The 72,089-nt window shown below is 32.5% G+C and overlaps 3 protein-coding genes and 1 pseudogene across 8 annotated transcripts; all 4 read left to right on the top strand.

Moving 5' to 3' along the window:
* Positions 1 to 7,262: 7,262 nt before the first annotated feature.
* Positions 7,263 to 11,196, top strand: LOC105794640 (uncharacterized). Of its 6 annotated transcripts, none has more exons than XM_012623910.2 (9): positions 7,263 to 7,494; positions 8,244 to 8,595; positions 8,683 to 8,716; positions 8,830 to 9,057; positions 9,232 to 9,321; positions 10,085 to 10,150; positions 10,241 to 10,332; positions 10,439 to 10,486; positions 10,783 to 11,196. In XM_012623910.2, the coding sequence occupies exons 2-9, from the start codon at positions 8,273 to 8,275 to the stop codon at positions 10,898 to 10,900; spliced, it is 999 nt and encodes a 332-aa protein (XP_012479364.1). In that variant the 5' UTR covers positions 7,263 to 7,494; positions 8,244 to 8,272; the 3' UTR covers positions 10,901 to 11,196. The 6 variants fall into 6 exon arrangements, 4 of the variants coding, with proteins under 4 accessions (XP_012479364.1, XP_012479365.1, XP_052484456.1 ...); XM_012623911.2 differs by lacking the exon at positions 7,263 to 7,494 and adding an exon at positions 7,553 to 7,749; XM_052628495.1 differs by lacking the exon at positions 7,263 to 7,494 and having other exon boundaries at positions 7,774 to 8,595.
* Positions 11,197 to 27,030: 15,834 nt separating this feature from the next.
* On the top strand, positions 27,031 to 28,348 carry LOC105794639 (F-box/kelch-repeat protein At1g23390; the record flags this gene model as incomplete). The annotated part of the gene is made up of 1 exon (XM_012623909.2): positions 27,031 to 28,348. A coding segment is annotated over one exon (1,170 nt), but the record flags the coding sequence as incomplete, so codon positions are not given.
* Positions 28,349 to 35,678: 7,330 nt separating this feature from the next.
* LOC105794638 (protein trichome birefringence-like 2) lies at positions 35,679 to 38,855 on the top strand. The gene is made up of 5 exons (XM_012623907.2): positions 35,679 to 36,949; positions 37,452 to 37,644; positions 37,734 to 37,924; positions 38,100 to 38,258; positions 38,360 to 38,855. Exons 1-5 carry the CDS (start codon positions 36,045 to 36,047, stop codon positions 38,691 to 38,693), a joined length of 1,782 nt encoding a protein of 593 aa, XP_012479361.1. The 5' UTR covers positions 35,679 to 36,044; the 3' UTR covers positions 38,694 to 38,855.
* Positions 38,856 to 51,751: 12,896 nt separating this feature from the next.
* Positions 51,752 to 53,354, top strand: LOC128039979 (uncharacterized; annotated as a pseudogene).
* The last annotated feature ends 18,735 nt before the right edge of the window (positions 53,355 to 72,089 follow it).

Below are 72,089 nucleotides of genomic sequence, written 5' to 3'. Positions count from 1 at the left end.
ATTTTTGTAACTATGGCTTCTACATAATGCTTAGCCAGGATACCTTTACACAGCTACGAATCTAGGATTTTACTCTATGTAAAAAAAATAGAATGTCAGTAGTGATAATATATCGCAAAGAAAAGAGAAAGAAAAAAAGGAACACGCTGATTTTTAAGTGGAAACCCTTTCGGGGAAAAACCACGGGCAGAGGAGAAGAAAATTCACTATGTCGAATTCGAATGATTACAAGAGGAGGAGACTATGTCTATTTATAAGCTTGTAAAACCATATTCTAATAGGAGTATAGTAAGATTTAAACACCTTATTCTAATCAATATCAAATAGATAGAGTTTAATAAGGTTTAAAAAAACTTATTCTAAAATAAAATAAAAGAAGTGTAGTTCTATATGGATTTTACTTTTATTTTATTTTACCACTGTATTTTATTTAAATAAGAATTCGGGTCACTCAATTCTAACAATCTCCACCTTGACATGAATTCTCAATGAATAAGTTCATCTCGAACTCTCAACGATCAAGTTCTCCACCTCTTCCATAAAGCCCCTTAAGGGTTTAACTTCAACGATGAACACCAACCAAGTTTGAGCAACACTCAAACTTGGTTATAGGAAGTGACTTAGTCATCATATCTGCAAGATTTTCATGAGCACTAATTTTGCTCACAACAATATCACCACGAGCAATAATATTACAAACAAAATGATACCGAACATCAATGTGTTTTGTTCTCTCATGAAACATTTGATCTTTTGTAAGAAAAATGACACTTTGACTGTCACAAAACAATGTACTGATTTGAAGGTCTTCATTGAGTTCACTAAAAAGTCCCTTCAACCAAATGACTTATTTACAAACCTCAGTAATCGCCATGTACTCAGCTTTAGTGGTAGACAAACTAACTGTAGTTTGCAAAGTGGCTTTCCAACTGATTACTCAACCTCCAATTCTAAATACGTAACTTGTGAGATATCTTCTTCTATCAAGGTCTCTAGAAAAATCAGCATGAACATACACAATAACTCCATCTCTAGTTCTTCCAAACTATAAGCAAACATCAGTAGTACCTCGTAAGTATCTTAAAATCCACTGAACTATTTTCCAATGTTCTTTACCGAGATTCGCCATGTATTTGCTAACTGCACTGACTGCATATGATAAATCTGGACGTGAACAAACCATAGCATACATGAGAGATCCCATTACACTAGAATATGGAACATGTGACATGTACTCAATCTCATCATCTGATTGTGGAGATAAAGCCAATAAAAGTCTGAAATGGGCTGCTAAAGGAGTACTAACAGGTTTAGCACTCTGCATATTGAACCTGCAAAGAACTTTCTCAATGTACCCCTTCTGACTTAGGTACAATTTACTTGCTTTTCTATCTCTGAAAATCTACATATCAAGTATCTTCTTTGTTGCTTCCAAATCTTTCATCTCAAATTCTTCACTTAGTTGAGCTTTAACCCTTCTTATTTCTCCTTTATCTTTCGTTGCTATTAACATGTCATCAACATAAAGGAATAGATACACAAAAGAACTATCACTGTTTTTCTTAAAGTAAACACAATCATTAAAGCTACTTCTTTTGAAACTATGAGAAGTCATAAAGGAATCAAACCTCTTGTACCATTGTTTTAGTGACTGTTTCAAACCGTAAAGGGACTTTTTGAGCAAACAAACATAATCATCTTTTTTCTGAGACTATAAAACCCTCTAGTTGTTGCATGTAAATATCCTCCTTAAGTTCTCCATGCAAAAATGCAGTTTTTACATCTAACTACTCAAGCTCTAAATCATGCATGGCCGCAATACCAAGCAAAGCTTGAATAGAACTATGCTTCACAACTGGGGAGAACACATCTGTGAAGTCCACTCTTGGAATTTGACTGTAACCCTTGGCAACAAGCCTTGCTTTATATTTGGGTTTTTCAACTTCTAGAGTCCCTTCTTTCTTTTTAATTACTCATTTACAACGAACAAGCTTTTTACCTTTAGGAAGTTTCACAAGATCCCATGTTCTGTTTTTGTGGAGTGATTTCATCTCCTCTTGCATAGTAAACATCCACTTTTCTGAGTCTTCACAGCTAGCCGCCTTAGAATAATTAGATGGCTCTTGGTTTGCATCTATATCTTCAGTCACATTTAAAGCATAAGCAACTAGATCAACCTCAGTATACTTCTTTGGAGGTTTAATTTCTCTTCTAGTTCTGTTTTTGGCGATAGAGTATTGTGATGATGAAGAAACTCTATTCTGAATTTTTGTACTAGCTTGAGGAGTCGACTCTGTTGTAGATTCTGGATTAATTTGATGCTCCACCTACTTTTGATGTTCTTTATTGGAAGATTCTTTAAGAAATAAGTTAGGTAGCATAGCAATTTCATGAAAAAACATCTCGGCTAATCATAACTTTTCTATTTTCAGGACACCATAACTTGTACTCTTTTACACGAACTTTATAACCAAGAAAAACATATTTAATCGATCTTAGTTTCAATTTTTCATTATCAACATGAACATACCCAGGACACCCAAAGATCTTTAAATCAGAATAATCAGTAGGATTACCAGACCATACAGCTTGTGGAGTCTTTTTCTCAATAGCAATGGATGGAGATCGATTGATCAAAAAACATATAATAGAGGCTGCTTCGGCCTAAAACGATTTCGGTAAGTTAGCATTCAACAACATACATCGAACTTTCTCCATGATCATTCTTTTCATTCATTCTGCAACATCATTTTGTTGTGGAGTATGACGAACTGTCAAGTGCCTCACGATCTCTTCTAACTTGCACAGTTCATTAAACTCATCAGAACAAAACTCTAACCCATTATCTGTGCGGAGGTGTTTTATTTGTTTTCTCGTCTATTTTTCAATCATAGTTTTCCAAGACTTAAATGTGAAAAACACATCGATTTTCTGCTTCAGGAAGAACGCCAAAACTTTTCTAGAAAAATCATCAATAAAAGTTAGCATATAATTAACTCCACCTCTCGAAGGCACTCTAGATGACCTTCACAGATCAGAATGAATATACTCCAATGTTCCCTTCTTGTTATGGATTCCTCTGGTGAATCAAGCTCTTTTTTGCTTCCCAAAAGCGCAGTGCTCACAGAACTTTAGTTTGCAAATTCCTTGCCCATCAAGATGTCCTTTTTTGCTCAATTCTACCATGTCATTCTCACTCATATGCCCTTGGAGCATATGTCAAATTTTAGTAATATCATCATCTGACAAGGAAGAGGAAGCTAAAGCTGCATCACCAGTAATAGTAGAACCCTACAAAACATATAACTTGGCAGTCTTTCTCTGTCATTTCATCACAACGAGGGAACCTTTGGAAATCCTTAAAACCCCATTTTCAGTTGTATATTTGTACCCTTTTGAATCAAGAGTACCCAACGAAATTAAATTTCTTTTCAATTCTGAAACATGTCACATATCACTAAATGTTTTGACACTTCGTCAAACATCTTAACTTTAATCGTTCCAACACCTTCAGACACTGTTTCTTAAGTTGTAAACCAATTTCGATTGGGACTCATGTGGAAGGTGCAGGCCGAACCAAGGATCCAATCCTCACTCACTTTAGAATTGTTGACAGAAGCGACTAGAAGTTCACTATCGTTGTAGTCTTCTACAATATTAGCTTCACGAAATTTTTCTAGTTGTTTTCCTTTTTGATTCGCTGCCTCCCTTTTGATCTTGTTTTGTAGCTTATATCACTCAGATTTAGTGTGCCCTTTCTTCTTGTAGAAGTTACAAGCTTTACCTCTGTTTGAAGACTTCGATCTATCTTTAGATTTACCGCGAGGATTTCGTTCCTGTGTCCTTCCATGATCATTATTAACATTATGATATTATTTCCCACGAATAATGAGATCCTTTTCCTGAGAGTCGGGTTTAACCATAAAATGTTTCATCTTTTTATACGAGGTCAAAGAATCATAAACCTCATTAACTATAAGAGACTCGCAGCTATTTAAAATCATATCTTTAAAGGTTGAATAAGACGGGGGCAACGAACAAAGTAGAATCAACCATAGATTTTCCTTATCATACTGAACCTCCATGGCCTCCAAATTTGAGAGAATTTCTTTAAACACTATTAAGTGTTCGTTCACAGACGCGCCTTCCTCCAAACGATGAGCATAAAGACACTGCTTTATATCAAACTTGCTGGTTAGAGTTTTCGACATACATATTTGTTCCAGCCTTTTCCATAATGCAACGACGGTCTTCTCCTTCATCACATCCTGCAAAATTTCATTAGACAAATTGAGATGTAACTATGTTAATGTCTTTCGATCCTTACGCTTCTTCTCTTCCTCCGTCAGTGTCGAAGGCACCTTATCTATCCCTAGCAGGGCATCTTCCAGATCCATCTACACAAGAACTGCTTGCATCTTAATCTGCCACAACACAAATCTGGTGTTGCGATCCAACAAGGAAATTTCATACTTCAAAGACACCATTACCGTGATTGAGATGAACAATCCGGAAGTTTGGATACCAAATTGTAAAAAAATAGAATGTCAGTAATGAAAATATATCACAAAGAAAATAGAAAGAAAAAAAGGGAACACACAGATTTTTATGTAGAAACCCTTTCGGGAAAAAACTATGGGCAGAGGAGAAGGAAATTCACTATATCGAATTTGAATGATTACAAGATGAGTAGACTATGTCTTTTTATAGGCTTGTAAAACTATATTCTAATAGGAGTGTAGTAAGATTGAAACACCTTATTCTAATCAATATCAAATAGATAGGGTTTAATAAAGTTTAAAAAACCTTATTCTAAAATAAAATAAAAGAAGTGTAGTTCTATATAGATTTTACTTTTATTTTATTTTACCACTGTATTTTATTTAAATAAGAATTTGGGTCACTCAATTCTAACACTCTAAGAGACAAATTTTAAATTGAATAATTTTTTAACGTAAAAAGTATCAATTCTTTTCGGATATTTTTTTCTTATCAAACAAATTAGTTTAATTTTTTTAAAAAGCATGAACGATTTAACTGTAAAAAGATAAAAGAAAAATCAAACTATATAAAATTAAATATTTCTTTCCAATATGTAAAAAGAATAACTAATATTATACTAAAAGTTTTATAAATATAATTATAATTTTAAATTTTAAATTTAAAAACTTAAAGTTAATCTTATTTCTTAATACTAAGTATCCTAAATTAGACTTTCCGATTTTAGGATTATCATTGTTGATATATTTCTCTAAGGCATCCTATTTTTCAAGGATTTTCAAGGATTATCAACCATTCTCAGTGTTGATATACTCATAAGTTGTAACTTCAAAAAAACAGCGTAATGTATAAAAATCTGCATTTTGTAAAGAGATTGAACCAACTCATGTCAAACGAAGTTTCTTCTGGCCGTTAAGAGTGAGACAGCATAACTCTATTAGCATTTCACCAGATAACATGACAGTTTGTTTGGATCCTGGGAAAATGCCTGAGAAGTACGAGCATACAGTCTTTGGGAAAAAAGAAAGATGTAATGGTCCATATTAGATGTAGGAAACGCAGCATTTTCCTAGAAACTGCATTATTTACTTCATTTCCCCCTCAATCATCATCTTACATTTCGAGATTGATGTAGACATCTTTTACGATGAGAAAAAGTTTATGGTTTTTACACGGCAAACTTGCTTGATGGTTGTCATGTTATGTCCCAAAAACAGTGGCCGGCGTTGTTGGAAGAGATTGTCGCGGTTCCTTATTGGCAAGGTTCTTAGAGTGAGATGGATATTTACAGCAATGATATTAACATCATTAAAGCCAAAGGCTATCAGCTGAGCTGCAATTGAATTCTATTTTAAACCATAACAGGCTGGGAAGAATAAGATGTATGATTATTATTACATGTCTGGCAATGGCAATGGCACTGTGTCATCCTCTTCATTTGCTCTCGTACTCTCAACTCAACCTCCTTTTGCTATTGCATTGCATAGTTGTTGATTTAAACGTGAAGTTTATTGTTTGAAGCCTAATATGTGTATGTTGGGTATCGACTCGTATAAACAAAGTAAAAACACACAATATTGTACGCAAAAAACCCTCAAAGAGGAAAAAACCACGGGTAAATGATCTATCGGCTTTTCACTAAATGAGTAAATAAACGAGAGTATAATATAGAGAAAATAAACCTTAAAGTACTAAGCGTACAATCTCAAACCTCAAAAACAAAGTCCTAACTCGGGAACAAAATTTTCTATATATTTACCACGAAACTCTCACCAAAATTCATATGCGACTAAATATTGTCGGCTTAAAAAAATCCTTACTGATTGACATGTTTAAATCAGGGTTACAAAGGCCCTTTAAATAGTTTAGAGGTCTAATTATACTAAAATAATCTTGAAATAATCAGAGTCCTACTGAGAAAAAAAGTTATGTTGAACTGTACAAAAAGTGACTACATAACATCAATAATCGTCGTGACGTGTAAGCTCTCCTTGCCACGACGTTGTCGCCACATCCATTGCCAAAAACTATCGCGTCGTCCTGATGTCGGAGACCTTGTTGTCCCGACATAGAGCCTATTCTGACCCTTCTTCGATTACTCATCAATTCTCTTCTAAGGTGCGTGTAATGTATCCGATAAATACAAGTAACACATCACAATATAAAATACTGCTGAATATATCCTCTCTTTTTTTTTTTTTACATGTTTTCCTTGATAGGGAAAATGTACATATCCTTGCAGAGTTGTAGCTATGGCCTCTCTCTTAATCATTTGTTTTTATTTCAAGTATAGAATGATTAATATTTAATGTTTTTAAATTTTTATTTTTATTAGGGGTGCAATATGTTTTATGGTTTATTGATAATTTATTAAAATAGTTAATTTTAATAAAATTAACATCAATTAATGTAAAATTAATTAATTTTGATTTCACTATATGACATGTTGGTTGTTTAAGTTGATAAATGATTTAAGAAATCTTCATGTGCTACATTTATTATCTAATTTTAAATATTAATTAAAAACAGAACTGATTACTAAACATTGAAATGTCTTAGAAAAAAGAAGAAGGATAGTTGTCTAACAGAGTGATCCAACCTCAGACTTCCATTTTCTTTTTAATTTATCTTAAAACGTGTGCTACTTTTAATAAATTAAAAAATGGTCACATTTTTATTTATATATTTAATTAAATTTGATCTAATTTACTATTAATTGGAAAGAAGAAATCAAAATCTCTACTTCTCTAGTCCTGTGGTTGAGAATGAGATTGCAGATTGTCATTTTTCAGATATCTTTGTTTGTTTCTTCTACTCAGACAATTTGTCCTTCCTTTTCTTCTTCTTCTTCATGGTGTTTCACCTTTATAGCTATTTTCTAATTATAAGTACACACACACACATATATATATATATTATATATTATATCTTAATATACAACCAACCAACTACCTGCCTCAGCCAGCTTCATTAACTGGTTCCCTCCTCTTCAAGGTAAATTCTACTGTGCTTTACTCTTTTTTCTTTTTCTTTTTTAATCTTTTCCCTCTCTTAAACTACGATACAAAGAAGAAGCAAAGCATATTCCAATCATCAACGTGGACTCACTTGCTCGATAAATTCATTCCTCACCATTCTTATTCGTAAATTGTAAACGCCTTAAAACCCCATCTGTCTTTTTCATTGATATCGACCTTCTTTCTTCCATTTTTAATCCAATTTTAGCTTTATGGGAAGAACCCATCTAAAGTAAGGAATCTGACCTCTGTTTTCTTAATCTAAAATTTTATGTTTGTTTTTTCTTTTCTTCTTCATGTTGTTTATAGTTTTAGTTTTAGTATTCCTTCCTCCACTCTGCGTCTGCCTCCTAGTGTCTTTTGCAAAATTCTATAATATTAGCCTGAATTTTGATCATATACATGTGACCGCCTTTCAGGATTGCGGTTCTTGATTTTCTTTGTTTTTTTCCTAGCAATCAAATACTATCCTTTTTTTAAACAATAAGACTTTTCTTTGTTTTTCTTCATAAAGAATTTACTATTTTGGTAGCTGAATATTGCCCCATTGCTTTCAGCTGTTTGGTTTTCAATTTTGATTTGATTTTAAAGAATTACCCTTTTTGAACATCCATGTTGTAGTTAGTTGATTTTTGGGTAGAGAGGCAATCATTTGTTATCTGATAATAAAGAAAGTTATGATAACCAATGGAGCAAGTAGGAGTAATTTATTGAGTTTCTTAACAGGATCCTCAACACATACTTGGCAGCCAGTCATGACTGCCGATACGGCCACCTTAAGTTACTGGTTGAATTGGAGGTTCTCACTTTGTGCACTATTCATCTTAACCACTATGGCTGTGGCAGCAATTATAATCTGGAAATTTGAAGGTAGGAAAAAATCAGAACATGAGGATAGGGACAACGATAAAGAAGCTCCAGGGCATTTATATGAGGATGAAGCTTGGAATACATGTCTCAGAAGCATTCATCCTGCTTGGCTGCTTAGTTTTAGAGTGTTTGCTTTCATCATGCTTTTGGCATTACTTCTAGCCAATGTCGCTATTGATGGAAGTGGCATTTTTTACTTTTATACTCAGTGAGTGATGTATCTCTACACCTTACATATTCCTTTGCTTCTACTTACATACATTTCAGTAACAGTTTTGTTTTTGTTCCTGAACAGGTGGACATTTACTTTGATTACAATATACTTTGGGGTATGTCTCTTGACATTTTTTATCATCTCTATTTGTTCGTTTTAAGTGATGCTCCCTCAGTTTCAGATCGCTAGAGAATCATCCTTTGATGACTTGTTCTGCTACTATTGTAGTTTGGATCAGCAATCTCAGTATATGGATGTCAAAAACACTGGGGAAAAGTTGGTGGTGATAGGGGTGATCATTTAAGCTTAGATTCTGAGCATGGCTCCTACATGCCTCCCATTCTTGGCGAAGCTGCAAATGTGTCCAACCAGTGCAAACATTTTGATGCTCACAGAGCACCTCATTGTCCTCCTAGAGCTGGTGTATGGACTTATGCCTTCCAAATTATTTATCAGGTATGTTTTGTTTACAAATTCTGGGTGAATTGACTGTATGAATTTTGTTTTACCTTGAATGCTGCTCTTTTGTGATTCTAGTGCTCCCTGCTCTTGATTATATCCTAATTATTCTAGTGACATTTTTACTGCCTTTTCACCTGATTTTTAATTTTTTTTGGTGTTTCCGAATAGACTTCTGCAGGTGCAGTAATACTCACCGATTCAGTATTTTGGTTTATTCTTTTTCCGCTCCTAAAATCCAAAGATTATGGTCTGAATTTTGTAAGTATGAAGCTGCAAACTCTAGTTGTTCCTGAGATTTTTCTTCTTTTAGTGGGAACTTTTGTTGCAATATATATGTTTAAACCCCTTTGCTCCAATGGCTTAAATGTAATACATTTCAAGATGGAGAGATCTTAGCTAAGCTAGTTGCATGTAGGAGCTAGTGTACCTTATGAAGCAATGAATTCTGAAGTTAACGAGCAATGAAATACAGATTCTTTTGACACTGCATTGAATTCTGTAGTTGACCATTTGTGCCTAAATATGGCCGCCACAATGCAATATGAACTTGGGAAGGTGATCAAAAAAGCTTCATGGCTAGGGCTGCTAACTTCATTCTTTCATTTCCATTCATTTTTCTTCTTGTAATGTATAGTGGGCTGATAACCTACAATGAAACCATGCATACAACATTACTTGTTATCAATATGAGGACTAAAGTCCATGCAAGTTGTTGGCTGTCTCAAACAATTAGGAGAGTGTTACTTCTAAATTTTGACAAAATGTTTGGTTAAATCTCATTAGATTCCTCCACTTATTCACTACTATCATCACGTCTTAGGTAGGAAATGTACAGTTTCGGTGGCACCTCAATCTGCTGGTCTTCCTATTAAGTAATTTAGGATCTAAAAGAAGGAAACATTTTGCTCTGTTTTCACCTGATGCCATTTAGCTTTCATGTAAGAAGAGTTGAAATGCTATTCTTTTATTTGTATTACATCTTTTTTCTGGGATTTACGTACGTCCACGTTGTCAACTGCAGTTGATTGTCTGTATGCACTCGATCAATGTTGTTTTCCTACTTGGTGACACAATTTTGAATTGCATGGTAAGTTTCCCTTTCTTGATTGTCTTGGTGGCATGCCATTTCTAGTATCGTCTTATCAATAACAAAGCTAATTTTCCCTTTTACTTGCAGCGGTTCCCATTTTTTCGAATTGCATATTTTGTTTTGTGGACGGGCACATTTGTTGTTTTCCAATGGATCATCCATGCTTGTATTAACCTTTGGTAATGTTATATTTCCAGGTTACAGTTTTATCTATAGTTCAAATATTTTACCTCTCTTTTTTGTGAAATGCTTTATTCTCACATTGTGGTACCTATCTCTTTGCAGGTGGCCGTATCCGTTCCTTGACTTATCATCGCCATATGCTCCGTTATGGTACATATTCAATCTTTTATTAAATGTCACTGCAGACTCTGCAGTTATGTTTTGATACACACACACACACACAGTCTTTAGGAAACCAATTGAAGTGAAAATTCATTGAATGGTTGAAATAGAGTCGGCGCTGTAATACCTAGTATCATACTAAAGCAAATGCAAGTTTTAGTTCCTTGTGCTGGTTGTTTGATATGAGCAACTTGTGGTAATCAATCAGTCGTGTCAGTACTGTATTGAACTCAATAAAATGTGCTGCTAATGTGCTCCTCCGTTTATATCTTGGACTGAAACAGGTACTTGGGAGTAGGCCTGATGCATATCCCATGCTATGGCATCTTTGCTTTAATAATTAAACTCAAGACCTTTTCTTTCTCAAGGTCATCACCTGAGTCCTTTCGAAAAAGGACATGAAAAGTGAGATTCCTGGTGTTGAAATTCGGGGATGCTATCAGCTAGCAGGAAGGTTACAGAAATCTAGTGTCTTCATTTTGATGGAAAAAAAAACTAATTGTTCATGAAAGTGCAAGCTATAGAGTCCATGGTAGGAAGTTCTACCAAATATATGATCGAATTTGTGTAGAAACCATTGTCGACATGGTAAATATAGAAGATTTTTAACCTAAGCTATAGATTGTGCGACTTGCATTATATATACATGTAAGACAGGGTTAAAATTCTTCTCCACAGTAATCATTTTCATTCATAAAGACATGTATATTCTTCCCTGGAAAATAAAAATCTGGAGGTAATAAGGTTACAAGAAACTAAATCAGTAAAATATTTTTGTTTTGGTAACAAAAGGAGAAGTCACGAATATCAATGCCTCAAACTCAGGAATTGGTGTTTTGAGTAAGTGCAGATGTTAATGTTACACTATTAACTAATGGATTTTGTCACAGGACAACTAATAGGCTAACCATCTATCTTACTAGGGCTTTTCTCTTGATTTCAACTTCATCGGGAATAACCTATGATCAACAGGCGGAACTCTTCGATCGGAATTCCAGACCTTATAATAAACAAATGGAACTCTTTAAAGGGAATTTTACACCATAGACTTGTTAAGAGACTTAAACCTTTGAATAAACTTCGACTTAATTTTATTGTTACTAATCATCCTCTTAGATACCTATTACATGGATTTATTTATTTAAATAAAAATAATTTTAGACTCATATTGTGGATCTGAGGACGACTTTGCAGGTCTATTTACCAATACTCTGGTGGTTAAGAGTTTTGAAAAATATGTAGAGATAATGAGAATGCGAAATATGACTCGTCTACTTCACAAAAAACAAGTGAGAAATTGTTAAGATCTTGTGCCTAAGTGTAGTCCATTCGTCATTTGTACATTTAGTTTTTCAAACAAATTAAATTTAATAAAATTCAATTATTCACATTAATACCGTTTGTGTTTCTCCTCATTAATTTTTGCACGCAAAACTAAATATAAGCTAATATTGACTCACTGATTACCTAATATTTAACTAATACTAAGTTGCATTACATGGTCGAATCGTAATGCGGTAATACAACTTGTATTAGTAAACCTAAAAGGTCTATAGTCTGATGAGTTGAAATTGAGCAAATTAATTAAATAACTATTATATTGTCTATCAAGTCTACTTAGGGAGATATCTTGTCTTGGATATTATGCTCAAAGTTTCTGGTTCTCATAAAGAGAATTAACTTTCCCACTGAAAGTTAATAAAAGTTTTCTTTCCGTGTGTTTGATTCTTTTTGTTTGAGTCCACACTCAAAGTAATTTAGGGTTTGAGGATAACAGAGAAGATCGTTTGGTAAAAAGTCGAGAAATGACTTAATCGTCTCACACAAAACATAGGTGATAATTCAATTAAAGTTTTATTGCTATAAATATCATAAGACTCGGTTTTAAGAAAAAAGTTAAACTTCTATCGTGTCTAATAACATTGTTTTCTAAACTGATTTTTTGGAAAAATATTTAGTCACGAAAGACATAGCGGGAAAAACAACTAATTAATGTATAGAAAATGTTACAACTTGAGAAGTGATTTAGAAAATTAGTATACAGGAAACTCCACATATACAAAAAATTTCTTAATTGGATAACCAAAGTTCATCTCATATTTTAATTCTATTAATTAATAAGATTAATTACAACTAAGCATATAAGTGGATGGATACCAAACCACCCTACACGTTTCATTTTAACTAAATAAAAATACCTTCGTAGCTTCTATTCATGATCATTTTATATATTTTTGTTAGTTTTATTTGATAATCTTCTTTTAATCCAAACAGTTAGTTATAAGCACTAAAAATAAGTCAAATAAAACATTATAGTTGACATGTTAATCATGTGCAAATTTATATATTCATATAATTGATTTAGGTAACAAATTTCTAATAATTATGGATCCAAAATTAATCATTAAAACTATTAAATAAAGCTAGAAATTCTATCACACTCGCATGCGTGTGAAATCCACCAAACTTTAAATACAGATGTGTGTTTAAAAATAATATACGATGAATAATGAAACATAAAGTTTGAAACTAAAATAACAACACATATGCAATATATACGAAATTAAAATAAAAATAGTTTAACTTGTAAGTAAAAGAAAATGAAATAGGTAAATGCATTATATTAAGAATATTAAATGCACTCCAATCAATGACTATCTATATACACAAATAGGATGTAGAATATTTTATGTTAAAAGTTCACTCAAGAATTATTATTAGTGTAGTCGTAAATAATTTGCTTTACACGGTTAATTTATAAATATATTTCAATTATTTAAAAATTATATAAAGGTATAAAAATAATTATTATTTTAATAAAATAGTATTCGATTAACGTGTTATATCACCTCAATTAAAAATTTTGGTTAATAATAAATTATTAATGATAAAAATAAAATTAATGAGATCATGAAGGCGGCTCACCTGTCACTCCATTTTCTATTGCCCAATTGATTCTCAAGGATGGATCCCCCAAAAAGAAAAATAATATCCCATCCCCCGAATTTATAAAAACATAATATTGTTTTTAATGGTACAAATTGGGCTAAATCATCTTTTCAGGCTCAAAAATGCAAGAATTTAAGTAAAGATATAAACCTAAAAGATAAGACTCCTTTTTCAAATAAGTTTATACTATAAATTTTCTTCCAACTTTTAAAATCCGCTTAATTTGACTACTTTACATCAATATATTTTTTTATTGGGTGAACTACATCCATGGTAATTTTTGTTTACCTCAAGTTATATTTTAATCACTTATGTTTAAAATATTTATTTTTAATCACTTACGTTATCGTGTTGTAACATTTTAGTCACTAAGTCATTAATTACTATTAACGGTGTAACAGTAAGCTGACATGACACGCTAAATCATCATTATAAACAAAAAATTTAGGTTAAATTATACAATTAGTTCCCATATTTTTTTCGTTTTGAGTAATTTAATTTTTTTATTTTATATTCTTTAAACTTTTCTCCTTTTTTTTCTTTTTTTTTCATTCTCTTTTGTTTCTCCTTCTGCTTTCCTACTTCTCCATTTCTTTTAACATATCAGGAAGTCGAATTGGCAGTGAAGAAAGAAGTAGAAAGTCATCATTGTTTATAACCAAAACCCATAAATTCATACCATCTACTAACCATCAAAACCCTTCACCACTACCATGACCTTCTTTCGAAAATATCTCAAAAAATCTGTAACTTTTGGACTACCCAAGATCAAATCTCATTCACTGGCAATTAGATCGACTCGATTTTCTAATATGTGCTCCTCCGTCACCAGTCAGTGTATAATCTTTGACTCTCTATGATTTTTGGGGGCTTATTAATTGTTGTTTACTTGGATTCTTGATTGATTTGAACGTGAGTTTATTTTGTGAGGGGATGATATTGTTGGGTTTGTCATGAATGAGGTCATGGTAGTGATAAAGGTGTTACTAGATGAAATGAAGATGATGGGTGGTGGTGAAGGATTTTGATAGGTAGCAAATGGTATACGTTTATGGGTTTTGATGACTTTTGACTTATTACCTTTTTTTTTCATTACCAATTCGACTTCCTAATATGTTAAAAGAAATGGATAATGTAGGAAAACATAAGGAGAAGCAGTAGAGAATAAAAAAAGAAAAAGAAAGTCTAAAGAACATAAAAAAAATTAAAGTGCTCAAAATAAAAAAAAATATGAGGATCAATTGTATAATTTAACCTAAATTTTTTCTTTAAAATGATGATTTAACATGTCGCATTAGCTTACCGTTACACCCTTAACGGTAATTAATGGCTCAATGACTAAAATATTACAACACGATAACATAAGTGACTAAAATGTAATGTTTCAAACATAAGTGACTAAAATATAACTTGAATAGGGGTGAGTAAAATCAGATTCGATTCGAAAAACTTGATAAATTTTTCAAATTTTGAATTAAATAGTTCGAGTTATTTGAGTTAATCAAGTTATTTGGATCAATTCGAATAAAAAAATTAAGTTTTTCGGTTTAACTCGAATATAAATTACACAATTCTAGTCATCCAAAAATTCGAATAAGAAAAGGCAAAACTACGCCGCTTTGATAAATGTTTACCTTTTTTAAAGTTAAAAGTCAAAACCATTAAGTTAAAAGGCAAAACTATATTGTTTTGATAAATGTTTATTCATTAATTTAAAAGGCAAAACCATTATATTGTTTATGTAGTTAAATAATTTTGTACTTCGTTTACTAGTTAAATAATCGGTTCATGTAAACGGAACATTGAGTATAAATAATAAGATTTGTTAACTCGAAATATTTTGACTTAATTCGATCCGATTCGAAAAAAATTCAAATTGAGTTCAGTTGCTAAAATAGGATTCATCAACTCGACTAACTCAAAAATTTTTGACTTGATTCGACTCGACTCGATCTGACTCGACTCAATCAAATACTCACCTCTAAACATGAAATAAATAGAGTGACCATGGGTGTAATTTACCATACTTTATTTTAGGAATATGACTTGGGGGGGTGATAAAATATGACTTCTTTTCATTAAAGAAAAGACCTACGGAGCCCAAGTAAGAACGAACGACCATCGCCTCAAAACATTAAACAAAGCCCAGCCAAAGCCGACAAAGCAACCGTCAACATCGTGGTGATCTGTATTTAATAATATTTCGATTTTATGTCAATTCATGATCTTTTTTTAGTAATTATATTTTAGCATAAAATATAATCATTATTAAACCTTTTAAAGGAATAATCATTGTTAAACTTGATGAATAATTTTAGAATTTACATTACATATAAACAAATTTTATAATACAACACATTTATACAGGCAGAATAGAATGTGCTGAAAAAAATTTGAGAAATTAGCTTTTTTTATTTTTTTTAAATTTATCTATCTATGTTATTTTTAGAGAAAGAAAGAAAAATGCATCTTACAGGGCTCGTTTTCACTGATGTGACAGTAAATACACGCCCTATAAAACGCATTTTCCTTTCAACGGTAACTTTTCTAGCGGCTAAAAAGATTCCAACAACCATAATATTTCCTATATAAACCCCCCAAACTTCATTCTTTTCAACTAAATACTCAATACTCATTCCTCAATCTTAAATTCTCAATCCTTAGTTTTCAACCCTCAATTCTCAATTGTTTTTAATTCTTTTTTTGAATTTTATTCTCTTTGATTTTATTTTATTCGTTATCATTTTTAAATGGCAAATTAACTCATTCATTTGGATGATGATATATATCTCGATGTTAAATTACAAATGGTAAAAAAAATATTATTAAATTATTTAATTACAAATGGTTAAAAAATATTATTAATTTTTTTATGTTTATATACTCAGCCCAAAGATCGAATTTTGGAGACGTACATAAACAATTTAAGCGAAAGTGCACCAGATGTCATTTATGGACTCTTCCAGATGCAGGATTTTTATACGTGGCTCGCACACTCGGGGGACTAAATTGGACCCCCCACTTATCAGTGTTTTGGTCGAAAAAAGGAGATCAGAGACACACACATTTCATCTTCCCTGCGGTGAATGTATAATTACACCAAGGACATTAGTTTACAACGTGGTTTACCGACCGATGGGAAAGTCATTACGAGGCTAATAATTAGTGCCGATTGGAGTCCAACATGCGAACAAATATTAGAGAAGGTACCGAACAAGTTTAGGGGTAGCTGAATCGAGATGAGATGGTTAGAGGAAAACTTCCAAACTATCGAGGCTTCTGCAAGTGACGTTGAAAAAGAACAACTCACGCGCTCATTAATCTTGAGGTTGATTAGGGGTTTGCTAATGCCAGATAAATCTCGCAATATGGTACATTAAAGGTGGTTATTACTACTAGTCAACTTAAAAGAAGTGGGACGACTTAGTTGGGAATCAGTGGTGTTGGCAACATTATAACAAGAAATGTGTCAAGCAACAATACCAGAAAAAGTTAAAATTGGTGGGTGGGTACTCCATTAATCGTGGGCATGGTACCAACTACTATTTTTACGCCATCGAGTGGAACTCCTTTACGAATTCTCACTTTAATATAGTAAAATTCATTTGATAATATCATTATCATTTTTATTTTTCATTGTTGTAATTTTGAAATAACATATTATTTAAATAGGTTGAACAACCTCGCGAGACACAACAATATATCGACCGAGCTCGAGGATATCCGACTAGCTTTAAATTAACAAACCGAAGATGGGGTTAGTTTATGAATTTCAAAGTTAACGATTTTTTATTCCAGCATTTGAAATTAAATATTAGGCACGTGCTAGAATTTATAAATTTGTACTGCAGTTTATATGGATGCCATATGTGGATCTAAGGACTCAAGAATGCGTCTCGGTCGAATTTTGGCAAACCGCAACATTTGGCATGTGAAAGTGCCATTGATCATTTTTGCAATGGTCGGGATACACGAATTCGGTTGAGTGATGCAGTAGTTTAAGTGTATACAACGTATTTCGTCGCCACCCTAGGAGCTCGATGACCTGTACAAGATTGACATACGGGGGAGACTCAAGGAAGATTGACTAACATTCCACAAGAAGTAAATCAAGATTTGACAACATAGGTACAATTACTTGCCAACACGTGAACCATTTCACACACCGAAGTTGGCAACATTTCCAGATTACATGGATTGGTTCAAGCATAATGGCAAGCCGTATCTACTATCGACTTTAGAAAGGAGTAGGCAATATCATTGTAAGAGGCCAAGTCGAGGGTCCATCAATTCTAGGTCGGGAAAAGATGCTATGGGAGGATCAACATCTACTCCATCTCCACAGGAGGACCTGGTTGTCATACAACCTCCCAATCAGTATGATTCATTTGTTTTTGGTTCTAATCCAATTTTTTTTACACAAGCATCACATCACATCACATACAATCATTCCCCGCATCAGTTTATTTTACACAAGCACCAGAGCACACACAACCATTCCTTGCATCAACATATTCAGCACCAAATTATTTTGCACAAGCATCATATCTTAAACAATCATTCTCTGCATCAACACCTTCTCTAAAGGTATATTTCGCACAACCGCCACCCACTGCACCATATTACACATCGATACCACTCGCAACACCAACATATCTGATATCACCAATAATTCTCACCATTTATCTGCAATTAACCCATATGACACCATATACTTATTAGTCAATATTGTTGCAAACACCCTCAGCATTGTTGTTCTACTGAAGTGGGTCATCCTTACAACCGCTGACTCAAACAAGGGGATGTATGATGGGTAGCTAGGACACAGTTGTAGTCAACCACGAAGGAAGGAGATGATTGTGGCGATCAACCCCGAAATACACGTGAAGACGAAGAAAAAAGTCAATGAAGAGCCGCCAACCCAAATAATGCAACGAAACCCTAGGTGTGCTTGATGCCCACCCGATTATGGCACACATCTAGGACGCCGATGATTATGTTATTTGTAATTTTCTCAAATTGTATACTTTGTTTTACATCCTAAATGTACACTTATTTACAATATACAAAACAAGTTTATTAAATTGGTTTGCTTTGTACCATATTATATTATGAGTCTAAAATTTACAATTATTTATGTTACTTTTTCATTTAAGTTTTTCTTCGTCCATTTGTTAATCAAAATATTTTGAGAAAGTAAATATTTGCTAAGAAGGTACGGAAAAAGATTAAAACTGTAGCTTGCATATTATAATATATCTTACTTCAATAATTAATATTAACTTACAATTTACAAAACAAAATTAATGAATAAACGAATAAGTTAGTGTTTTAATTAACTCTTCTCTTTGATGCTCCTAGGTTGTATGGACATGTTGACTTCATTTACCCTGGGTTCCTACAGCAACCGCATAACCTTAGTGTGTGTCTCTGCTCCTGAATATCCATATTACCTCGTATCTGAGTTGATTTTGATTGACCTTTTGGCTTGTGCCGCAAGTTCTAATCTAGTACCAACTCGAAAGGAGCGCGCGAGGTAGGCGACCACATGCTTTCATTTGGGATAGGTGGGAATTCAGATTTTCAAACTTTATACATATGTTCAAGTTTGTAAACTTCGTCAATGTAGGTCATGCAATCTACACGTGCTAAGGCACGTGCCACAATTGCATATACGCATGGATAACAAAGTGCTTGAAATCTCTCACAGTCGTAGGTCATTTGTAGCAGGTCTACATAGTACGCTCCACTAATAACTTCTCAGTCAGGTCTATGAGGCTGTTTAACTCAGAATATTAGATTTGGCTTTGAGTGACACATTGAAGTCATTGAGTTCGCGATTTCTACATTTTCCCCAATATCTTTTAGCACTGACACACACCAAATGTAATCGTCTTTTATTTGTCTCGCGTATGTCTCGGCTCACTTTGAAAACAAGGCTGCCAATCAGAAATATGATTCCTTGACCACTGAGGTTACTAGCAAAAGATGTTTCCCCTTCAGTATGCGGAATTAATGCATTCCGCCAGGTTCTTTATATAGGGAAGAAACTTTATGCGCAAGGTACCCATGTCAATGACATGTCATTGCTCGACATCCTTATGGTATCGACCCATATAGTTAGACCCTATATGACACAAATAATACATATGGTATGCACGATCCCATAGGTTTGAACATCAACCAAATGCAACATGTATTCTGGTGCCCTAGTTGAAAATGATGCATACATCGGGTTGCGGCACAACATGCCTTCTCAAGTTAGTTAAGAAGAAATCCTAGTTATCCTCAGATTCTTCAAGAGTTATTACAAAAGCTTTGGCAGGATTCTTCAGTTACCATCCTATGCAACAACTAATAACAATCGATGGTCTTATCTCCCCTACAGAAAATTGTTGGGAAATGTGTCCATATTATAGTAAATATGTAATTGTTTTCTATGTATTTGAACGATGAATGAATATTTCACATTTCACTATTATGTCTTTTATGTTTTGCATAGATAACAAAATTGTGACAAGAAAATATAGCTCATTGATTGTCTAAGTTCAAACTGATGATAAGTGGCATTGTAAAAACGTTTACATTACGACAAAAACAACTTATTTTAGTAGATAATCTAAACGAGTCCGAAATCCCGAAAAAAAATTAAAGTGAGTATTTGATTCAAATACTTAGAAAGATTATTATGTTGTCTATAATTCCAATTGGGGATATGACTAGTCTTGGTTATCAGAGTAGTTGAGTCCACGGGTAGAGACATAGATGTATTCATTGGAAGAATGATATATTGGACTAAAACCAAGATGAATTAATTTTGAATCCTTTTGTGAATTAATTCACTTGTGACATTCATGGTGTGATTTACCTAATTCTTGAGTTAGTCACTAACCATGCGTATGTAACTCATTTACTTTGATATAATTAGAGGCTCATGCTCTAAAGATGATCGAGCCCATAGTTAGTATGTAACTCATTTGCTTTGAAATAAGCAGAGACTTATGCTCTAAAGATGATTGAACACATAGCTGGTATGTTGGGTACATGACTTATGTATGACATGGCTTTATTAGCAACAATGGAATTCATTGCTCGATTAAAGACTTAACAATATCCTCTCATTGGCATTATGTGGATTGATAAATATGGAACGTGGTCATGGGTTGCTTGTTCTTGAACAAGCAATTTATCACGGTCATTTATTGGCAGTGATCATATTAATCATTAAGAAGACACAATGGTGACAATGAGATAAAATAGGATTGTATTGAGTGAGCAAATTTAACTTAAAGGAATTAAGGACATCCTATGAACGTAACACACACATGACGAGGTCATTGGACAAAACAGTTGTATGAATTGCTTTCGTAAAGAGTATACAATAAGGAATTTTCAATTATGGTACTTCTTATGGACTGACTCAATGATTAAATAAATGTGAATTATCGAAACGATTCTTCTGGACATAATTGTAATTACTCGAGCCTAACTGTATATACCCAATTGGTCCATTCACTAGCTCAACAAAAGCTCAATTGGACTGCATTTGAATCAGAAGAAAATAATTTAATTGTGTTAATTTATTCGATATGGAATTAAATTAGACGGTCGCGAGAATTGTTCAATTAGAAATTTTGATTAAAAAATTTTCTTGAAAAATTAATTTAAAAAATCCAAGTGATTTTTGGAAAAATTAGTTTTGATAAAGTAAAATTAAATTAACCAAATTAATTAAAATTAATATAATATTTTTGGAAATTAATTTTCGAGTCAAACAATTGGCCTAACGGATAATTGAACTTGAAAACTAGACCTGAAACAGGACCGACGATCCAACCGGTGGCAAGATCGAATCGAACCGACTCAGGGTGCCATAAGGGTGTTGCACTTGCGATGGCACCATTAGACACGACAGTGTCGGCGGTGCCAACGGTGACATCCCGATGGTTGACAGGTGGTTCTTCGGCAGTTGAACAATAAAGGAATCACACTCCTATTAGGACTCTACTGGATAAATTGATTTCAAATTAGCTATTCCAAAAATAATATTATTTTAATAAATTTAAATTTAATAATTGTCTTGATAGTATTTTATTAATATAATTTTAAAGTGATTATCTTAATATTAAATTTAATTAATATTTATCTTGTAGATAAACATTTTATTAATTTAATAGATTTAAATATTATAGTGATTAAGTTTAATCATAGTTGAACTCTTTAAACTCTCTCTATATAAAGAGAGCCTTAGGTTATTATTTTCACACACTTGAATTCAAGAAAAAGTTGTAGAGAAGAAATTCTCTTAAAAAATTATTTCAGAGAATTTCTAAAGATATTTTTCTTATTTAGAACTTGACCCTAAAGTTCAGAAAAATTGTAAAATTACCCCATTGGTAATTTTGTGGAAAATTTTCTGATTCGAAGCGAGCCCACACTTGGCAGATATGAGCTTGAGGATAAAAGAGAAGACTACTCGATCAAAGTATTCATCCTAAACGAATAAAAAATGTACAAATTTGATTAAGTGTTTATTACTTTAGATATCACAACCAAGTTCTTGTTTTTAAAAAGAAAAATTAAAATTTTTGCTTTTCCTTATACTTATTTTCCTCTATGTTTTCCAAACCAGATTTTTCAACAGAAAAGTGTCAAGCATGTAATGGTGAAGTTGATGCAAAGATGTATGCTATACCGCTTGATTGAAGCTACAAAAGTATCTTTGGAGTCAAACTTCATCCCAACCTCTAAATGGCTAAAATTAGTTAACGAAGTTGCATTCTCTGGTCTTCTCAGGGGGTCTGGAAATTCTAAACCACTTTTAGCAGCAAGATCGAACGTACGCATGTTGCAACACCCCTGACCCCTCTTCGTCGTCGGATTAGGGTCACAGGGCTTACTAACAAATCAAAACAAATAATCAATCATAATTAAACATGAAAGCTAACCATTAAACATTATATTGTATAGGGGCAGGTCACGACAATCTAATACATTCATACTAGAGCCTTATAAAATCGAATAACAAATCATGCTATGCAATGCTAAAATTGATCTTCCACTATCTACACTCTTATCACTATTTATACATTACTAAACTTGGTTTTCCGCTGTCTACACTCTTATCATTATTTATTCCCTCTTAGAAGCTAGAAATTGGATACATGACAAGACTCTTCCAATTATTAGCATCAGAGTATCGGTCCATGCTCCGACTATTATTACCTTCGATGATGTTAGTAGAATTCACTTAATTCAGGTTTGCTAATTTATTCCAATTCAGAGTAAAAATACTCTTACAAGCCTTAATTCGAGTCTATGTATCCCTAACAATAACTTATGAACAAACAGGGACTAATTTGGAACAATTTTGAAAGTTTTACGATAATTTTAAAAATTTTTAAAAACAGGGGACACACGATCGTGAGAAAATCCCCAAGCCATATGACTCTCGAAATTAGGACATACGATCGTGTCCCAGCCCGTGTAACTTACTAACTTGAGACACATGACCGTATCTCTGCCCATGTAACTCACTAACTTAGGTCACATGACCGTATCCCAGGCCGTGTGACAACCTGTGTGGAAACTACACCTATAATATTTTTCAACACACCCAGGGCACACGCCCGTGTGTGTTGTCCGTGTGTGACACACAGTCGTGTGACAAACTGTGTCTCAAGCCTTGTGCACCTATAAGTAAATTAAAACTCAAGTTTACCATTTCGTACTTTCTTAGGCACTAAGCAACTCAATTACCAGCCATTTAACCTATTCAAAACACGATTAAGTATGCTTAAAATAAGCCAAAACAATCCATCAACACACTAGCAAAGCAATCAACCATTCAAGCTTTCCTTCATGCCAAATTTTACCATAATTGGACCAACACTTAGCTACTTAAGCTACTAAATTTTAAACTAACACATACCAAAATATTGAGCTAAGTTATTCTACCAACATAGCCTCATTCACTACTATATTTCCATATGATCAACATTTCACTATAAACCAAAATAACATCACATTAACAAACCAACTATCAACCATAGACTTCCTAGGTATATGCCATTACACAATAAGATATCACTACACTTAAGCTCGGGATTTGTTGTTTGATGTTAAGTCGGCGATAAGTCAAAAAGTACCTAGCCTGCGCACGAAAAACAAAACGCACGCTAAGTAAAACTCAGTGGTATTTTTATAATCCGAATAATTTAAACTTGATATGAATAGATAAAATATAAAGATGCAATGAGTACTGTAATAAAACATATGTATCAAATCAATAATGTCGACTTACTCATTCTTTATTCACATTCAATAGAGTTCACAAGTTTTAGCACATTGCAATGATATTTCATATGTTTAAGCACATATCAATGTTATTCCATAAATATAGCATTTCGTAATCCAACTCATGCGATGGCATGATTCAACATTTTGATCAATACTTGAATTCATTGTAAGATTCACATCTCATTTCATCATCCCATATTTCATTTCTCATCTCATATTCATTTCTCAACATTGCCATCTCAATATCAAACACATAAATTTATTATTTAATTTCCCCTATTAACATAACTCAGACTCGGACAGATACACGAATCCAACCAACACACCAATTTGGCACCCAGTGCCTCATCGGATAAATCCGAAGTAATAACTGCGCCCAGCGCTATATAAATTGACACCTAGTGTCTCATCAGTTAAACCGAAGCAAATTGTCACCCAATGCCTCATCGACTCGAGGTCGAAGAAATCCTTAAACCCTTCTTATCCTATGGCATGTCATCTATATCCGACTTAGCCCAAACAGTTAATAGGGTTTCATTTCACTTTTCAATACAACCAATGTCTCAATTTCACATATATACACATTATCACATATAGTCAATTCAATATTCATATAATCAACATATTTCATAATATACAAAATCAATCAATTTCAAATCCACTATGAATTCAATTAAATCTCAAAGTACCAAAGTACTCACCTCAAATGCTTACCATATGCAAACAATTAAATATGCAACAATATATTATTTAGTTCGGATTATAGAAACACAAACTGTGAATTCTGAGCTATTCGACGTTGATTTTATCTTCCCCTTTTTACTTGAGGATTCTGGTAAGACTTTAGCTACGGAATAAAACAATTAAAATACATTAATATTACACAATTCAATTTCACATTTAATTTCTAATTTTTACACTATATTTGCTTAAACTTTAATTTAGTCCCTAAAATGAGACTAATTTTAACCTCCACATTTAACTTTATATTTTTATACTAATTTCACTATAAACTAAATTTAGCTCCCTATTTTCCAATTCGACCCCTTAATTTTTAATTTTTCTCAATTTAGTCCCTATTTCTCAAAATCAACAGTTAATTCCACAATCTAGTCCTTTTCCCCTTCTAACTTAAAAATCTATTTATTTAATCCCTAATACTTAAGATATTTAACAATAGCAACATCTAAAATCTTGAACAATACTAAAAATTACAACATGAGTCGGGTAGTTCTAAGTGTAACGCCCTGAATTATTTATTTTTGTTTCTGTAAATTTTGTCATAAATATGTATCTGCTTCAGTGGCTAAGTGTTTTGATTGTGTGATTGAGGTCTTGGGTTCAAGTCCCACTTTTTGGAAAATTCTGTCATTTTGATCCTAGCCTTATCTTTGGTGGGTTGAGTTATATTTTATATTCAGTAAACTCATATTAAAATGACTCTGCTGGTTCGAGTGGTAAGGTGTTCGCTTACTGGAGATATCATGTTCGAATCCCCGTGTGAACATGGATGTTAATTTTTGTTTCGATTGTCCGATAGAGGTTCGGTGGAGTTGGGATTCTAAGGGAGTTAGAGGTGGTTAATAGGTAGGATTCCATGGGATAATGTGGTTGGAATGGGGATTAGTTTAGGTTTATTTTTAATTTATTTATTTTATATTTTTCCTTTTTCCCAAAAACTTCCATCATTCTAACGTTTTTCCTTCTCCTCCATTCTCTTTATTTCCTAAGTAATTTTCCTTCTTTCCTTTCTTCAATTTTTGATTTCGTTGGAACCGTGCGTTATTGTTGATTGATCGGTATTGTGGTGCATCTATTGTTCCTTCTATCCCAATTCTTAATTTGGTAAGTTTGGTAGGTATGGTTTTTGCTTTTGATTGATGATTCATTGTTGATAGTATTCTGTTATTGTCATTTAGGGGAAGACCAAGGGGCTCGAGGATGTCCGTCGGTGATTTAGTTGCGTAGAACTACAGTTGTTTGATTGAAGGTTAGGGTTGGGTAGAATAATGGATTGAACAAATCAATTTAGTCTCAGGTTTAGTATTGATTTAAGCGTCTAATTCGGTGATTTATTGATCAATTCTAGGTTCTGGTTATCTCGTAGGAGCGTTCGCGTCAAATCCGAATCAGGTGTGTAACGAAAACATGAAAAAATAAGGTTCAGTGAAAACCAAAAAAGTGGTCTGTCGATGCCACACGGACGTGTGTCCAGCCATGTGCGACACACGACCGTGTGGCGGACAAGTGTGTGGCTGTGTGGGCCACATGAGCTAGGCCAATTTGGGCGTGTGGGCCTTGGGCTAGGCTGTGATGGCCACACGGGCAAAGTCGATTTGGTGTGTGGGGCACATGGGCATGTGGAGCCAAAATTCTAAAATTTTTCCTAGCGTCGCATAAATCATTCCGATCGACTGTGGGCTTTCTGTAGAAGGGCAAACAAACCCTAATGCATGATACATTCCTAATCTGATAGACTGATTTGAGATTAAGATATTGATACGTATGATTTGTTTGTTTTGTAAAAGCATGTATGATATATGTATGTGAGCATGCGGTACATATTAAATCTGAATATATGCATCTGTTATCTGTACTTGTTATCTGTATTTGTATATGGGGTGAGATTTGTATATGTAGAGGAAGTGTTTTGTGAGGCAACATATTGCCGGTAAACTAGTAGCTTGTCTGCATACTATTCTGATAAGTGACATATAGACACTATGTGGTGTGTAGGAATGGGTGGGTGTTTTATACCCTACATGGTGTGTTGGGATGGACGAAAATAGTGTGTAGATGATAGGGGTAGGACTTTGTATATCTATATGTTCTGAAAATCTGATTCTAATATGATCTGACTCTGCTAGGGACTTATGTTCGCTTCTGATCTGAAATACTAAAAATTTGAATTTTATGCATGTATATTTCCGTGAGTTACACACTGAGTTTATAAAACTCACATCTGTTTCTCTACTCTATTCAAGTAATTTAAATATTAAAAATAGAATATTTAAATATTAAATTTTTATAAAAAATTTAAATATTAAAAAAATATTTTTATAAAATTTAAATTTTTTTTATAATTTTATAATTTTAAAAATTAATTAATTATTAATGTGACCTCCACGTATATGTCTTAGCAAATATTAATTTTTTTATCTATTTTAGATGATTCTACGAACAATAAAAGTTTAAAAGTTAAAAATAACGAAAATTACATAACACTAAATTTTTTTAAAAATAAATCATTATGACTAGTTTATTTTGTTCCAACGCCTTTATAAATATTCCCCGGTCCTCTTTCTGATCAACAAAATACTTCACGCATTACCATGACCACTGAAGGAGCTGATATTAGAGGAGATGTCCTAGAGTCCATCCTCTCTCATGTTCCTCTCATCCATATCCTCCCTGCAAGCCACGTCTCTAAATCATGGAATTACGCCGTCTTCTCCTCTCTTCGCTACTTCAGCCGCCCCAAACCTTGGCTCTTTCTCCACTGTCAAAACTCACGCCCTCCGTACGCCTCCTCCTCCTCCTTCGCTTACGACCCACGGTCCAACCACTGGCTCCGTATCCATAACAAAAACCCACCCCTCCAATACGCCTCAGCTATCCGTTCCTCCTCCAACTCCACCCTCCTCTACATGCTCTCTCCCTCCAAATTCTCCTTCTCTTTCGACCCCTTCCACTTGACGTGGCACCATGTGGACCCACCCCTCGTTTGGCGAACCGACCCTGTCGTAGCCATGGTTGGCCGCCATGTCATCGTCGCCGGCGGTGCATGCGATTTCGAGGACGACCCCCTTTCGGTTGAAATCTACGACCTCGACGCTCGCAGGTGGGACGCCTGTGATGCCATGCCAGCAATCCTCAAAGACTCTGCTGCTTCCGCGTGGCTCTCTGTCGCATCCAGTTCAAAAACATTGTACATAATGGAACAAGTTTCCGGCGTTACGTATTCTTTCGATCCCACGTCCAGGATTTGGTCCGGACCGTTGGATTTGCGTCACGATGAGAACATTTTCTTTTCGGTGATTGGTATTTTCGGGGACAACTTGGTACTGGTGGGGTTACTCGGAAACTCTGAGAATGTTAAAGATGTCAAAGTGTGGGAAGTAAAGGGGAAATCATTTGAGATTCTTGAAGAAATTGGGATAATGCCAAAAGAGTTGGTGGAAAAGCTGAAAGGGGAAGACGCAAGTATAAATTCAATAAAAATAAGTTGTACAGGTGACTTTATATATATATACAATCCCCGAGAGCCTGAGGAACTGGTGATGTGTGAGATTGGGGGCGAAGGGATTTGCCGGTGGGGGAGTTTGAAGAACCCGGCGGTGAGCGACTGGAGTAGGGTGGCGGAGAAGATGGTGCTTACAAGCGCGGACGTGGGGTTGGGTGATTTAGGGAAAGCGGCGGAATCCGGCGAAGTACGTTTCAGTATTTGTGAATGACGGGATTTTCATTTGATTATTAAATTAATTGGCAGGATGATTATTTGAACAGTTTGGTTATTACAGTTTCTGTTTTTATGTCTTTAAGTAATTGTGTTAATTTTAATTCTAAAATGAACTAATTTTTAATTATATATCATTACACTCATCCATGGATCAAGTCCAGACTTTAGTTTAAAAAGAAAAACAGTGAAAGTAATTTCCGCTTTCAAAGTTTCTTAGGGAAGAATAAAAAGAGCGACGAAATATGACCCCAAATTAAAAAAATGAAAAATGAAAGAATTTTTTTATTGGTGGAGAAGTTTGAGGTTTGAATTCAAAGGAAAATAGGCAAGAAGGGAGACTTTTCAATTAGTTCTCTAGATTATAGGACATAAATTAAATTTACTTCTTATACTGCTAAAAAATTAAATTAAATTTTAATACATTTAACATTTATTATTTACAAAATGTTTTTTTATTTGAAGTTGAACTACAAAAAATAATAATAATGATTTTCATGTAATTTTTAAATAGTAAATGTTATATGTATTACAATTTGATTTGATTTTATTCTTTTAATAGTACAAAAATTAAATTAATCTATTTAACAGTAGAAGGATTCAGTTCCTATAATAGCGAGACTTAACAAATAATTTTACCTTTATTAACTACAAATTGATAAAATTTTACTTGGGTAAACTACGTAATAAATCACTATACTATTGGTAAATTTTTGTTTGTCATTGAATTATTCAAAAATTTTCATTTAAGTTACTGACCTATTCAAAAGTTTTTATTTAAGTCACTAGGTTGTTAAGATTTTTTCTAAAAAAAATAAAATTTGCTAGTGAGCTCCAAACGACAATTCGATGATTGGTACAGTGGATCAGTACTCATCGACAAGTAGAGGAACATACCTTAGATCCAAGCTGATTTGACGGACAATTTCGAAGATCAGAGAAAAAAGTCGTTAGAAATTTGGTTCGCAGATTTATGACATCCAAAGTTGTTTCATGAAAAAAAAGACATAAGAGAAGGGGAAAGAGAGATTTTGATTGGTGCAGACAGTGTGAACATAAAGAGGCATATAGCATCGATTTTAACAGCCCAATAACTTAAATGAAAACTTTTGAATAGTTCAATGACCAATTTATAACTTTTTTTAGTTGAGTGACCGAAACAAAAACTTACTCATAATTTATGACTAATGGTGTAGTTTACCCATTTTATTTTTAACTCCTCCAAAAAATTCTAATTAATCTTCATGTCCTAATATAAAATTTCCAACTCGACCTTAATAGAATACTAGATGTAACTTTTTAAAAGTAGATAAACCAATCATTTATTGAATTTACAATGAAATGGGCCTACTTATAACCTAAGAAAAAAGTAATGGCAATGCGTGTGTCGAAAAGGTCAAAAGTAGATGACCTTAATTCAGAAAAATTTACTGCAATCAACTTTGATCATTGAGAACTGCCAAATTAACTAAATCCCACCAACACTGTTTTTGGGCATAAAAGGCGTGCAGTAATTAATGGTTTAATATAGGTGAAATTGAAGTGGTAAGAATTTGATGACCTAAATTACAACTCCATTCATGCTGCAATTGCTTCAAAACTATCCTCGCTTGTTAGGCCAACAGTCATATATAATTCACATATCATTCCATATACTTAATCTAATTTGTCCATTTCTCAACTAATGACAACGATCTCTACTATGCTTATCCATTTTAGTACAAAACATGTACAAGTAGACATTGTTTGGCCGAAAGTTGGTTGAAGGAGATCAGATCCACTTCAGAATGCTGTAATGAATTTGGTAGAAACAATAAAAGACAGTAATCAAAATTTTATTTATATTACAATCAAACTATTTTTCGAATACCAAAGATACAATCTTTTTTTTCTTAAAGATGTAGGATATTTAGCATTTATTTGGTTCGGAAATTTATTTTTTGTTTTTATTTGAAATAAATAAATAAACACTACACAACGTTTTGAGTTATTTTATTTAAGGTGAAAATACGAAATTTAGTCCTAATATTTAATTTACTTTTTTCTTATTTGAAAATTTTAGTTCAATCACTAACGTTTTTAGTATTTTTAGTTAAAATATATGCTTAATTTGTTCACTATTATTTGCTTTCTAGGTTATTATGATTGTACATGTGTATTAATGGCAAGTTTTGATAAAAACAAAAATATTACGGTGTGCTTGATAAGTTGAAAATTTAAGGGCTGAAAATTTAAGTAATTAATTTTATAAACATTGAATTTATATTATAAAATAGATTAATAAAATTAAGTATTGAATACAATTATTTTATTTGATAATAGTAAATTTTGATTTTGAAAATACATTATTTCATAATTTGAATCTTAATAATATAATTTATTTCATTTTATTTTGAATAGTTTTAAATGGAAGTTAAAGATAAATTTTGAATATTTTAATTTTTTAATAAAATGAGGAAATAATTTATTTCAAAAATAAAATTCAATTTAATATTTTTCAGTCATCTACGTATTTATTATATTCAACATTTTGTTGAAAACTTTATATTAAGTAAAAATATAATATTATCAAACAAAATTTAAAATTAAAATGTTGAACACATTCATTTTCAATGAAATGATCAATAATTTATCAAACATACTTTAATAGGACTAAGATTGTCCTTACAAAAAAAAAAAAGATGGACTAAAATTTTATAAAAATGCAAAAATATTGAACTTTTAAGTTTATATATATGCTAAATCTGATGAAGTGAGGCCACCATAAGTTTACTTTTTTTTAATAACTAAAATAACCTTGATGCTCAACATTGGCTATTGTTCCTTGAGCTGTGTTCTGGTTGGATATCAATTTAATTAAAAAATATTAAATAAATAATTTTATATACACAGTAATAAATATAATTATTAGTGTTTTTTATATTATAATGTAAACTAAAAATAAATTTAGAAAAATAAGTATAGTTTATGATATTTGAAGTGAAGACATCTTGATTTTTAATCACTCAAAACCAAAGTTCCATTTATCTTTTATGTAAATATCGTATTTATGCCATAATCTAATTAATTTAGAGTCCAGAGTTTTCGTTTGTTAAACCAATTTATGCTTTTATGTAGTTGAGGATTCTATTGTGTACTATGTTTGTCGATGGGCTATTTGCCTTCCTTTAATGGGCTTAAAATCGATTGTGAAATGATTAGATCCTATCAAGTCTAATATTATCCAAAAAAAACTCCAAGTATGGCAACAAATTAGTCCAAACCCCAATGCATGTAGGTGTTTGGTATTTAGGCCTTGTCAACTACAAAACAAAACGATCATCATACTCTTTAAGACCCTTGGAAGGACTAGTGGCACCAACCAAGAGTCGCAACATGTCACCTTACATGTATCCATATATAAATCCCTTCTCACCTCTTAGAGGGGGCACACCTTAGTTTTACTCTAATTCTCTCCTCTTTTGCCATTCCTACTCCTTACGAAAACAAACCAATACATATATTAGCTAGAGAAGTTAAAAGAACTGAGAAAATAAACGAGTTCATTATGGAGAAATTATAAGGTTCAAGAAGCGATTTGAGAACTTAAAGATACAATGCAACCTTTTACGTAAATTTTGAGGAAAAACTTTTAAACAGAGGAAAATTGTAATATCTCCACATTAATATCAAATTATAAGTAGTATTATCAAAGGTATATTTATGATAAAAGCCCTTCAATAAGTGATTTATAAACAATTGGTTGTACAAGAATTTGAGATTGTTTTAGATAAAACGGACAGATAGAGAATTATTAGCTAAGATATTTGGAGTAGACTAGAAACTCGAAAAAAAGTTTAGGGTCTAAGGTAGAAAATACAAGGACTAAATAAAAATATTCCATTTTATTTTGATGAAAAGGACTTTATGACAATTTTACCATTACTAAAAAAAATCAATAGTTTCATGATAATATTTAAATGATATTTTTAATTAATAAATATCTAATATTTTGTTTAAAATAATATTGTTTTATTAAAGTAATATAATATTATATGTAAAGAAAAATGATATGTTCTTCATCTCGCCTTTCTTATCTTCAAAACTAGCTAAGGAAGAAGAACAAATTTTCTTTCATAATTGTTCAATTTTCAAGCATAAGTTATGGTTTTTCTTCAAAATTTTCTTAGATTTTGAATCTTTGAATTTTATTTTACTTATATCTCCTATTAGTTTTTGAAGCTATTAAGTATGGTTAAAGTTGCCATTGATGGAAACTTAAGAAACCTTGAAGAAATAAGCTAGTTTTTGGATAAAAATGATCAGGAGAGATGATTATTTAGTTATTAGAAGTGAGAAAATGAAAAAAAAAATTGATGGAAAACCACCTTGTCATATTTGGCCTTGGTGAAGGAGAGGTAGAAAATGTTGATGATTTTGCTTTAATCTGGTGCTAAAGGATAGCTTGAGTAGTGAAAATACTAGTGAAATCAAAATTGAAAACGATTAAGTGAGGTGAAAGTTACACGAATTTTGGATTATGGAACTTTTAGGTAGCCATAGTTAAAACATGCCTTGTAAGCTTATTACGACTATGATATTAGAATGAATAATGATTGTATTTGTAATGAATTCTTTCAATTATAGCTAAAAACAAAATTGACACTTCAAAGGCAAAAGGAAAGGAGCCGATCGAGTGAAAACTTCGGTTTGTGCTAATATACTTGAACTCATTAAGTAGTTTAATTCTATTAGTTGAACTAATTAGAAATGTAGAGACACTTATATGCATGCGTGTGATAATTTAAATAATTGAATTAATAGTTACATATTATATATAGAGTTATTAAATATGTTATTAGATTAAGATTAAGAAATAATGAAGTATGATAATGGATTATGATTCAATTACATAAAATTTTGAGATTTCTCTACAAGTCGGTGAAAGACTAGTTTGGATATAGTTAACATGTCATAAGATCAAGATTTGTATATCATTGATTTTTACTCTTCGATTCCTAGAGGATTGTGGGAGAATTAGTATTCAAATTCCCAGTGGGTTGAGTACTATGACAATCATCGTTGTCGGGCAACCTGGGGTGACATATACTTTAAGCCATTATTGCTGGAAAACCCGAGGTGACGGACCAGTGTATCCGATCTTATGTCTAAATTTAAAAAATGAGGGACTAAAATGAAAAAATATAAAAAATGATTTCAAATTTTTTTATTAATTTGAGCCACTTGGAATTGGAAATTGTGCCAAAAAAATGAGTTCAATAATGTTAGCTTATATATCAATGAATATTATTTTATTTTTATTATCATTATTGTTTTATCATTATTATTTTAATTTGTGAATTACTTAATGCTTAATTTATGTAGTGATTTTAAATGTTATTAGCACCACTAGACATTCAATGCTCAGCGTATGATTGTTGTTTTCGTGCACAAGTAGTTAGGTTTTTAAAGAGTACTATTGGTGTCATTAGCATTTGAAGCACCGACTTCAACTCAACAACCTTGGTGATTTTTCTTTTGTTTTAAGACTTTAATGGCATGTTCATAGGCTTTTGTAAACTTTTATATTTATGAAATCTATCTTACATGTGCATTGAAATATTTTTCAAGTTTAAATTGCAAGTGGGTTTGAATGAAACTAGAGGAGATGTTGTCAAAATTTTTATTAGAAAAAATGTGGAAAATTTATATTCTTAAATTAATTTAATAAGGACTAAGTTTGAGTTGTTCCGGCAACGAAATGTGACATTTTATATTCGGATCTGGTGACCATATCAGGTGTAGGGTGTCATAACACCTATGTCAACCAGTGTGAAACTTAGTTGGATGTTGAATGAGCGCTCATAGGATCAAGCACATTTCAAAATATAATTGGGAGCTTATTGTATTTAACAACAAGCGGGCCTAACCTTAACTTTGTTGTGAATGTGTGTGCTCGATTTCAACTTAATCCAAATGAATCCCATGTTAAAACAGTTAAGAGGGTGATCAAGTATGTATGTGGCACTCTAGATTATGGCGTTTGGTTATCTAAAGATAGTGCTATGTCCTTGGTAGGCTGTAATGATGCAGATTGGGGTGGAAATGTGGATGATCGAAAGAGTACATTCGGTGACTGCTTCTTCCTTGGTTCAAACTTAGTTTCCCAGAATAGCAAAAAGCAAAACTCTATCTCACTTACCACAGCTGAGACAGAGTATATAGCAGCTGGAAGCTACTATTCCTAGCAAAGTTGGATGAAGCAAATGCTTGCAGACTATGGTGTGGCAACTTCTGTGGCCACTGTTTTTTGTGACAACAAGAGCGCAATTAACATTTCAAAGATTATTATTCAGCACTCAAGGACCAAGCATATTGACATACGTCACCACTTTATCAGAGAACTCGTTGAAGAAGGGAAGGCTGAGCTAGAATATGTGAAAATAGAAAATCAATTGGTTTGAAGGGCTGAGAAATCCAATTGGGGTTTGTCGCGTTTAGTACGTGGGGTTTTTCCCTTAAACCTATTTTCTGTTGCGTTTTTCAAACTTGATTTTTCAACAGGACAGTGGTGAGTGAAGTTGAACTCGAAGGTGCGTCACTGTGTTAGGTTAGGGTGTGAAAGACGATGGTCGATGGCGAATGAACGTCGAACGATGATGATTACCTGGTGAATGCTGGACAGTGGTGACTAGTAGTAAGGATTTTGGGAGATTTCACATTAGGGATTTAGGGTTAGGGATTTTTGGTGTATTATTTTTAGTTTTTAAGATTTTTAGGTTTTTTTATTAAATTGTTTTTATTTTTTAGAATGGGTTGGGTTTATGAATGTATTGGATTGAGTTTATATTGGGTAGGAGTGTTGGGGGGAGGGCCAGTGGTCGGGGCCTAGGTGGGCAATGGACAATAGGCTAATACATATAATATATAATATTAATTATTAGGTTTGGTTAATTATCGGATTTCGAATCGAATTAGACGATAATCAAAATTTTAAAAAATCATTAATCCACCTCTGATCGAACTAAGTTCAACCACTGACTGATTAATCGAATTAGATCTATTAGATCGATTAATTCAATTTTAGTTACACTTTTAACCTTTGATTTACTTTATTAGTAATGGTGGTGAAATTTCTTATTGATTAAACTAGTTGGGAGTTGGGACTGATTAATAAAAGTAAAATTATTATTAATTAATGGAATCAGAATGGAGGATTAGTAATTAGTTTTTGATACTTACTAAAATTATCATCAACTTTTAGCAATGATTTAAATAACTTAATTCAAGATTCTTAAGCCATATGATAATCGACTTCCATGTAAAGAAAGTCCCACGTTACATTTGGAAAAAAGGGTTACCATTCACTTACTATGATTATCAAATTCCCCATTTTGCTCAAGGAAAATGGCGTTTTCCTTTCTTTTTACTCCACTCTGCCTGTAAATTCCACAGTTCACCATTAACAAAACTGGGAACTCAAAAAAGTTTTACAGTTCCATCCCCAGTCCCCCACCTCTTTTTGTTTGTGTTTCCTTCAAAGGCAAACTACCAAACTCTACCCTGTTTCAGCCTTTCGCCCACAACATTTTCATCACATTTTCCTTTTCTTTTGTTTTGTTTTTTTTTCTTCTTTTCCTGGGAATAATTGTCTCTCATAAATGCAGAGAGCAAAATGAAATCGTTCACATGTTAGCCTTGTCTACGCCTTCTTTGTTAACTGCGGACCACACTGACGCACTGTCCTCTCTCTTTTTTCCCACCTTACATCACAACATAATTTGTTCACATTTTTTAAAAAACCTTTTTGGCTCTCGAGTCTCAACCTAAACTGTAAGCGAGTGTTCGGTGGTTTTTCCTTCGATGGATGTGAAGAAACATGCTTTATCAGACCAGTTGTCACCCAAGAGAAAGGTGTTTTCCAGGCTTGGTTGGGGGTTGGCAGTTTCTCTTATTGCTATCATAGGTCTTATGCTTAACAGCTCCTTTAACGGCCCTGTTGTGGGATCTTTGTTCCAAGGGTATTATGGTGTTAGCGACGCCACTGTTTCACTTCATTTTTCTTCTTCTTCTTCCGTTAGTAATGCTACTGCGGATACTCAAAATACGTTAGAAGTTGACAATGGTTCTTCAGTGATTGCTAAAAAGCAAGAATTTTGGGAGGAAAGTGAGGGTGGTCAGGTGGATTTGAAGGATGGGGTTGACATTGATATAGAGGGAACCCAGTTGGAGAATTCTTATGAGGGGTCTAAAACTGGAAACTTTGATGTTGCGGAAGGAAGGATTCAACAGATTGCCCAACATGCAAATGGTTCAGTTGTTTCCAAAAATGGTGATGGAGTGATTTTGGAGAAGACACAGTTAGGGAATTTCTCCAAGACATTAAATAGTGCAACTTTAGCTGGTAAAAATGTGAATGCCAATATAGTTGTTGATAATCCTGGTGGCGCTAATAATGTGACCAATTTGTCAAAAAATTGGGAAGTTGTTGGACATTTTGTTGCAGAAAAGAAGGTTTTGGAATTGAATAAAACCACAAACTCTCCTGGTGGTGATGATCATCCTCGAGTTGTGAAAGGACCCAATGGTTCTTTTGAGAAATGTGATCTCTTTGATGGTAGGTGGGTGAAGGATGATCATTCAAAGCCGTATTATCGTCCAGGTTCTTGTCCTTACATTGATAAAGATTTTGATTGTCAGCGCAATGGAAGGCCTGATAAAGGCTACATTAAATGGAAATGGCAGCCAAATGGATGCAACTTAAAAAGGTATTATCTATATTGATGTTCATTTATCTTTAGTTACAGGCTTTCTCCCTGTTTTCACCCATCATGCAAGGGGACTTAAAGATAGGTTTTGAGTTTCATAAATATCTGTGAAGTTTGTTATTGAGTGATATAGGAGTAGAATGGCTAAGGGTTGGTTTTAATAATACATTGCATTTTGTAATGAGAACAAAAACGATCCCATTGTTTAAAGTTCAGTTCAACCAACAAAATGTTAAGGCTCATCCCACTTTCAAGGGAGAACTCATGTTCGAACCTTTTGAGGGCCAGCTAAGAACACCAAAAAGATTAGTCTCCATGAACCATAAATCAAATGTATGAATGGGTAAATGGCTTGATGTTTTATCATTCTTTTTATGATGTTTCATAGGACATTGGGATATGTTTCAACTATGAAGCTCTGAATACGAGTCTATTGAATGGGAATTCCGTGTGTTTTCAGTGTACTTATGTATATAACTTCATTGTCACCAATACCATCCAGGCTGAATGCAACTGATTTTCTGGAGAGACTGAGAGGGAAAAGGTTGGTATTTATTGGGGATTCGCTGAATAGGAACATGTGGGAGTCTATGGTTTGTATCCTCCGCCGAAGTGTCAAGAAGAGGAAACGAGTTTACGAAATTTCTGGAAGAAGTGATTTTAAAAAGAAGGGGGTTTATGCTTTCAGGTTTGAGGCAAGTTTCTAGAGATCCTTATGTTTTTCAACAAAGTTGTTCCTATTGGCATTTTGTAAATAGAACTTGTATTTGACATGCCCTTGTAGGATTATAATTGCTCGGTGGACTTTGTTGCTTCCCCATTTCTTGTTAAAGAATCATCTTTCAAGCGAGAAAATGGATCGATTGAGACACTAAGATTGGATTTGATGAATCCTTCAACTTCAATGTATCATGATGCTGATCTCATGGTATTCAACACTGGTCATTGGTGGACCCATGAGAAAACCTCCAAAGGGTAAGTATCAGTGACCATTTGTTGGGTGTTTGCAACATTTAACCTTGGATTTTGATGCTACATGATTATCATGAGGTAAAAAAACTGAGAAAATAAATTAAAAACAAATAGCTATGATGCCAAGTAAGAGCTCTAATTGTTTGTTTTAAGTTTTATGCATTTTATGGTCATGCAGAGAAGACTATTACCAAGAACGTGATTATGTTTACCCGCGACTCAAAGTCTTGAATGCTTATCAGAAGGCACTCACAACGTGGTCCAGATGGATTGACAAGAATGTTGATAGCCGCAGAACTCAGGTTTTCTTCAGGGGATATTCGGTTACACATTTCTGGTACGGACCTCTTTCATACATACATAAGCATGCGTTACTCTTGGTTTGATGCTTTTCCAGATAACAAGAGTGTAAAACATTTAACATTCTATTGCTTGCAGGGGGGGCCAGTGGAACTCAGGAGGACAATGCGACAAGGAAACTGAACCCATTTTGAACGAAACTTACTTGACCAAGTACCCTTCCAAAATGAGAGCTGTAGAATATGTTATCCAAAATACCAAAACTCCAGTTATTTATCTGAATATAAGCAGGCTTACAGATTACAGGAAAGACGGGCATCCTTCTATTTACAGAAGAGAATATAAGACGGAACGAGAAGGGAATGCTGCAGGGAGAGTTCAAGATTGCAGTCATTGGTGCTTGCCTGGAGTACCCGACACTTGGAACGAGCTGCTATATGCTTCGCTGGTGAAGGCTGGAAGGGAAATTTAGAGAAACTGAAAAATATTTATGTGCAAAAACTAAAAGAACCAATTTTTTTTTTTCTTTGAGAAATATCATGTAGTTTGGATGTATTAACAAGCATATGAAGCAAATGTGAAATCCTTAATCCAGTTAGATAATAAATTTAGAGAAAAACCTTGAATTTTACCATACTAATTCTCAAAGCAAGAATCAAGTACTTGTGATCGTATAAGCTGAAAAATAATGTTACTTGCATGCATTCTAATTTCTAAGCTGAAAACATAATCAATATGAAAATTAATCATACACCTTTGTTAAGTAGAGATTACAAAACAAACACTCAAGCTTTGAACCCAACCCACAAAATATTGCAGATATCTACAAATTCATCCCTCATATAAACATCACTCTTTAAAATTTCTTAATTTGAATTAAAAGTAGCCTACTTTAGATTACATTATAATCCTTTTATTTAAAAAATGCATTATGAATATAAATAATATGAACCCTCTACTAAAATATTCGTCTACTTTTACCATCAAATTTTAATATATTTTTAAATTAAATGTCAAAAAAATACCCACTTATGTTTCTCTTTTTAACATTTCCTCTGAATCCCAACACTGATTTATCAAGATGAAGAGCACCCCAATCGTGTAAAGTGGGTAAGTCTTTGCCCATGAGTTTTTTCTTTGACTCCACAGTTTTTGGAGTTGCATAAAAAATTATTGCTAGTCACTATTTTGCTCCGTTGGTACAGAAAGTAATTATTTATGAATTTTTTACAATGGATAGAATCAATTCATGTATTTTTTTTTTATTTTTCATGAATTTTCATTCGTGTCATACACGGGTTAATTATGTGTATTTATTAAAATATGATATATTTATTACTTATTTATGTGAATAAATTTTTTAATGTTTAATTAAATATCTCAAAATCATATTTAAAAAGTAACCAATGTAGTTAATGTTTTAAATCTTCGGTATTTAACATTAAAAATTTCTATAAAATGACATTAAAGCTTGTATTATGAATACCTTTTAAGTACCATCAGAAAAAAATTAATTAATATAAACTCAAAATAATTAAAAATATAAAAAATTATTAGTATACAATTAAGCGTCAAAAATTAGAAATCTTATTAATGTGTCATATCTTCAATTTATACTTGCATTTAATATTATTATAACTCTATGTTTGAGAAAGAATAATAATTTATTATCTTATGTATTAACTTACATTCAAATATAAAGGCATTTTGTAGGGTATTAAAATCATTAAAATTTTATTAAATCAAAATTAACTAAATTGTACAATATTATATACATACAAGTGTTACGGGCCGTAGATCAAAGTCTGTGACAAATGTGCAAAGAGCGTCACATGAAGGTCAATTGATGAAATGGGGCTCCTTTGACCCTCTTGAACTAGTTTAACTCATGGAACATATGGAGAAACCCATCTACTTAAAGTTTTAGTAGCTCAGTGAAACACTCTAGTAAAACTAGAGTTACCAGGGTAATTATTGTAAATCTTAAGGGATAAAGATGTATAAAGTTTAAATCTCTTAGGACTTTTATCTTGTAAATAGACTCTAATATCAACCGTCGATAAAACTCAATTTGTATCGTTAGACTTGGGAAGCTCAACTATAAATAGAGGTATTGTTTTCGTGTGGCTTTTCTGTTCTTCCGCTTTAATTTCAGTACATTGGAGAATTTCTATAAAAATATTTCACTTTATGGGAGTTAGGTTGACTTAGGCGGATTTAAAACCAATAAATAGCCTAAGGACGCACAAATTACAAGATTAAAGTTTTAGCCTCGTGACATAAGTGCATTAATAACTAGTCATCATAATTAAGATTAAAAAAAATCCATAACTGTTTGAATATATTGCGTTATGCCAAAAACTTAAAATAGATAACGTACCAAATTTTATTTATTAACTATTGACAACTTTGATAAATAAACATTTTAATATTAAAAATATAATGAAGGAAATTTGGGTTAATGGTATTTTAGGAATTATAAGTTGTGGGTAGTAAAAATTATTTAAGAATAAACCCTCACTGTAATATAAATTATTAAATGTATTCGAATTAAGTCTTTAGTTGATTCAGAATATTTCTTTCTCAAATAAGAGAAAATGCCATACTCATTGAATCATTTTAAATATTATTTATGTATGATGGTAAAATGCAAAATTGATATTATGTGATTCTTGTGAAATTAAATTGAAATTGGAGTAAATTTTTAAATAATTCCAAGACAACCTAAAATAAATAAATAAAATGACAATTAAACATGTAATTTTTTATAACATAAACATATTATTAGATTAAACCTTATATTGATTATTTATGAATATTTTATTATTAAGTGAATATCTATCAAGATGAAATTAAGTTTGATATATATATATATATATATATATATTAAGACTCTAATGTTTATTAGAAGAAGAATTTTATATCTTGCATGCTCATTATGCCTCTAAATATAGAATTTGGAGAAACATTCCAAATATCTTTATTCATCAATAAAATACTCTTCTATCATTTTATTTGGTTTTGGTTTTCTGGAAAAAAACAAATTCAATGCTTACTTAACCACCAATAGCCTCTAGAGAGATAAAATTACCTAAAGCAAGTTTCGAACCCATGTTCCCTAATAACCCTCACCGCCTTTTACCATTCCGTTGCTAACAAATTTGACCTCGATATCGATTTTAGTTTTTTATATTAGATTTATCGAACAAATTTTAGATTGGTAAGGAACTTTGATGTTTTTTTTAATTGAGCTATGATTATTATTTATTTATTTTAAATCTAATCTAATTCCTAAGTTATATTATTCAAGATTGGTGGGTTCATAAGTTTTACTAATAAACCTTCATAATATATTATTTTTAAATGGTTGTTTATAAAAATGCATAATAATATTCTTTTTATTTAATATTTGAAAACAACTGGTGTTGGTAGAAATATATTAATACCATGTTGTTTTATATTTGAGTGTATATTCTTTTCCTATTAAATGTTTTTCTGTTTAAATATATTTTGATTGTCGACTCAAACATATACTTTTTTGTGATATTGATTCTTTTAAATAAAGAATCTATTGGGATGTTTAGAAATTCATCCTACTTGATCAATTGCACTCCCCGAAGTGAGTGCAACCATAAAAAAAAATTAAAGATATAATTATGGACGTGATAAGTACCCCCTAGGTGGAAACATAATAAATAAGAGGACAATGAGAGTCCTCAATATAACCCTTCAAATGGTAGATATAACTATATTAATATTCTTTAGGAATATGACTTAAATACTCATAAATGCCAATCTTTTTTAAAAAAATTACGTGAATAGGCCTATTTTACGAAAACGCATGGTATTTTTAGCATATTGACAGCAAAATGCATCCAGCAAAACGCTTCCAGCTGGACGCATTTTTAGCATATTGACAGAAAAACGCTACCATCTGGAAGCGCTTTTTACCGCATCAGCACTAAAAATGGTAACACCAATATGTTTTCTTATTTTACGGTGCCACCTATTAATGTGGAAATAAAACTTACAAAACATGTATTTACATAGACCCAAAGTCTCATTTCCCTTGTTTTATTAAGCGATGTGGGATATGAGATATGAGTATATATAAATTCATAATCCATTTGCAGCTTGTTCCTAGATAATATGGGATTGCTTACTCTTATACTAACATATTTTCCCATGTTTGGTGTTGTGAATAAAGGGAGAAAGAACAATCCCACATCCTATATCCTATATCGTTTAATAAAACAAGAGAAATGAGACTTTGGGTCTATATAAAGACCTGTTTTGTAAGTTTTATTTCCACATTAATAGGTGGCACTAGGAACTAAGAAAAAAATTACTGCTGACACTTTTATTGCAGATGTGGCAGAAAGTGCTTCTAGCTGGTAGCGTTTTTCTGTCAATATGTTGAAAACGCGTCCAGTTGGAAGCGTTTTTCTGCATTTCACCTGAAAACGATTCTAATTGGACACATTTTTGTAAAATCGATCTATTCTCATAATTTTTCCAAAAATCAGCCTATTCATGTAAATTTTTTTAAAAAAATCGGCATTTATGAGTATTTAAGTCTATATATATATATCTTCTTGACAATGTAACAATGAATACTATCCTTATAGATAGAAAGTGTTTATCTTATTTGGTACTAAAACAAATCAATATTATTGCAATATTTGGTAGTACAAAATTAGTTGTAAGTTCTAGAAGAATTAATATACCAATATATGAAGGAACAAAATTAGTGAGGATTAATGCAAAATCCTCTAGAGGCATTCATTGTAATTGATCTCATATTAAGATTGTGAATGAGAAAAAATTTATATTTGATATGAACCACTCTTGCTATGAATATCTATATGTTTTGATTTTGAGAATGATAGAAAAATATGTTATTATTAAATGCATGATACTTATGCTTAAATACTTGATTGATTGTTAAATTAGTTGTGATTATCTCTTTCATCTTCCTTCGTCATCATCCTCATGAAGAATTGAAAGTAGAATATTTGACTATAAAATACCGACTTGAATTGTGGAATAACTTAAAAGAAAGATATTACCATCGAATATAATAATTTTATCTAAAGCTCGTTAAGATTGGATGCACTTAAAGTTGTAAGATTTTAAAACTTTGAGTGAATATAACTCTAGAGATCTATTGTATTTTCTCAATTAAAATTATGTGAGAATAATATTATTAATGAGAAGTTGTTAGAGAAAAGTTTTCAACTTTTCATGCTTCAAATGTGCTTTTATAGTAGAGATACCATAAAAAGATTCTAAAATATATCATGAATTAATGTCATGTTTATTTATGGTTGAATTAAATAATGAGCCATTAATTGAAAAATCATAAAGTTTGTTGTATTGAACTTGCTCCATTCCTTGAAGCGAATATAGCAATATATAAAGACATAACATTTGATATTGACATAGTAAGTGACTTTATAATAATCGTAAAAGAAATGGTATTAATAATTCTTTTCACCACCAGAAGTGAAAAAAAAAATTATGTAAGAGAAGAACAAAAAACCCAAGAGAACCTTTTAAGGAGTGAAAATAACTTATGTTATCGATCTGGTATGAAAGGCCATTGGTTGCGTAATTGTTGTACCCCTAAACATTAAGTATGAATTGCATCATATTTTTGGATTATGACACTAATTAATTAATTATTAGATTTCTTACTAGTAATAATCCTTCTCACCACTAGAAGTGGAGATATAGAGATAAATAATAGAACAATAAGAGTTCTTCAAAGAAGAGAGACAATTTATGAAAAGTCGATGGTTATGTACTTGTCGTACACATGAAAATTTTATTATTCAATTAATGTTTCTTAAAGGAAATGAAACATATGTCTCAGACATAATACAACAATGCATACTACCCTTAAGGTTAAGAAGCATTTTCTTATTTGGTAATGAACAAACCAATCGTTGGTTGTACAAAATTAATTTAAGGTTCCAAAAGAGTTAATACATTGTTATCCCAAGAAACAAAGTGATAATTAATGGACTATGTTTTAGTCGGTTTCAATAAACTATTTTGTTTTAAAAGAATATATGTTGTAATGGATATCATATTGAGGCTATGAATGAGAAGACAATTAATTCAATCATTATATTGAGTAAGAATTGTGTATTGGAAAATATTGTCTTTTCTCTAGTTGGTATGATGTATATATAAGTATGGTTAAATCATATGATATGATAAACCAAAAGTTTACATTAGTATCGTTGAATGAAAGGCATAGTAAACCGAAGTTTACTAGTCCAAATATACTAATTAGTTGGCATATTCATTAGACCATCCCGATCAATAACAATGCTACAATATAAGAATTTACATGGATATTTATTAAAGAACTCAAGATTCTTCATTTATCAAGTGTTTTTGTTCTTAAAGAAGATTTATTAAACCTTACTAGAAAAAGTTGAGATTGAATCTCTTGCATTTTTAAAGAAATATGAGTCCATTTATCCAACAACTGGATGTGTTGATATAATTTTAATATATGTATTTGCAAGTTAATCACATATGAGTTATCAACTCATAACCTGTAGTTTGCGAGATTACTTGTTTAATTATTTGCTTAAGAACAAACTTTTCAGATTATGCAACCGAGACAATTCTTGCTAATGTTGATGAGTTTATTTCTTAGGCTTTAAAATATTATTATATCCTAGATTGTTAATGCACATACCTATCACAAAGCTTGATGATTTTATGTATAAAATGGTTTAGCAAAATTATTAATTAAATGCATCTTGTTAGTAGCTAAACCATTACTTTTGAGAACAAAACTTTTTGTATACATGTACAAGGGCATGATATTTTATATTAATAGGCACTTGTACACGTCATGCCAATAAATTTTGATGAATATCCCCATTACAATTAGCTTTTGGTTAAGAGTCAAGTACAATCCATTTTAGAATTTTTGAATGTGCAATATATGTTTAAGTTGCTCCACCACAATGCACGAAATGGGTATTCAAAGAATGTTGGGAATACATATTAATTATGAATCTCCTTGTATTATTAGATTTTTTAAAAGGATTGGAAATTCAATTATGACATGACTTGTATTTTGATTTGATAGTTTCCAAACATTAAGGGGAGAAATAATAGTTAGATAAAATAATTACTTGGATGAATTATCATTTTCTAGATTCTCATAAAAAGTATTTTGAACCAAAGTTCAAAAAATAATTCATTTTATTGTAAGTTAACTGTCAAATGTATTTATTGGCCTAATAAGAATAATGAAATCTTATATATCAGTTGATGTGTCAAAGTCCTAGTAGGCAGGGGCGAAGCTAGAACAATTTTTTAGAGGGGCCGAATAAAATTTTAATTTTTTATAGGATTAAATCGAATTTTTATAATTTTAGGGTAGGCCAAAGTATAATTTTACATTTACTAATTTAAAATTTTAAAAAATTTTAAAGAGCCTAAATAATAATTTTTCATTTTAGGGGGGGCAAGGGCCCTTGCCAGCCCCCTAGCTTCACCTCTGCTAGTAGGACAATTTGTTAGAATAAATAAAAGTAATGCATGCCTGAAGAATGTTAGAATTGGGTCCAAAGATGAAAATTCTCGTAAAATATAATAATAAATCTAGAATGTCATATAGTGGAGGCAAGTGCTCCTAAAGAGACCCAAAACATAACTAATTATTAAAACTTTAAAAGAGATTCAAGTACCTAAAGTTGATGATAGAAATAATGAAAATAAAGAGATCATGATAAGTTATGTTAATACGAGAAATTATGAAACCACAAGAATGAAAAATTGTCGACAACGGTTTTGTGCAAATTTATTATTGAAATATTGAAAGAAAATGAGAATCTTGAATAAATTTGTTGAATTATAGACATGGAATAGATTAGCCAAAATGAAAAGACGCGATGAAAGTATAATTAAATTTGGGAATTTTTTGGACCAATCGTCCAAACATCTAAGGGTATAAAGCTAGTGGCGGTACAAATGCGTAGTTTTGCAAAAATGGAATAAGAAAAATAATGTTTTTCTCTAAGTCCTAGCATTGATTATGAAAAATATAATATTATTTTGTGGTGGATGGAATAACATTTAGATATATTGTTATTCTGACAATTCATGAAAGCTTTGACATGCATTTTATGATTGTCGTTACAATCTTTATATGAACCACTATATAATGGAAGTTCATATTAAAATCTTTGAAGGATTTAGAATGTTGAAAGCATGTAGAAATTTTAGGAAATTGTTCAATATATTTGTCTAAATATTTATATGAATAGATATGAAAATATGCATTAGTATAGAATGATCATGATCAAATTTTGCTATTATTATTGTTGAAAAAGAGACCAAAATATATTTTTCTAAAATTTTTCCTCACTTATTACTTTTAAAAGAATGATGATATAAATGTTTAGCAAATATGTTCAAGTGATCATTTGAAAAGTTATCATTCAAAATCGAATATATAGGATTTGAGATATCATATGATGTCATTATGAAAGAGAGTAAATATGCATTGTACCTTTTTCTCTTAACCGAGGTTTTGTCCCATTGAATTTTCTTAGTAAGGCTTTAATGAGGCAGCATGTTATGCGTATTATAGATATATATACTCTTTTTCCTTCATTAGAAATTTATTTTCTCACTGGCTTTTTATCTTAGTAAGATTTTAACGAGTCACATTATCTACTAATGGAGGAGAGTGTTATGGATATTTTATTAGTAAGTGGATGTCCATCAAGATTAAGATAAGTTTAATATACATTAGGACTCTAATGTTTACTAGAAGTAGAGTATTATATCTTGTGTAATGCCCTATTTTGGCCCGGGTCTAAAAGGCCCAAACTACAACGGGTCTATAGGGCCCAAACCCCAAAACAAGACAGAGGCCCAACGTTTCCAGCACAGAGGAAACCCTAGAGACCCTTCCATGTTCGCGTCGCAACCAAGCCTCTGGATCTCCACGTCTTCGCCTGCAAGAAATAAACACAAAAGGAAACAAAAATCAAAGATCACAGATCAAGAAGATACTGAATATGATTTGTTTCCCTATTTTTATTATCATCATGGCTATAAAAAGGCCATTAACACACTGTAATCAAGGATCCGGATTCAAAAATCAATAAGAGAAAAGGACAATTATTTTCAGCAAAGAAAAGAGTTCAAATAGAGGGAGTTCAGCAAACATCGATCTAAAGGTTGATATTCACCATTTTTGTCTACTGTTATTTATTTATTTATTTTATCTACTTACAAATAAAACAAATAAAAAGAAAAAAACAACCTTTTTTTGAACGACGTCGTGACAATCGGAAGCCGAAGGGTTCCCCGGGTTCCTGGGGTATTTTCTGCCATTTGTCGAGGAGTTTGAACCAAGATTTGGGGTTTAGGAGGTCGCGAGGACTAGATTAGGGATTTTCCCTCTTTTCCGGCCACCGCAGACGGCGGTGCCGGCACCGGCGATTGACAGCTGGCACAGTGGGCAATGATCGGCCGGTGCCCGGATGGTGCCTGAACGATGGGCAAAACGAGAGTTTTTTGAAGGAATGTGGTTATTTTTAAGACAATAAAAAATAAATTTTTTTTGAAAGGTTTTTCGCTTAAATAGCTAAATAAAACGACGCCGTTTTGGGCATGGGTCGACCCGAATCCGACCTGACCCAGCCCAGGATCTGCGTGTTTATATGCGGAGGGGTAAATTGCGCTTTTAGCCCCTCCTCCTTTTAGTGTCTTTACAATTAAGTTTTTTTTATTTTAAATTCGCCCTTTTAATTTATTTTTAATTACTATTTGGTCCAATTCGAATGGCGTCGTTTTAAAGGAAAAGGGAAATTTCCCTTCCAGCCCCTCTGAATTATTAGCGTGATCAATAGGGTCCTTCGATCTTCAAATATTTGCAAATTCGCCCCAGATTTTTATTTACAGTTCAAATTAGTCCTTTTTCATTTTCTTTATTTTTTATTAATTAGTTTTTTTATTATTTTTCATATTTAATTATTTTTTAAAAAATATATGTATATTTTTTTTACATACGCATACTTATTTTTGCAAGATAATATAATTATTTTATTTTATTTTATTCATATGTAATTTTTTTATAATCTATATATGTATATATTTATTACTTATATATGTGCACACGCATATAATTTTTTTAAAAAACAAATATTTTTTATTTATATATATACGTATTTATTTATTATTTAGTTTTTTAAATGCTCAAATATATATATTTTTAAACACCTATTTAATAATATATATATATGTTTATATATTGTTCTTTATTTTCATAAATATATTATGTATTGTATATATATAAATTCTATAACCCAAAAATTTATTTGTAAATTATATGTATATTCTTAATCTTCATAATTTCCATGTGTATATTATATATCTTCCGATCTTTATTTATTTTGCTTGCTTTCTCCATTCGTTATAAAATTGTATTTACATTTATCCATGTAATATTTTGCATGTCATGGATTATTTTATTTCGCTTATTTATTTGCTTATATTGTTTCTATGCCATTGATGTATTTGTTATTGTGACATTTATGCATACGTTCAATCACGTCATCTTTTTACTCGAATTTTCAAAATAGAGATAATACTCGTATTTAGGATTTTCAAAAAAGTTGTGCCCTAACGTATTAGGTTCTGATTTTCTTCGTTAGATCCAACAATCAAGAATTACTCTTTGATCAAACAAAATAAAACTTGTTATCGGGAATTCAATATGTTGTGTCCTAACGTATTGGATGTGACACGTTGATTTCTGGAGACAAAGATTTTTTTAAAAAAATAATAAAGGAAATATTCCAAGTTTAAGATTTTGAGGAATTGTGCCCTAACGTATTAGGCCGCGATTCCTTAAATCTTAAACAAATGAATATTCTTTTAAATTTTTATTACACGAGTATTTTGGACTAATTCATTTTTGAAGAATTAGAATGTCGTGCCCTAAAGCATTGGGTGTGGCATTTCCTTTCTCCGAAATGATAAAAGTCTTAATAATTAACGTTTTTTTAAGTTTTATTAAGGATTATATTTTTAAATTTTCGACATTAAGACACTAATTAATTAACTAGGTACCAATTTTGGGCGTACGAGGGTGCTAATCCTTCTTTGTACGTAACTGACTCCCGAACCTGTTTTTCTAAAACTTGTAGACCAAAGTCATTTTTAGGTGGTCCAATCACACCTTAATAAAAGATTGGTGGCGACTCCAATTTTCATCGACAACTAATTTTTGTTTTTTTCCAAAAATAAAAATAGTTTCGACAGCTTGGCGACTCCACTGGGGACACATACGAGAGTCGAGCCACAAAGTTGATTAATTTCTGTCTTATTGTCAAGAAAATAATTTTTTTTTTAAAAATCATGAGATCATTGTGCATTCATTCATTTTCTTGCTTAATTGATCTTTGCATTATTCATTACATGAGTTGAATGATTTTATCCTTCTAAGTGGGAGTGAGAAACTATTCCTTCGTGAGGTTTTCACCTCCGTATAGGATAGTGGATCGCTTTCGGGATACATCTGTACCTATGCCTTCGTGAGATTTTCATCTTCGTATAGTCATAGGGAAAATGTATTCCCCTGAACTGAACTTGATCTATATGAGCCTATAATGGGTAAAGATCGAGGAATCTGCTGGTTCGGGTACCTTTACTTTAGAACCAAACCGCATATAATGAGCCTTAGGAGCTTACCTTAGGTAGAACCACACTAAACCCTAGTAGATATCCTAATAGGTGTTTTACTATTTCTTGATTATATTTTATGTTTATATATGATACTGACCTTTTGTGTTTTATTTTGATTGCATGACATGGCATTTCATTATAAAAGGCGTCGGTTCATATTCAGTTGCTAGATAGAAAGCTTGTCATGGAAAAAGGGTTTCTTGATAAAGTGGAGGACAATGCGGCTATCCGAACTTTGTCTGAGGCTATACAATGAGAGAAAGGCGATAGTTTGGCTGTCGGGTATGTATCCAAATTATGGGATTTTACGCGTATCAGTGTAACTCAAAACAACTTGCAAGAGTTGAGAGAAATCTGGGGTCAGTGGAATGATGAGGTTAGACAGCTATTTTATGATAATTATGGGGATCTGCCTTATTTGCTTGATGTGAAGGTAGACAAGCATTTGTTTCGAGCCCTCGCCCAGTTTTGGAATCTTGCTTATAGCTGTTTCACATTTGGGAAGGTCGATTTAGTGCCTGCGATAGAAGAATACGTGGCGTTACTTCGATGTTCAAAGTTTCAAATAGACAAAGTTTACTCAAAAGCCGTAAATGTGTCAACCTTTTCGAAGAAGCTGATGAGTATAACGGGGATGAGTGAGCAGTGGGTTGCTGCACGTATTAAGCAAAAGGGGGATAGCAAGTGCATTCCCTGGAGGAGTTTGAAGGATGCAATTCTAACGCACCCAGACGTGAGAAAGAGGGTGGATGTCTTTGCTTTGAGTATATACGGCTTAGTCGTCTTTCCCAAAGCTTTGGGGCATGTTGATGAAGAAATCACTGATTTATTTAACTGGCTTGATAAGAGGGTTACACCGATTCTAGTAATTTTGGCAGAAACCTTCAGGTCATTGAGTGCGTGCCGAAAAGTGGGAGAGGGTAGATTCATCGGATGTGCACAACTCCTACTCGCGTGGTTTCACAGTCATTTTTAGAAGATTGACAAGGTTTCGTATAGGGTTTTCTCAGAAAATTATTCACCACTAAAGGAGATTGTAGCCACACCAAGGAGATGCGACATTTCAAAGGAGAAGTGGATCGTAATTCTTCAGAACCTTCAAGAAGAGGACATCGAGTGGAGAGCTCATTGGTTGCTTCCAGATGAGATCTTGTATAGATGTGGTAATTTCGATTGGGTTCCTCTGCTAGGAATTTGGGGAGCTGTTGGATATGTCACATTGTTGGTGCTAAGGCAGTATAGGTCAAGGCAATTTATACATGCAACCCAAGGGATAGCTGATTGTGAATTTTCGTACAAAGATGATGGTTATAGAAAAAAGATTCAAGAGATGTCTAGTGCATGGAAATAGACTCACCGAATGAAGAGGTTAGCGGTGGGTCCGATGACAACTCCTGAGTATAATGAATGGTGGGTTAGGAGAATCAACGACAATATACCCAAGATAAGTCAGGAAAATAGCCAGTCAATAGAGGGGCATTTGCGAGTCATCCCTTCTGAGTTGGAAATCATAAGACAAGATTTTGAGAGAAGAAATGTGGATTTAGAAAAGAAGATAGAGAAGTGGAGGAAGAAAAGACGAACTTGAGATTAGACATAGACGTTCAGAAGCTCGAAACTGAGAAATTAAGGAAAGAGAAAAACAAGGCTGAAGAGGAGCTGGGTAGTCTGAAGATGGATTATAAAAAGTTGCGTCTGTCAATGAGAAATGTCAGGTTAGGAAAAACTTCAGAACAGTGGCAAGCAGAAATTCGAGAAGAAAAGGACAAAGCCGATAGATGGGAATAGAAATTCCAAGAGATGCAGAGGCAAAACGAGGCTTTAGAAAAGAGTTTGTCAGAAAGTCAAAAGGAAAATGGCGAGTTAAAGGGTATGGTGATTGTGTTGGAAGGATCTCTTCATCGGTATCGAAATCAAATCTTGCAATAGAATTGAAAGCAAGCTTGAGCAAGACTAAAGAAATGAATAAAAGAATCGAAGAGCTAGAAACGGCGTTGCAAAGTTGTGAAATCCAGATCAAGTACTTGAAAGCAAATGAAAGTCGTGATAATAAACAGCTCCGCTACTTTCAGAGTCAAGTTAGGAGTAGAGATCATCTTATGGAAGAAGCTGTGGTCCAAATTCGAGAAGTAGCTAATCACATACAGACTTTAGCAGTACAGGCTGACATGCTGAGTGTGAAATATGAATTAGAATCGAATCAAGGGTAAGAATTAGCTTTGTTATTTAGAAGGATTAAAGTTCTGGGTACTAGGGCAAAGTTTTATTTGTAATTCACTTTATGTAAAGAAATTTAATTTATAGTAAAGTTTTCTTAAATGGAATTGAATCAAAATTGACGCCTTTTTTGCATTCATTTCATGCATTGCATTACTTCATATGCATTTAAAAAGTATTAAAAGATTCTAATTAATTTAAATCACTCCTCAGTTAATCTGGAAACCAACCAACCAACTAAACACTGTTATAGTACCCACGCAAAGTCAGGAGACATGGACCAAAGATTGGAGAGAATTGAGCAAATGCAAAAACAGATGCAAGAGCAATTGACTGAATTTCAATAAGAAATGAAAAATCAGATGCTAGAATTCCAAATAAATATGATGAGCCAGCTAACCCAATTATTAGGTAAATGGGTAGAAAAAGGGAAAACCCAACGGTTCACTTTGGGGATGATAATGAGGACCGTGTATATTCCCCAGATTTTACTTCGATAAGTATCCAGGCCCAACCAAACGCATGTCCACAAGAGGCACTCTTTACTATCAGATCCCGACAATATCCGACTGGTACATCGACACCAGTATATCGCCTGACAGACCTAAAATCCAATTTAGCTAATCTTGTTGATCTTGACAATCCAGCAGAAATAAAACAGGCGAAGGTAGAGTAGCTAGATACTGTAAAAGCCTCAAGGAAGAAGGGGAATAAGGGGAATAATGCAAACATATATAACAAAGGACACTCAAAACCAATCGCTGTGTGTCGGCCAAAGACAGAAACCACCAGCCATCAGAGCCCTTTAAAGCGAGAATCTTACATGAGGGCAAATACAGAAAGACCTGAATTCACGCCTATACCAATGTCATATAGCGAGCTATATCAAAGCCTATTTAATGCACATATGGTGTCTCATTTCTACCAAAAATCAATCTTGCCTCCATTTCCTAAATGGTATAACGCGAATGCTCAGTGTGAATACCATGTAGGAATTACGGGGTACTCGATAGAAAATTACACCGCATTCAAAAAGATAGTTGAAAGATATATTAATATAGGCATTGTCAAGTTCGATGAAGCCTCTAGTGTAGAAAATCTGCTACCCGACCATATTGATAATGGGGAGAATGCAATGAATAAAGAGGTGTTGGGAAAGGTTCACATCAATGTCATATACGAAGAAATAATTGAAAAAAGGACCTTGTTAGATATCCACCCTTATAAACTTGGGAGTATTCTGAATAATCGGACTGCAGAAGAAATTCTTGTAGTATTTAGAGCTTACTTAGAGTAATATTCAGAACACACTTGTTGCTTTCAGCCTAGAGGCAATAAGAACTCATTTGTGAAATAGGCTAATGTCTCAACGTCATTGTTTTAATGAAATGCATCTTTGTGATCATTTTTGAGCCAATATTCTTTTATTATTTATGAATAATTATTTTTTATTCTTTCATTCTATTGGATTATCTTCCAAATAAATCTTTCATTCATAATCATACTATACAGATTCTTAAATTCATACATTCTTTGTATAATCTTTTGTACCTACAATAGGTCCCTGGATATCAACGACATGAGTGACGCTGTTACAGACTCAGAATCTCCTTTTGAGCGAGACATGTGTTTAGAGGGATCTCATGACTTTGAAGATGACATAGATTGTAGCCTATTTCCGGACTTGTTAAGGATGGTAGAACAAGTCGAGAAACGGATCTTACCCTACAAAGAATCATTTGGATACATGACTTCTCCTTATGGGGGGCATGAAGGTCATTTGGTCGATCTCGCCAAAAGAATCTGATGGTCATCGATTCATTTTTGTGGTCGTTAATTACTTTACTAAATGGGTGGAAGCTGCTTCATATGCCAATGTCACAAAGTCGACAGTTAGCAAATTCGTGAAGAATTATATGTCAGTATGGAACGCCAAAAGGATCATATCTGACAATGTACTAAATTTGAACAACAGCACAATATCAAAAGTTTGCAGTCTATTCACGATTAATGCCATATTGCTCCAAAAAAAAAACTTTACCAGAGCAATGCCTTTCTCTTGGGCCTATCGCGATTTTGCCTATTGAAGACAAGATTCTTTCTCTTTGAGTTTTTGGATCCAATTCTGATTGAAGAGGAATGTTCAAAGTTATCCATCATGGTCAAATGCGCCAAAAGCAAATGATGCGAACTCACAAAAAAGGTTCGCCCTAGAGAATTCCTTGAGAGGGACCTGATATTGAAGAAGATCCTTCCTATACAAAAAGAATTTTATCCCAAGCTGGGAAGGACCTTATGTAGAATGTCTTATCTGGAAAAGCGTCAATTTTTATCAGAAGGGATAACAAAGACATGCTTAATCCTATGAGTTCAGATTCAATCAAAAAATATTTCAAAAAAAAAGGAGAGGCCAAGGTGAAAATCCGCAAAGGACGCCTTGAGACCAAAGGGGATTTGAGTTGAAAACTCGAAAAGGGCGGCTCAAATTTTGATTAGAATGGGACATGAGGTGATCAGAGCAGCTCAATTTTTTATCAGATTGAGGCATGTTGTGATCTTGCTATACCTGAATCAACAGGAAAGGGTAGGCGACATCTTGGGACATCGACGAAGTACTGTAGATCTCCTAAACACATGTCAAACTCAGAATGGTCTTCAGAAAGTTTGTACAGAGAAGCTCAAGCTGCGATATCTGGGTCGTCCAATTTTTATACTATTTATATTGAATTTGTTGTTCTTGGAATACTTCATTCTTTTCCAAGATACATATTCTCAATCAATTTCTTTGTTTACTATTTTTGATAATCTATTCCTTTCGAGCTATGCTCAGAACCAATTGTATTCTCATATATTATTATGACATTTTTGAAAGCATGTTGCATTGGAATAATGATTAATGGACTAATAAAACTTTCACAATGGATGTTTTGCACATTACTCTAGAAGTTTCTAAATAATACAGGAACCTGAAACAGGACTATTGTTTAGAACGCGTCATGTTTAAAGGTTGGAAATCTGAAAAGGAAGAGTCTAAATTAGGACTTTCTATTTGGATTTTGTTGTCAAAAACATTGATTGAAAAAATGACAAGATGTCGTGTTGATGACAAAGCTTAAATAAACAAGCAAGCAATGATCACAGACAATGGGAAGAGGTTTCCTCAGAGAAGAAAGCCTTTATTTGTGCATGAGCCTTTGGTACGACACCCTGAGAATGGTGTAAGGGACCAGAGAGATTTAGATCCTATATCCTTAAATTGTGATAGGAGAGGATTAAGGAAAAGCCGTATATTTCTACCCTTGGGTTACAGTGGGAGAATGATAGTACAAATTTTGCGCCCCAATGGATTGAACTTTGAGGTCTACAGTGGGGGGCAACTTGACTAAATGTTTCTTCAGAAAAGCCAGCCAAGCAGGAAGACATTGTAGCACATCAGTGTTAAAGCCTTAATAAACTTCGAGCAATGACAACTTAAGTGGGAGCATTCTCGAAAAAAAAATTTACACACTCGTGCAAACACCATTCACACATGTCCAGTTAGGAGCATTTGATTCATTTTATGCCATCCTAATCATTAGGCATAATTAGGTTCATTATACAGGTCATGTTCCCCAGAGAGCAGATCAGTGAAGATAATAGATCTTGCCTTTCTGCACCGACAGCGAAGCAGATCGAAGACACCAGCCTTGCCTCTCTGGGTTGTAGCGGAGCAGGTTAAAAATAGCAGATCTTGCCTTCCTGCACCGACAGCGAAGCAGATCGAAGACACCAACCTTGCCTCCCTGGGTTGTAGCGGAGCAGGTTAAAAATAGCAGATCTTGCCTTTCTGCACCGACAGCGAAGCAGATCGATGACTCAGCCCTATCTCCCTAGGCAGTAGTGGAATAGGTTTAAGTTTGTGAATTCTATCTCCCTGGTCAGCAGTGGAATAGGTTAAAGATTGTGAATCCTGTCTCCCTGAGCAGTAGTGGAGTAGGTTGAAAATTACAGATCTTATCTCCCTAAACAGTAGTGGAGCAGATCGAAGTCCCCAGCCTTATCTCCCTGGTCAGCAGTGGAATAGGTTGAAGATTATGAATCCTATCTCCCTGGTCAGCAGGGGAATAGGTTGAAGATTGAGAATCTTATCTCCTTAAAGTTGCAGTGGAATAGATTAAAGCCAATAATCCTATCTCCCTGAAGTTGTAGTAGGAGCGGATTAAAACCACAGATCTTATCCCTCTGAAGTTGCAGAGAGCAGGTCGCATCTGGTCTTATCTCCCTGAAGTTGCAGTGGAGCAAACTGACTAAGAAAGTCTTATCCCCCTGAAATTACAGTGGGGCAGACTGAATGAACAAATCTTATCTCCTTAAAGTTGTAGTGGAGTGGATTAGAATGATGGATCTTATCTCTCTGAAATTACACCAGAGCAGATCGCATCAAATTCATCTTTAAGTTGCAGCAGATCAAGTTGAAGCTATAGGTCTTATATCCCTGAAGTGGCAGTAGGAGCAGATTAAAGATAGCAAATTTTGTTCTCTTGAGAAACTACAACATACAAATTCTACCACCCTGGCATTGCAGTGGAGTAGATTGAAGCATTAGTTCCTATACCTCTGAAGATGCAGTAGGAAAAGAATGAGGTGAAGAAGAATAATACCAAGGTCCAGCATGACCGGGCAAAATTGGGCATTTTTAAAGTCTTTACTCCGTTCCCGTTACACGATAACGAGCAAAGAGGGGCAGTTGTAATGCCCTATTTTGGCCCGGGTCTAAAAGGCCCAAACTACAACGGGTCTATAGGGCCCAAACCTCAAAATAGGACAGAGGCCCAACGTTTCCAGCACAGAGGAAACCCTAGAGACCCTTCCACGTTCGCGCCGCAGCCAAGCCTCCGGATCTCCGCGTCTTCGCCTGCAAGAAATAAACATAAAAGGAAACAAAAATCAAAGATCACAGATCAAGAAGATACTGAATATGATTTGTTTCCCTATTTTTATTATCATCATGGCTATAAAAAGGCCATTAACACACTGTAATCAAGGATTCGGATTCAAAAATCAATAAGAGAAAAGAACCATTATTTTCAGTAAAGAAAAGAGTTCAAATAAAGGGAGTTCAGCAAACATCGATCTAAAGGTTGATATTCACCATTTTTGTCTACTGTTATTTATTTATTTATTTTATCTACTTACAAATAAAACAAATAAAAAGAAAAAAACAACATTTTTTTGAACGACGTCGTGACGATCGGAAGCCGAAGGGTTCCTCGGGCTCCCGAGGTATTTTCTGCCATTTGTCGAGGAGTTTGAACCCAGATTTAGGGTTTAAGAGGTCGCGAGGACCAGATTAGGGATTTTCCCTCTTTTTCGGCCACCGCAGACAGCGGTGCCGGCGCCGGCGATTGGCGGCTGATGATCGGCCGGTGCCTGGACGGTGCTTGAACGATGAGCAAAAGGAGAGAGTTTTTTTGAAGGAATGTGGTTTTTTTTAAAGAGAATGAAAAATGAATTTTTTTTTGAAAGGTTTTTGGCTTAAATAGCCAAATAAAACGACTCCATTTTGGGCAAGGGTCGACCCGAATCCTACCCGACCCAGCCCAAGATCCACGTGTTTTTATGCGGAGGGGTAAATTACGCTTTTAGCCCCTCCGCCTTTTAGTGTCTTTACAATTAAGTTTTTTATTTTAAATTTGCCCTTTTAATTTATTTTTAATTACTATTTGGTCCAATTCGAACGGCGCCGTTTTAAAGGAGAAGGGAAATTTCCCTTCCAGGCCCTCTGAATTATTAGCGTGTTCAATAGGGTCCTTCGATCTTCAAATATTTGCAAATTCGCCCCAGATTTTTATTTACAGTTCAAATTAGTCCTTTTTCATTTTTCTTTATTTTTTTATTAATTAGTTTTTTATTCTTTTTCATATTTAATTATTTTTTTAAAAATATATGTATTTTTTTACATACGCATATTTATTTTTGTAGTATAATATAATTATTTTTATTTTATTTTATTCATATGTAATTTTTTTATAATCTATATATGTATATATTTATTACTTATATATGTGCACACGCATATAATTTTTTTTAAAAAACAAATATTTTTTATTTATATATATACGTATTTATTTATTTATTATTTAGTTTTTTTAAATGCTCAAATATATATATTTTAAACACCTATTTTATAATATATATATATGTTTATATATTTTCTTTATTTTCATAAATATATTATGTATTGTATATATATATAAATTCTATAACCCAAAAATTTATTTGTAAATTATATGTATATTCTTAATCTTCATAATTTCCATGTGTATATTATATATCTTCCGATCTTTATTTATTTTGCTTGCTTTCTCCATTCGTTATTAAATTGTATTTACATTTATTCATGTAATATTTTGCATGTCATGGATTATTTTATTTCGTTTATTTATTTGCTTATATTGTTTCTATGCCATTGATGTATTTGTTATTGTGACATTTATGCATACGTTCAATCACGTCATCTTTTTACTCGAATTTTCAAAATAGAGATAATACTCGTATTTAGGATTTTCAAGAAAGTTGTGCCCTAACGTATTGGATTCCAATTTTCTTCGTTAGATCCAACAATCGAGAATTACTCTTTGATCAAACAAAATAAAACTTGTCATCGGGAATTCAATATGTTGTGTCCTAACGTATTGGATGTGATACGTTGATTTCTCGAGAGGAAGATTTTTTTAAAAAAATAATAAAGGAAATATTCAAAGTTTAGGATTTTGAGGAATTGTGCCTTAACGTATTGGGCCGCGATTCCTTAAATCTTAAACAAATGAATATTCTTACACGAGTATTTTGGACTAATTCATTTTTGAGGAATTAGAATGTCGTGCCCTAACGCATTGGGTGTGGCATTTCCTTTCTCCGAAATGATAAAAGTCTTAATAATTAGCGTTTTTTTAAGTTTTATTAAGAATCATATTTTTAAATTTTCGACATTAAGACACTAATTAATTAACTAGGTATCAATTTTGGGCGTACGAGGGTGCTAATCCTTCCTCGTACGTAATTGACTCCCGAACCCGTTTTTCTAAAACTCGTAGACCAAAGTCATTTTTAGGTGGTCCAATCACACCTTAATAAAAGATTGGTGGCGACTCCAATTTTCATCGACAACTAATTTTTGTTTTTTTCCAAAAATAAAAATGATTTCGACATCTCGTATACTTCTTATACTTATAAATATAAACTTTGAAGAAATATTTATTATTTATTTCATAAAAATTTCAAACATATAAACTAAGGAGTGAATAAATCTAAAGCTGAAAGTAAAATATGCATTTAATTCACAGAAACCGAAATAGAAAAATTAAATATTAAAAAATGAAAATTTTCTTTTGAAATAAAAATAGGAAAACCCAAAACCTAGATTTACAGATCATGAAAAATAATTAAATGAAATATTTGAGTAAATTAAAAAATAGATATGATAGCAGCTTAATATATTTATCCTTCCCCAAAAATACCTTTAGAAATGAAGACAAGATCTCAGTTATGGTGAACCATCAATTTTTTACATGATGTCGTGGTAGTATATGATTGGTTGGATATTGTAACCTTTTTGTTTTTAAACATTTAAAGGATTAAACCGAGAATATGTGACAATTTTAGGGATTAAAAAGGACAGAAAAAACTTTTAAGGACCAAAGTGGAAAAATGATATACTTGAAGGACTAAATTATGCATTAAACCTTTATTTTAATTATTGGACTAGTTTGACTGTGAATCTAATTCCAAAAACAATGATTTCCACACTGTTCCCATTAAGTAAAAAGGTCGCAAGTGGTGAACAATATGTTTTCAGAAATGCAGCATTTGAGCAAAACTAGAGCCAAAATGAATGGGGTTTAAGTGGTGATGGGGGAATTAGTTTCAAGCTCGTCCAATGAAAACTTAACAACCCTCTTCAACACAAAAGAGAAATGTTTTGGAATTTCTTCCACCAAGCGGGGGTGCTCATAATTTCTCACTGATGTGGAAAAAACGTTGGCTTTCATTGCCTTTGTCACCTGTATACAGGGGTTTGCACCTGTTTGCCTTTCACATCACATGGATTCTTGGTTCAAGTCTGGGGATTTCTTTTTCTCCTTTAAAATTCGAAAATATATCTAAGAATAATTGAATGAAAATAACCTGTCTTTTCCATAACGAAAAAGGGCGCAGGGTGTACGTTTTAAATTCCCTTTTTTTGGTGGGCTGGAATGTGTTTAATCCAATCATCCAAGCCCAGCCTCACAAAAACTTATTATGTATATTAATTTGTGGTAGGTGATTAATATAAAAATTAAATATGGAAATGATAAACACCATGATGTTTTATAGATTTATCAAAATATATAGACATAAATAGTTTTAAAATAATAAATTTGCTACTTTGTAATGGGTTACACCAACTCAATCAAACACATTATAATAATATATAAGATAATGTCACGCCCACAATGCGGATGAAAAAATCATATAACAAATATATTTATAGAAAATTAATGTTAAAACAAATAAGACTTTCGTTGGAATGATATGATTAAGATATTAAAGTAATGACTTTTGGGGTTCAAATCACATCAAGCGTGGTTTTCTAAATTTTACATAATTTAAAATGAAAAAATCCACCTAATAATGTTTCTTCGTAATTATTTAACTAAATAGGGACCTAGTTGATAAGTGACTCAATCTGCCCTTTAACTATAGTATATTACACATAGATAGATATAATATACTAGATGTATGGCACACCCACAATGTGGGTAAAAAAATGTAATAAATATATTTTTTAAAATCATATAAAATCAATTAATGCTTTGGTTATAAAAATTCAAATCTCATTATGATCAAATTTTAATTAATTTATTATATTGGAAAAGACAAAACACAATCATAAAAATATAGCTTAATTTATATAAGAGGGATATTTTAATAATTTCATAACTTAGTACCCGGTTAACTCTTAATATCAGCTCGATAAAACACTTGAAATAATAGATACACTAGATTATGGCATACCACACCGTTTAAATACAGCTTTGGTTGAAATGATAAAGTTGAGATGTTAAATATCATAATGATTTTGAGTTTGAATCCCATTATATTTTCTGGAACTTACTTGAAAATATAAAGTTACCCTACAAAAAACTATACATTGCTTTACAAAAATAACAAGCTTTTGGTAACTTTACGACTGAGTTGGGACCTAATTGATGGGCGACACCAACTCAGTTAACCCCTTAATATATGGTACAAGTAAACAAATATTTTATTCAATAAAGATTATTGGTGGGGTAGTAAATAAGTTGTATATAAATTTTATTAAACGTGTGTTCGATCCTTGAAAATGATGTTTTTAGTTCTTTTATTTAAAGATTACATAAAAGTATGAAAAGATAAAAATATCATCTAAAAAATATCATTTATGATTTAAAAAAAGGATATCAGTCTCTTCCAACTAAGTTGGTACCTGGTTAACCCGTGATACCAATTTAGCCAACAACTTTATAATAAGTGTATATATACTAGATTTATGGCACACCCATGATGTAGGTGGAAAAAATTATGTAACAAATATATTTATTAAAAATTTATATAAAAATCACTTGATGCCTTGGTTATCCTGATAACACGTTAATTGTTCATGCATAGTGTTTTGGATTCAAATATCGTTATGATCAAAATTTTATTGGTCACTTAATTAAAAAAGTTACAATTTGGTCATTGAACTATTCGAAAGTTTTCATTTAAGTTAGTAAACTATTCAAAAGTTTTTATCTAAGTAACTAGGCTATTAAGTTTTAAAAACAAAAAAAAGAGTTCCACCAGCGAGCTCGAAGCGATGACTAGAAAAATATACTGTTAGAGTTGTGACCCAAATTCTTATTAAAATATAATACGATACATGCTGCACAAGAAGAATCCGTATAGAAGTTTACTTCCTTTATTTGATGTTGATTTGAATAATGTGTTTCAACCTTACTGCATTACTTCTATTAGATGTTGATTAGAATAATGTTTTCTATACTTCTTGTAATCATTCGAATTCGACATAGTGAATTTTCTTCTCCTCTGCTCGTGGTTTTTTTCGAAAGGGTTTCCACGTAAAATCTGTATGTTCTATTTTTCTCTCTTTTCTTGCCGTTATCGACATTCTATTTTTACACATACTTTTGATCCAATTCGATTTGACGGTCAATGTAACTTTTTTAATTAAGTGAGCAAAACGAAAACTTACCCTCAATTTAATAACTAATAGTGTAGTTTACTCTAACTTAATTTGTATATGAAAGGATGTTTTAATAATTTCATATAACTGAGTTAGTGTTCAATTGACCCATGACACTAACTTAATGAAATACGTAAAAGAAAAATATTTAATTGTTGAATAAATGTTACTAAACTCGAAAAGTGAGACCGAAATATAAGAGTGAACAATATGGAATCAGTAGAGGGAGAAAAGAAATACAAAGGTGTGTTTTTTTCTTTTTCAAAAATAAATATAAATTATTAACATAATTTTAACAATATATTATTGATTTTTCATATGATTTTTTTATCAAAAAAGAGAAATACTAGATGGAACAAAATTACTTAACTATAAAATTGTAGGGTAATTTTATTTTCATTAATTTTGGAAAATTCTTTAAAAATTTAAAATTTCATATTGAATGTCATATCTTTTAATTTGTATTTAATGAGATATAAATTTTTTATTAATTTCTCTTCTGAATCAATATTATTAGATTTAATGACATCAAACTTGGGGGTTTTTTTTTCTTTTGGTACAATTAAAATTGTTGGGAAGAGAGAATGAAGTATATAGAGTTGGAAAATTGATATTGCTTCCTTTATATTTTATCGTTGAATGTATAGAAATATACTTAATATATAAATGGCGAGATGTTTTGATTCGATCTAAGATATAAGTCTAATTTGATTCACGAGTTGAGTAATTGAACTTAGTTGGAAAGAGGAGAGAAAAAATACATTGCTGCTTTATATATAAATAAAAAGAGTTTTTTAGGAAGTTGTTCCAAATTAGAGTTTGAAAATAGTTGGCTAAAATAGGCAAAGATGTTTTAAAAAAGCGCATGTGATATTAAATAAGAAAGTATACTCCCACTAGAACATATCCTGGGGGTAGGTCTAAAGGCGAAGAAGATAACAGGAATTTTGATTTTGATTTAGGGATGGACAACACACTTTCCAATTTCCAAGTTATTGCACTACTTCCCCTTTTGTCTCCTGGAATAATATGCTGAGAAAAAAAGACTACCTTTTTCGCCCCAAAATGGCTATCATAATTGTACAATCTTTCCCACTTTTGACCCAATGCAAATTAGTCCTTTTTCTTTGACGTCTCTCACCTCACCCCCAATAAATATTGTATGAGTTTAGTATTTATTAATGTATATCTGCCTTCACTGTTTTGAGTTCAACGTTTTTCCTCCTCTTCACTGTTTTACTGTGTGTTTTTGGCAATCTTTCATTTCATGATTTTGTACAATTTTTTCAATGTTTGTAGTAAAACTACTGTTTTCTTCACCTATTTATTTATATGTAATCTACAAGAGAAAATAGACAAACATTAAGCGGACACCATTTTTGGTGTTACAAAATCATGAGCATCAAGTCAAAAACCGCATCAAATGGAGAGTAAAAGACGAAACGTTACAACGGTTAACCCCAAACCATTAGCAAGCTTATATTGTCTTCCCTGTAGACGTGTTGTATAATCACCCACATTCCTTCTTCATGTATGGACGAGCTTCTGACTCAAGTTATGCTCCTCAACCTTAGCACTACTGTTCAACATATTAACAACTTCAATATTATCCAATTCAAGAGTAACTCTTCTCTTTCCACTCCAAAGTTGTGCTTTCAATGCCGAATAGAAACCAATGAATCTAGAAAATCCGACAATCCATTTCTCATTCCAATCATGTATAGCTCCTCTACAAGCGGCCATACCTATAGTTGGTTTAACATGTACCATAAAGAGAAGGGCTCCTTCAGCTTATCAATTACATACTTCTTGAACAAACACAATCTACAAGCTTGTTTTGACAAGTTAGTTGAACAAATATGGATACACGTGGATATATACACACTATTATTTAAGCTAATGATGTCGAACCATAAATCAATATGAACCGGTTGAACATGTTAAAAATGATTGAACCGATGGTTGAATTATATTTTTTTAATGATTTTTTAGTTGAATCAATCGGATTAACGTACCGTTTTTCTAACTGATTCAACCGCTAATTTAGTTATTTAAACATTAATTGAATTTAAAGAGGTAACAGTTAGAAGATAAGGGTGACGATTGTTTTAAAAAACAAAACTTTTTAATCCAAATACAAAATAAAATTAAATAATTACAAGATATAAATAAATAAATAATGGAGGAAGCTTTGAATATATATATACAGAAAGAAAGTATAAAGTAACCCAAAGAGGTTATTGTCTTTTTATTTTAATTTTCTCAATTTATGAATATAGCTTAGCTCTTCTTGGTAAGTACATGATAAAGATTATGATAATGTAGTATGAGATTTCGATGCCCTATTAATATAATTTTCTCTTTAATTAATAAAAATTAAGTCGGTTTTGCTTTTTTGCCCTTTGAGTTGTATAAATTGTTTAAAGCATATATACTCTAATAATTATTTGTTTCCGCAATGCTCTCTTTGTTGACCGCTTAATATTAAATTTTTTCTTTTAAGTAAGAACTGAAAAGAAATATGGAACGTTAAAAGATACGAGTGACAATATATATTCTTTTTCTAGAATTTGGACAAATTATACCTAAGTCATCGAGCTATTAGAATTTTTATATTTTGATCATTTAATTTTAAGACTATTAAAATCGTTTCTTCTTTGCTCTTCAACACTAATCGTCAAATCGACTTGGATCTAAGATATATTCTTTTACTTATTGGTGAGTACTAATTCACTATACCAATCGTCAAATCGTTACTTGGACTTTTCTTAAAAGAAACTTAACAACCTAGTGATGACTTAAATAAACCATTTTGTAACTTTTTGAAGTTGAATGACTAAAATATAAATTTACTAATAGTTAAATGATCTTGTGTGTAGTTTACCCAAAAAAATTAAATAAAAAAAAAAGGAGGAAATAATGCAAAAGACAGAACCCAAGATAAAGAAAGAAAGAAAGAAAAATGTTCCATTGAGGCTTTTGACTATTATCCTGCTATGGTCAACTCATGTGATCCAATCTAGTTGAGCCATTAACCTATAATCTTTTTACGGATATTTTGACTTAAATTCCAAAGTCAGAGAACATGTAAGATAATTTCAGCATTTGTTGTCTAGCTTTAATTAGACAAAAGATGAAAGGTAGCACTAAAAGGAAAAAAGAAAATTATCTCTCCAAACTCATTAATTAAATGGTAATTATGTTTGTAATTGCATCGATGTTCATAAATTCAATTTTTACCAATCGTTAGCTAACAAGATAAATTATTCTTAAAAGGAGTTTAAATGGCAGCACAAAGATGGGGTAATCAAGTGCCGGAATTTGGACCTTTTTCACAGTCCAATTTGGAACGTGGATTCATGTCAGTCGTGATTTGTGCTTCAATTACAAGTCAAATCCTATAAAATTTGGGTTTTATTTATTTCACATGATGTGGTATCTCTTGAAAACGACTAGGGTTTTTATCTTTCATCTTGCATTGTTCCAGCTCTCTTTCTTTCTTTAAACAAAAAAAAAAAAAAAAAAAAGAGGCACCATTTAAGGTTGTGGTGTCATTACATATAAGCTTTTTGTTTGACTATCTAATTGGAATGTTGTTTTTTTTTTTGGTTGAGTGCTTTGACTACTGGTGATGAAGATGCCCGAGAAATCATTTGTTGTTCCCAACATTCAGGGTGATGTTGCCCAACAGGTGTCCATATTTAACTTGTTTAACTATTCATCTCTAGTTTCTTCTTTTAGTTTTATGCCATTCTAATTTAATTTACTTCAAACTTTTCATTTTAATATTAGGTTTTAAGTGTTTGTAGTGAATGGAAATAGTTTTAATTCCCTAAAACTATTTACTACTTCACTTTATTATACAATATTTTGGTTTTAATGAATTTATTTATAAAATAATAAAGTGAATTCAAAATACTAATTATTATTAAATAAAATTAATATCGCACACCATTCAATCAATACAAAACATAATGAAAGAAGAATTAAATAAAGTCCACGATAAATATGCACATCATAGTTACAAATAGTGGGGCTCCAGCCTAGATACTCTAACTTAAGATCTCTGCCATAATTAAACTTCATTTATAATGAAATAATAAAAACACTTTCACCGCCCTGTGCCTCATGTGGTTCCCACTTCATTATTTTACTCGAAAACTGTAATTTAATAATATTTCATTCTAATCTCTAATAGGAAATTCCCGAATTGGCCCCTACATTAGGCCATTTCTCTTCTTCTCAAGTACTTCATGGAGGGTAAAAGAAAGGAAAGAAGGTGTAGTAGGGTCTAGCTAGGTCAACTCAACCATAACATTGAACACTCAAAAGAGGGCAGACAAGGGCGAAAACTGCAGTCTACTTTAATTAATTTAATATAATCTACCTTCGTGTTGCTACACGTGCCGGAATGTGATAACACGAGAAAAACAACAAAAGCAAAGGAATGCGTCTAAACTCACTATTAGATAAATGTGTAACTCCGAACCACACGTGCAAAATATTATGGGGAATTCATTATATTAATGGGATTTTATCGAACGTTTAACTACTCTTTTTTTTTTTTTAATATTAAGGTATTTCATTTTTGTTTTTAAAAATTTAAGAAGGTATAAAGTTGGAGGTTAAATTTATTAATTCACACAAAATTGATAAAACCTGTAAAATTGAAAAATTAAAATTATAACTATACCAATAAAAAAAATCAGGCAGACCAATTTGTATATAAAAACGCACACATTGGTATTTCAAAGTCTTTAAATATAGACCTAAATTAGCTAAATTGGGGTTGAAAAGGAAATTGGTGGCTGGATGATAAAATAATTGAAAAGGAATCCAAGTCCAAAGGGCCAAAATTGCGATCCCTTCTAAAGCTAATCATGGATACGTGGGAGTGTGTTGTGCGTATATATAAACTCCAGTCCCCCACAAACACCCTGAAAACGAATAAATGAACCCCATAGTGTTTTAAAGTGAATCAAAGCAGCTCCTATTTTACTTTCAGAAACAAAAAACCCATTATGGAAGTGGAGATTGAAAGACACAGCCAAGTTTCAAGCACCTCTCCCTCACACAGGTACTTACCAAACATTTATTCTCTCTTTACATATGTTCAGGATTGAAATTATAAGATGATTGTTGAGTTAGGTTGGGGGATTAGAGTAGGAGTGGCGGAAGGCTTTGTTTCCCACCGCTCTCTCATATCCCTGTTCACATTTGAGTTATTCCTTTGGGTTTAATACTATTGGGTGTGTTCGGGAAATCAAAATTAAACAAGTTTAAAATACCCATAATACTTTCTTTAGCTCTTCAATTTTACAATAATTATCATTTTCTCCTCCATTTAATTTTTTTGCTTCTTCTCTTGAACTTGTATTTTTTGTTAAGTCACCCAAAATGGATGGAAAAAGTTAACTTTTGTTTACTTTGCTAATGTGACACACATATGGATTACCACGTAGATAAAATATCAACATTTAATTAATTTTTTAAAATTTAAAATATTTTTTATAATTTTAATAAATTTAATGATTTTTAAAATTTTAATTTTTTGAATTTTTAAATTTTAAAATTAATTAAAGGCTTACATGTCATTCACGTGACAATTCAAGTGTATTCAATGTCAACAAAGTTAAAAACCGTTAATTTTTCTATTCATTTAGTGAAGATTTGACAAAAAACGAAAATTTAAGTGCTAAAAATTTTAAAAATTAAATGAATGGTTAAAATGACTTTTCTTTATAAAGTTTAAGGACCAAATAAATAATTATACCTTTAAAATGTCAATCAAAATTTTAACTTCCAAAATTCTAATTTAATTTAGTTCAATTGATTTTAATATTATAATAATAATGTAACACACCTAACCCATTTCCGTCGTTGGAATAAGGTTATAAAGTATTACTGGAGTTTACAGAACAAATACAGGTAATTCATGTCATTTACTATTCATATCCGAAATCAAACATATTCAATCATATTGTCCCTTAAATGGACCTTCGAGGCCCAATTCATGAGTTAGAAACAAGTCGGGACTAAATCGAGAACTTAGAGAATTTTTCGCGAATTTTTTAAAATTTTTCCTAGATGCAGGGGACACGCCTGTGTGGCCAGGCCGTGTGGCTCACACGGCTAAGTGACACACCCGTGTTCTAGGCTGTGTAGGCATTCTATATGAGACACACGGCCGTGTCCCAGCCCATGTCCTTACCCGTGTAACTCTCTGACTTGTGTCATACGGCCAGCCATACACCCGTGTGGTAGGCCGTGTGGTAAATTTAATTTTCGAAAATTAGGTGCAGATGACATATGGCCAAACCACACGCCCGTGCACATGGCCGTGTGTGTCACACACGGCTGAGACACACGCCCGCGTGGACAAAAATATGTCTTTTTTAAGGCCATAGTTCTCACTCATTTTGCCTTCCACCTACAACATCACTTAAGCATATTCACCAACTGATTTCAAACATTTAAACCAAGCCAAATACAAGTATTATGCATAACATATCATTACATATATTCATGTATTTGAACTTACCTAATTGTATATTTATATAAATTTACCAAAATTCAATCCAACCATACTAAATACACATATATTAAACATGATATAACCTCATACATATACATCAAACATGCCATTACTAGCCATTCTAATGGCTAGATACAACCAACCATTTACATACCATCATTAGCCAACTTAGTTTATACATGTCATTAAAGGGTCTCGAAACCACTATTTCCGTCACCAGTGAAAACCGGGCTGTTATAGTCCCCCTTTAATCAAAGGGTGACCCAAGTTTCCCCTTCTCCTTCTCATGAGAAGGGGAAGAGAGGTATCACCTTGAGCATTGCCTAAGGTGGAACTAACCTCAATCAAAGACCTTACCGAGAGTAAGGCATGAGAATTACCAAAAGAAGACACATTTTCTGCAAATAAGAAATAATGAATAATACACATAGTAAAAATCATTAGGTCCTACGAGTAAAGGTTGACATATTATGAACTCGCGTCGGCTACATCCTTAGGATCCACAAGCTCCTCGTCAAGGTCTTCCATAAAATTTTCAACTATAGGAGCCTTGAATTTTCAATGCTCGCACATATATTGGTGAACAAAATTAACAAAATTGTTCTCCTTTCCAAGCATTGGCTTCTCCAAGAGATCCTCACCACCCTATGACAACACCTTATGTGACATAAGAAGAACAACAACATTAGGAATGTTAAGAACCTCCGTCATTTCATTTGAGGTCGCACCATTAAAACTACACTTATTGAAATAAAAACTCCAAAAGTTACTCACTAAATGAAACTTCCTTAAAACTTAGGCAAAGAATCCATCAATGGAGGAGCTAAAAGCCTTGTAGGCACAAGAATGGTCTATCGTAGAGGAAAAGGAAAATCTCCTAGCTTTTTCTTTATCAAATTGTATTTTTAGGGACAAAAGGCCACATTTTTTAGAAATTGATACACCTTGGAGATGTCATTGTCCCTAACTAAAATTCATCCATGTTAGGAGAACCTTCAAATGTAAGGGTACATACATTTTTAAATCTATTTGAAGAAGGCATCTCTTAATGTTTCCTACAATCCAAGAAGCATATGCCAATAGACCCAAAATGTCCTTAATGATTGCCTAGAATGCAACATGGTACATTTGGAGAATTTCCATAAACCACATATGAAGGTGTAGATCGAAAATTGCTTCATATAAATGCAATGAGAGATAATAGCCTCTCCGTTGGTAGTAACTTGTTAATCTAATGAAGCTTTGACAATACCGAGAAGTCACTTCTATAGTGAGGAGATTTCAAACATCGCAATAGTAGTATGACTACTATATTATCTACGATGGTAGTATATAATTGCTTATCAATCTATATTAGCATGACATCTATTAAGAGCCTTATGTATGACCATCTTGAAAGAAAAAATGACAAGAGTAGCAAGACATAAAAAAGAATTGACTTTCTAGCAAAAGACATTGAAAGAATAAATCAGAGTAGTAACATAAGAAGAAGAACAAGTGCAAAAATATGTCGAACCTAAAGTCCTAAGGATGCCCTATTATAGGTATCTTGGTTGGAAAATGAAGTGATACGACAAAGAAAATATGCATTCTAAAAAAACTCTAGTCAAGGGTATATGTGCGTACAGAAGCAATTAATGTAGGGACACAATCGTTAGAGTAGTAATAATGACACTTCAAAACTCCTTATGAGTTTGCTAATATCCCCAAATAAACCTCACCAACGAATTGAATCCAGTATAACCTGCCACTCTTCTAAGGTAGCAATTGTTATATCTTCATTGAGCTAGCCAACATGATCCTCAAAATATACGTGGGGAAGAGTTCTTGACAATACATGTCAATTTGTCGTAGCTCCAGCCTAATGGGCGCCTTGTCCAATTCCTTCAAGTGAACTCCAATAGTACTGTCAACTAACATTCACCACTCTATCACCCCAGATATGGAGTAGGGATTCAGTGGCTGTGATCCATGCCTAGCTATCCTCCCTCTATAAACAAGGACGAATCTAGGGGGCAAGCCTCAAAATGGATAAATTGTGATTTAACCCCCTTAAAAATTAATAAATTATAAATTTATATATAGAGAAATTACAGTTTACCCCTTTAAATGAAAAAAATCTAGCTAGTCTTTTAAAAAATAATGAAATAATAAAATTAAAATATGATAAAATTATATTTTGACCTCTAAAAAAATTATAATTCAATTCTCATTTTTCTAAAAAGTTTTTTGAATTCACACCTGTCTATAAATAACACTTGTCAGCACCAAGCTAAGAAAAAAAGACGCAAACATCTCACATATTTGTACTTTGCTTAAAACTCAGCCTCAATTTCCTCAAAGCACCATTTATAGCGGGTTTTTTTTTATGATGTGAACCACCACCATTCTAGTAGTTTTTCGCACCTTCCACAATGTGAACCACTATTATTGTATTATTTTACACCCTGTGTAACGTTTGTGTTACAACAAAAGTAATTGGATGTGCTTGAAGTGTTGAATTCCTTTAATGGGATTTTTTGCTTTGTCCAATTTCGTTCTTTAATTCAATTACTTCATCACCAAGAATTTGGATGAATCCACTTTTCTTTTTCCTGAATATCTTTCATGTTTCACTTCTTATGGTCGACGCTTACCATTAGCTTTGCCTACTTCAGGATTTGGGTAAAACCAAATCAATTACTTTTGAAAGCCCAATAACAGTGGCAGTTTATTTCAATTCTTCAAAGATTCTACTCTTTTCTTTATCTCCTACGACTCCCACTCAATGTTCTGCTTGAGCCTTTTTCTTTCTTTCCTCTTTAAAGAAATTAGGTTTTTATTTTTCATTAATATTATTTTATTTAAGCTTAATTATAGAAATATTTAAAAAATTTAATATTATCTTTAGCATTCAAGATCCCATTTCAACTTAATTAAAAATTATTAAAATATCTTTTTTAAGAAACGATAAGTTTTAATAGTTTATATAAAAGCTTTGAAAGAAACTACTTTAAAATATATGGTAATGTTTCAACTTAAAACCTTAAGCTATTAATAAAAAAAAGGTTTCAAAAAATATTACATATATAATTGTATTTTCTTTCACTAATATAATCTTAATTATTTTACTCTAAACATTCTGTTAAAATTAAGAAAGC

This window comes from Gossypium raimondii, chromosome 3 (assembly GCF_025698545.1).
Source record: "Gossypium raimondii isolate GPD5lz chromosome 3, ASM2569854v1, whole genome shotgun sequence".
Lineage (NCBI taxonomy): Eukaryota > Viridiplantae > Streptophyta > Magnoliopsida > Malvales > Malvaceae > Gossypium > Gossypium raimondii.
Note: the sequence above shows the minus strand (reverse complement) of the source record. Positions and strands in the feature narration are given on the sequence as shown.

Coding starts and splice junctions, on each gene's coding strand:
- LOC105794638 (XM_012623907.2), top strand. CDS start 36,045: ATGGATGTGAAGAAACATGCTTTATCAGACCAGTTGTCACCCAAGAGA. Junction 37,645..37,733: donor TTTATGCTTTCAGGTTTGAG/GCAAGTTTCTAG, acceptor ATGCCCTTGTAG/GATTATAATTGCTCGGTGGA. Junction 38,259..38,359: donor TATTCGGTTACACATTTCTG/GTACGGACCTCT, acceptor TATTGCTTGCAG/GGGGGGCCAGTGGAACTCAG.
- LOC105794640 (XM_052628495.1), top strand. CDS start 8,195: ATGATAACCAATGGAGCAAGTAGGAGTAATTTATTGAGTTTCTTAACA. Junction 8,717..8,829: donor TGATTACAATATACTTTGGG/GTATGTCTCTTG, acceptor CTACTATTGTAG/TTTGGATCAGCAATCTCAGT. Junction 9,322..10,084: donor AAGATTATGGTCTGAATTTT/GTAAGTATGAAG, acceptor TGTCAACTGCAG/TTGATTGTCTGTATGCACTC.